At 36.7% G+C, this 69,027-nt stretch overlaps 2 protein-coding genes, 2 long non-coding RNA genes and 2 other non-coding genes across 8 annotated transcripts; 2 read left to right on the top strand and 4 right to left on the bottom strand.

The window, feature by feature from the left end:
• The first annotated feature begins 14,918 nt into the window (after positions 1–14,918).
• LOC120078508 (defective in cullin neddylation protein) lies at positions 14,919–19,932 on the top strand. 3 transcript variants are annotated; one of them, XR_016529714.1, is made up of 11 exons: positions 14,919–15,228; positions 15,699–15,760; positions 16,884–17,020; positions 17,152–17,210; positions 17,349–17,372; positions 17,889–17,971; positions 18,073–18,137; positions 18,256–18,305; positions 18,440–18,862; positions 19,020–19,079; positions 19,483–19,932. XR_016529714.1 is itself a non-coding variant. In XM_039032778.2 (11 exons), exons 1-11 carry the CDS (start codon positions 15,226–15,228, stop codon positions 19,615–19,617), a joined length of 780 nt encoding a protein of 259 aa, XP_038888706.1. In that variant the 5' UTR covers positions 14,919–15,225; the 3' UTR covers positions 19,618–19,932. The 3 variants fall into 3 exon arrangements, 2 of the variants coding, with proteins under 2 accessions (XP_038888706.1, XP_038888708.1); XM_039032778.2 differs by having other exon boundaries at positions 18,440–18,541; XM_039032780.2 differs by having other exon boundaries at positions 18,440–18,541; positions 19,394–19,932.
• Positions 19,933–22,054: 2,122 nt separating this feature from the next.
• On the top strand, positions 22,055–30,464 carry LOC150036382 (uncharacterized). Its single transcript, XR_016529826.1, has 5 exons — positions 22,055–22,195; positions 22,306–22,368; positions 28,389–29,210; positions 29,291–29,378; positions 29,469–30,464. It is a non-coding gene; the product is annotated as an uncharacterized LOC150036382 (long non-coding RNA).
• Positions 30,465–33,373: 2,909 nt separating this feature from the next.
• LOC120077629 (uncharacterized) lies at positions 33,374–33,932 on the bottom strand. The gene is made up of 2 exons (XR_005481797.2): positions 33,794–33,932; positions 33,374–33,708 (listed from the first exon to the last, which is right to left on the bottom strand). It is a non-coding gene; the product is annotated as an uncharacterized LOC120077629 (long non-coding RNA).
• A 9,008-nt stretch (positions 33,933–42,940) lies between these two features.
• On the bottom strand, positions 42,941–43,417 carry LOC120077479 (defensin-like protein). The gene is made up of 2 exons (XM_039031361.2): positions 43,281–43,417; positions 42,941–43,195 (listed from the first exon to the last, which is right to left on the bottom strand). Exons 1-2 carry the CDS (start codon positions 43,342–43,344, stop codon positions 43,032–43,034), a joined length of 228 nt encoding a protein of 75 aa, XP_038887289.1. The 5' UTR covers positions 43,345–43,417; the 3' UTR covers positions 42,941–43,031.
• A 5,232-nt stretch (positions 43,418–48,649) lies between these two features.
• Positions 48,650–48,722, bottom strand: TRNAK-UUU (transfer RNA lysine (anticodon UUU)). The gene has a single exon. It is a non-coding gene; the product is annotated as a tRNA-Lys (tRNA).
• Positions 48,723–63,916: 15,194 nt separating this feature from the next.
• LOC120078884 (small nucleolar RNA R71) lies at positions 63,917–64,020 on the bottom strand. Its single transcript, XR_005482161.1, has one exon. It is a non-coding gene; the product is annotated as a small nucleolar RNA R71 (small nucleolar RNA).
• Between the last annotated feature and the right edge of the window lie 5,007 nt (positions 64,021–69,027).

Genomic DNA, 69,027 nt, shown 5'->3' with positions numbered 1-69,027 from the left:
CTTATACTATAACGTTTATAATAAAAGGATGGTGCATGAATATGCTCACTGCATGCACAAATATAACTCTTATATTTCTTGATGCATGCACATGCTTTCAAGTAATTTCTTCATTCAATATTATAACATTTATAATACATGATGCATGAGTAATTGCACAACCTAAGGTGGGTTTTAAATCTATATGTCAAACACTTTGCCATATAAACCACATACATCTCATGTATAATAAACAAATGTTGATGAACAGGATAAAATTGTCTCAAAATCCTCTAAACAAAAGCTAACTATTACAAAAACAAGGAGTCTCCGGTTCAAACAGGCGAACCGGTCTTGAACCATCCAGGTGAAGCAACACATTTCCATTGATCGTGTACCAAACTTCCCCGCGTTCGTCTACACAAAAGAACAAATGCTTTGCTCAATCATTTACCAACGGTCCCAGAGCTAAATTATCGTTTAGCAACGATCATGTACCTTTTACTATGCGATGAAGCATGAGGTATGTGATCGTGCAGTGCGCTCCGCATAACGCAAGCCTTATACGATCGTCTAAACGATTGCTGAGCGAGCGCCTTTTACTAAACAATGAGCATCATATGGTCCCACTACGATCGGCTACCTTCAGCGTCTATGCGATCGAGCAACCAACGCCCCGGGATAGAGTAAACGATTTACCCTAGCTAAACGATGGTTTAGTAAATACTACACGATTGTATAGAAAAATCTACACGATCATTTAGATAAATCCCAATGATCGTTTACCTGAGGCTACACGACATGACCAACTCTTGATCTTCTTCTTTGCTAAGAACCGCATCTCGATGCTTCAAAACTTCATCATGAACAACTCGACTAACTCAAACACTTTGAATTACAGACTCGATAGCATGTTAATTATGCCTAAAAACATAGGGGCCCTTATAAATCAACACTTTGTAATTTAAAGAAAGCTTTAAACAGAGACAATTAACTTGTAAACATTCATCAATGCCATCCACAAAGATAAAACTCCTTATGAGCTTTTTAATAATAAAACTCCTTATGAGCTTTTTAATAATAAAACTCCAAATATTAACTATTTCAAAGTCTTTGGTTGCAAATGTTTTATTTTGAAAGACAAAGGAAAACTTGGAAAGTTTGAGTAAAAAACGGACATTGGCATATTCTTAGAATATTCTACATGTAGTAAAGCATAGAGAATTTTTAATAAAAGAACTCATGTACTTAAAGAGTCAATGAATGTTGTTTTTGGTGAAACACATGTTGCCATTAATAAAGTTTCTGCTAGTGATGAATTAGAAATACTTGAAGATCTTAGTATTAAAGATAGAACTTCGGGGTGAAGGTGGCTTCTCTTTTATGATTGCTCAGATGGGATGGCTTTAATTCCTTGACTGATGCACCAAATATTTGTCCACGAAAAGCTGAATGTACTTGTTATCGTTAGCGGCTATCAACTTAATTTGGATTCGACCGTCATCAACTTTCTATCCCATCACGATTAATTATGCCTTTCACCTAGATGCGCCCACCAAGTTGCGGCAATCCTTCTTGAGCAAATGTTTGTGAACACAATCACCCAAAGCCTTGCGGTAATGTTGCGCTCGACCAATGATTTCCTATGATCGTAGTTTTCGCCTTGCGTCAACGCATATTCTGCATAAAAATACAAAAATCAACTGTTCCTATGCGATGAACTCATGCGACCGCAATTTAACAGGATGATCACTAGGATGCGAGACTAATTCCCACACATTATTTCTTTCAAATTGATTTAATTCTTCTTGCATAACAATTAACTAGAACTCATCAGATTTAGCATCTTTAAAAGACTTTGGTTCAATTTGAGATACGAAAGCAACATTATTTAAAGCATTTAAAGAAGAACGAGTTCTTACCCCTTGAGATACATCACTTATTATTAACTCTTGAGGATGGTTAGTGGAGAATATCCAATCTTAAGGGAGGGATTTTTCTGGCTCTTTCTAAGATTCATTTGATACTGCTTCCCTATCTTTAATACTAAGATCTTCAAGTATTTCTAATTCATCACTAGCAGAAACTTTATCAGTGGCAACATGTATTTCATCAAAAACAATATTTATTGACTCTTCAAGTACATGAGTTCTTTTATTAAAAACTCTATATGCTTTACTACACGTAGAATATCCTAAGAATATGCCAATGTCTGTTTTTTACTCAAACTTTCCAAGTTTTCCTTTGTCTTTCAAAATAAAACATTTGCAACCAAAGACTTTGAAATAGCTCATATTTGGAGTTTTATTATTAAAAAGCTCATAAGGAGTTTTATCTAAAACAGGTTTTATTAAAACATGATTCATTACATAAGATGCAGTATTAATAGCTTCAACCTAAAAAGATTTTAGTAAATCATATTCATTAAGCATGAAGGTAGCTAATTTTTGTAAAGATCGATTTTTTCTTTCTACAACACCATTTTGTTGAGGTGTTTTTGAAGAGGAAAAATCATGAGAAGTTCCATTTTCTTCACAAAAAATTTCAAAAGAAGCATTTTCAAATTCTCCTCCATGATCACTTCTAATTTTCGAAATCATAAAACCTTTTTCATTTTGAATTCTTTTTGAAAAGCTAATAAAAGATTTTAAAGCTTCATCCTTATGAGATAAAAATAAAACCCAAGTAAATCTCGAAAAATCATCAACTATAACAAACGCATAATATTTTCCACTTAGACTTGCAACTCTAGTAGGTCCAAAATGGTCCATATGTAATAGTTGCAGAGGTCTAGAAGTAGAAACTTTGGTTTGAAAGAAGACTTAGTTTGTTTACCCATTTGACAAGCATCACAAACTTTATCTTTTTCAAAGTTTAATTTTGGAAGACCTCTAACAAGAGATTTCTTAGAAATATTTGAAATTAAATGCATGCTAGCATGACCTAACCTTCTATGCCATAACCATGAATCTTCATGCAATATAGATAAACATTTATTTTCTACTATAGGACAATCTAATAGATCAATAGTATAAGCATTTTTATCTCTATTTCCTACAAACAGAACTTTTCCATCACATGCATTTTTTATTGTACAATTTTTATCACTAAAAATTACTCTATATCCTTTATCACATAATTGACTAATACTTAATAAATCATGCTTTAAACCATCAATCACCAAAACATTTTCAATAAGAAAATTCGAATCGTTACTAATATTACCTTTGCCAACAATCTTACCCCTTTTTATTGTCACCGAAGGTAACGTATCCTCCATCTTTCTATTCTAGGTATGTGAATTTTGTGTGGTCCCCAGTCATATGTTTTGAACATCCACTATCCAAGTACCACTTATTCTTTATGGATCTCAAACATACCCGAGAGAATTAATTCTCAAGATGTAACCTTAGGTACCCAAATTTGTTTGGGTCTTTGGGGGTTAGCTAACAAAAATTTAGGAATCCATCTCTTTTCATTCATAATGTTGATTTTTCTTAAATTGCATGCATAAGCTTTATGACTATGTTTTCCACATGCATGACAAATAATAGAACCTTCTTTGACAAAGTAGTTTGTGAATTTCTTTTGTTTTTGGTGAGGTTTATAACCTAAGCCACTTTTATCAAATATACATTGTTGCTTACCCATCTTGATATCTAAATTCTTTTTCCCATTTGTAAACCTTAAAAGTGTAGCTGAAATATCTTAATTTTTTTTCTAATAATTTATACTCTTCTTTTAAAGCATGCAAATTTGATTTAGATAAATCTAGATCTTTTCCTAATGTCTCATTTTTCTCGTTTAGATTATCTAGCTCAATTAATAAATTATTATTTTCAAGAGCTAATTTAACATTTTTCTTCCTAAGAGACATATATTTGCAACCTAGTTTTTCAAATTCAATTTTAACTTCATCATATGCATCAATGAGCTCATCAAAAGTAAGGTTTTCAGGATTTACCTCATCATCGTCATAGTCATCTCCAAAAGCCATAACGCACAAATTTGCTACTTCTTCCTCTCTTTCAGATTCACTTTCATCGCTTTCGTCCCAAGTAGCTTTCATGGCCTTCCTGCTCTTCTTTGAAATGGATTTTCTTTGAGGATAGTCCCACTTCACGTGTCTGGACTTTTTGCATTCATAACAGATGATTGTATCTTTGTTGCTCTTTTCTCCTTTGCCTTCTTAATTGTTGACTTTCTTTGAGAAGTTCCTTTTCCTAAAATGCTTTTTGAACTTCTTGGTCAAGTAAGCGAACTCATCATTTAGTACAGCTTCAGTTTCAGAGTCCTCTTGAACTTGAGTGGACTTTAATGCTAGACTTTTCTTCTTTTTGACATCTTCTTCCACATTGGCCTTCATGATTATCTCATGTGTCATGAGAGATCCAACAAGCTTCTCCAGTGGAAGTTTTGAGAGGTCTTTTGCTTCTTGGATCGCCGTCACCTTAGCTTCCCAACTCTTAGGCAATGATTTAAAAAAATTTCTCACATTTTCAGAGGTGGTATAAGATTTTCCTAATTCCTTCAAAGCATTAACAATATTCGTGAACCTAGTAAACATTTCAGATATAGTTTCATTTGCATCTATTTTAAACAATTCATAATTATGAACTAACATGCTACTCTTTGACTCTTTAACTTGATTAGTTCCTTCATGAGTTACTTCAAGCATATCCCAAATTTCTTTAGCAAAATTACATGCAGAGACTCGATTAAACTCATCAGGACATAAAGCACAAAACAGACAGTTCATGGCTTTCGCATTAATAGACAACTTCTTTTTATCTTCATCATTAAACTCTTTTTCTTCCTTAGGAATATCTTTATTATCAACTATCTTAGTAGGAATTAAAGGACCATTAAAAACAATTTCCCATATATTATAGTCAATAGAAATCAAATAAATTCTCATCCTAGTTCTCCACTATGCATAATTATTTCCATCAAACAAAGGTGTGGCCTAGTGGTAGATTGACCTTCACCATACCCGTTAGTTGCCATACGCTCAAACAATTAAGTTCTTCGAAAGAGGAAGAGAATATAATTTTTTTTTTTTAAAAAATTTTGTAAAGAGAAATACTTTTCCAAAATTTAGATTTTAATAAAAAAGATTTCAAAGATTAAGAAGTAGAGAAAAAAAAAGTTTTAATAACCAATTTTCAAAAAAAAAAAAAAATGAAAACAGCTTTTAAAACTCAATTTTTCAAACTTTTTGCAAAAATTAGAAAAATTCCAGATTTAATAAGATTAAAAAAAACATAATGTAAAATAAAAAAAAAATACAAAACCTTTTTGAAATAAGAAAACCGAGCTACCTGCTCTGATACCAATTGTAGGATCTAAAGGCAACACTAGAGGGGGGTGAATAGGGTTGACTACCAATTTTTTTTTTAAATAATTTTATCTTCAAACAATGCTCAATAAAGTTAACCTACTAATTTGATTAAGAAAATTTATGCAAGACAAAACTTAAATCATGCAAGCTATGATAACTTCAAATTTAAAGACAATTTAATCAAGGATAAATTTAAATGACACACTAAAAAGTAAATCATGCAATTTGGAAAGATTAAAAAAATAACTAAGACAAGAAGCAAAAAATTTGAAAACAAGGAATAAAAGAGAGAGAGAGGAAGAGAAAACACCGAGAATTATAGTGGTTCGACAAATTGCCTACTCCACTCTCCACGACTCCTTCTTGGGTATTTCACTAAGTGATCCTCTTACAGGTGAGGACCAAACCGACACACGACCCTCTTTTTCCTAGGCTAAAGAGAAATCCAAGATCCTTTTTACTAGTTCAATATCAAAACAATTTATTTTTCTCACAACCCAAGGTGTACCCACACCTTAATACAATTCCCAAAAATTAAAAGAAAACCTCACAATATTGCCTCTTGAAGGCTAAATACATAAGTTGAGCACTAAAAAAAACTCACAAAAATAACTTTAGGCCAATTTAGGAGCAAGAAGGACAAGAATTTGAGAGTAGGGAGAATTGAGAGCTTAAGACTTGAGAGCTTTTTTGTGTGTCAATGAAGAGTAAAATCAAGTCGAATTTATAGGCGAGGGAAATAAATTTTGGCCATTGGATATGATTACAAATGAAGGGTGGAGATTGAATAAAAATAGAAAAAGGGGATTTGAAAAGGAATTTTGAAAGATTGGAATTATTGAGATTTGGAGAATAAAAAGGATTTGAAGGATGAAAATTTATGAAGGAAATCAAATTTGAAAGGGCTGAAATTTAATGAGAATTTGGAGAAAATTTGATTAGGAAATTAAAGGAAAATAAGAAAATAAAAATGAAAATAAAAATAGTCGGATGATATGAGCACCACGCGCACAAGGGAAGAGATTGAGCGTCACGCACTGCATTCTATGAAGAAATCGTAGGCACGTGTGGCGCACGCGCGCGTGAAGCTGGGTGACCGCCATTTGTCATTATCTCATTCGTCCACGGTCGCCACGTCACTGCCACATCATGTGCCATGTCATCGCCACGTCAGCAAAAAATGACTGGTTGGAGCGTCACATCATTTGCCACGTCATCAATATTGCCCGTTTGTGTGCCACGTCAGCCACCACGTCGGATGCCACATCAGCAAGGTGCCACGTGTCACTGCCATGTTGGATTTCCTCTCCAATCTTCTTTTGCTTATAACTTTCTCGTTTGAACTCCGATTTGAACAATTCAAATTGTGTTGGAATCGTCTTTCCGAGCTCTACAAGATAGTGACTCTGAAACACTGAAAATGTTAGTACAAAAAAAAAATTGAGTTTGTTATTATCAAAATACTTTGTTTGATTGAAGCCCTAAAGCTAACGGTTCAACTATCCAAGGTAAAAGTTACTCTTGGGAAAACCTAAAAGTCACTTAGTTAAAATCCTTAGCTATGTTTTCTCTAAGTAAGCTAAACCCTAGGTTATAAAATACTCAGTGGAAGGAAGAGGCATATCAGATATGTCTATGATTCCACTCATGTTTCTCCCTGTATGTTCACACCGTGAGATTCATGCTTGGCCCCGAGATGCCAGGATGCATCCCCTTTAAGATGGTGTTTGCATGAGTCAATATCAAGGTGGACGAAGAGAGTATTTATAGTAAGTGGGTGAAGGGTGTGTGTCAACACGTCCTAAGGTCTCTGTCATTGGTTCACACCGTGAGATCATTCTATACGCCCTAGTGTCGCCCTGGAAGCGGCCCCCTTCGGATGGGTTTTGTGCAGTTGATCAATATCAAGGTGACTTTAGGTTTTCCCAAGAGTAACTTTAGGTTTAGGTTTTGGGACTATAGGTTTTGCCCTAATTGTATTTTTTCCCTTCAGATTGGCCTTTTGGGACGGACCTCTAGGGCTTAAAATGGCATATCACAGTTACGGGAGATTGTTAAGTAAGTTAATGATCTTTTGGCCAAATCAATGATGGCTTGTCGTTATAGGAACAAGAGTTGTTCTGGTATTAATGACTGGTTGAGATCTTCTCAATTCAAAGGAGGGATAACTTACCTTCTTCGGCGACTTTTGTCCTAAACCTTTGAAGCGTCATTGCGAAACTAGATGTCACACAGGGTTCATGTTAGTTTTGCTAAAACCTTATTGGATGTTGTTTTGTTTTACAACGGGTATTTGCTTAAAACCTAACGTAGGTCAATGTGTTTTTCTTTTTAGCAACTCGTTAGTATTTCCGTTTAAAGTTTTTAAAAATGACCAATTACTTAAAGTGGAAAGAATCAGGTGAAACGAATTTCATGGCAAACGACCTTCATCCCACTATTCTCCAAAAGAGGAGACAAGACAGTAAATACGATTTATTGGTCTTGGAGACATGTCTGGTAGAGAATGATAATTCTGCCTAGATCCTTGATTCAGGTGCTACCAACCATGTCAGTTTCTCTTACCAAGGATTCAATTCCTAGCAAACGTTACCACAGGGAGAGATGACTCTTCGAGTCGGTACTGGTGAGGTTGTTTCAGCTATTGCTGTAGGCAGGCTGAAGTTATTTATTGACAAGAAACGTTATCTATTACTGGATAATGTTTTTGTAGTTCCTCATATTAAGAGGCACTTAATATCAGTTTCTTGTCTCATTGAACAAGTCTATGTCGTCTCCTTTTCTGAGAATAAAGTGTTTATTTTCAAGAATGGAATGGAGATTGGTTATGGTTCAATGGAAAATAACTTATATGTACTAAGGTCGTTAGTCATAAAAGCCTTGTTTAACACTGAAATGTTCAGTATGACAACAACAACTAAAAGACCAAAGGTTTCTCTAAAGGAAAACGCCCATCTTTGGCATCTAAGGTTAGGTCACATCAACCTCAATAGGATTGAGAAGTTGGTGAAAAGTGGACTTCTAAAGAGTTTAGAAGAAAACTCCTTGCCGATATGTGAATCATGTCTCGAAGGCAAGATGACCAAACGACCTTTTACTGGAAAAGGTTACAGAGCCAGGGAAGCCTTGGAGCTTGTACATTCAGACCTCTATGGTCCGATGAATGTTAGAGATCGAGGTGGGTATGAATACTTCATCTCTTTCATAGATGATTATTCAAGGTCTGGGTATCTCTTCCTAATGCAACGTAAGTCTGAAGCCCTTGACAAACTCAAGGAGTATAAAGCTGAAGTTGAAAACTTGTTAGGTAAAAAGATAAAAACACTATGATCTAATCATGGTAGAGAGTATATGGACCTCCAATTCCAGAACTATATGATAGAACATGGGACTGCGTCCCAACTCTCGGCCCCTGGTACAACCCAGCTGAATGGTGTATTAGAAAAGAGAAACAGGACCTTGTTAGACATGGTTCGGTCTATGATGAGTTATGCTCATCTTCCAGACTTGTTTTGGGGTTATGCAGTGCAGACTGCATGTTGTATCCTAAACAACATTCCTTCGAAAAGTGTTTCTGAAACATGTTTTGAGTTATGGAGAGGCCGTAAAGGTAGTTTACGCCACGTCAGGATTTGGGGCTGTCCGGCACATGTGCTAATGACTAACCCAAAGAAGTTGGAACCGCGTTCGAAGGTTTGCCTCTTTGTGGGCTATTCCAAGGAAACGAGAGGAGGATACTTCTATAATCTAAGTGAGAACAACGTGTTTGTTTCCACTAATACTATCTTCTTAGAAGAAGATCACATGAGGGATCATAAGCCACGAAGTAAGCTCGTTTTACGTGAGATCTCAAGTGAGACTGAGACTGCTGAGGGTTCAACAAGAGTTGTTGAACAGACCGATAGATCAACAAGAGTTGTTGAGGTCGGGACGTCTAGTCAACCAGCTCAAGAATTGAGACTGCCTCGTCGTAGTGGGAGGGTTATAAACCCACTGGATCGCTACATGGGTTTGACTGAAGCCCAACACGTCATTACGAATGATGAGGTCGAGGATCCATTGTCTTTTAAGAAAGCCATGGAGGATGTTGACAAAGATCAATGGGTTAAGGCCATAAACCAGGAAATGGAGTCTATATACTTCAATAATGTCTGGGAGCTTGTTGATCCACCTGATGGGGTGAGACCTATTGGGTGTAAGTGGATCTATAATCGAAAGAGAGGTGTAGATAGAAAGGTACCTTTAAGGCTAGACTCGTGACAAAGGGTTATACCTAGGTTAAAGGAGTTGATTATGAGGAAACTTTCTCACCTATTGTCATGCTAAAGTCTATCAGGATTCTCCTGTTCATAGCCACATTTTATGATTATGAAATATGGCAAATGGACGTCAAAACTGCCTTTCTGTATGGTAATCTTGAGGAGACCATCTATATGATTCAACCATCATAGTTCTAGATCAAGAGCAAAGAGTTTACAAGTTTAATAGGTCTATTTATGGGCTGAAACAAGCATCTCGATCTTGGAACATCAGATTTGACACTGTTGTCAAGTCGTTTGGCTTTGACCAGAACGTTGATGAGCCTTGTGTTTACAAGAAGATCATCAACAACTCAGTAGCTTTCCTGGTATTGTATGTGGATGATATCCTACTCATTGAGAATGATATAGAATATCTGACTAACATTAAGAGTTGGCTAGCTGCCCAGTTCCAAATGAAATATTTGGGTGACGCACAGTATGTTCTCGAGATCCAAATCATTCAGGATCGTAAGAACAAACGATTGGCCCTATCTCAGGCATTGTACATTGATCAAATGTTGATCAGGTATAGGATGCAGGATTCTAAGAGGGGTTTGTTACCTTTTAGGCATGGAATAGTTCTGTCTAAGGATCAATGTCCTAAGACACCTCAAGAGGTTGAGGAGATGAGATGGATTCCCTATGCTTCTGTTGTAGGAAGCTGATGTATGCAATGTTGTGTACTAGACCCGACATTTGCTATGCAGTAGGGATTGTTAGTCTGTATCAGTCCAATCTAGGATTTGATCACTGAACGGTGATTAAGACGATTCTCAAGTATCTTCGAAGAACGAGGGACTACATGCTTGTGTATGGAGATAAGGACCTGATCCTTACAGGATACACAGACTCTGACTTTCAAACTGATTGAGATTCTCGCAAATCGACATTGGGGTCAGTGTTTACTCTGAATGAAGGGGCTGTAGTTTGGCGAAGCATCAAGCAAGGATGCATCGCAGACTCCCCTATGGATGTCGAATACGTAGCGGCTTGTGAAGCAACTAAAGAGGTTGTTTGGCTGAGGAAGTTCCTTATAGATTTGGAAGTTGTTCAAAATATAGATTTGTCTATCACTCTTTATTGTGATAACAACGGGGCTGTGGCAAATTCGAAGGAGCCTCGGAGTCATCGTCGAGGTAAGCACATAGAACAGAATATCACCTGATCAGGGAGATTGTGCGTCGCAGTGATGTGATAGTCAAACATATCGTATCGGAGCACAACGTTGCTAATCCCTTTACAAAGGCACTCACGGCTAAAGTGTTCGAGGGTCACTTGGAGAGTCTGGATCTGCGGGACATGCGACATCTTGTCTAGGGCAAATGAGAGATGATACTAGGGTATGCCCTAGTTTATTGTATATTGTACATTTTTATATTATATTGTACATTAGTCTCACAAGTAATTAGAACAAGTGGGAGATTGTTAGGATTGGTGTCCTAATTCTCCCAGAGTCTCGTTGTTTTGTAAAGATACACATTGTTCAATGAATAAAATAAATGTTATTTAATTTTGGCATTTACTCATATCCAATAAACAAAGCTCCTTGGTTATCTTATGTGAACTTAAGCATGTACATATGATATACAAGTAGATCATGCCTTAAGTGATAACCTAAATCGGTCCGTAGTATAAGGATTAAGGTGGGATACCTGATCCTGGTGACATTACGGATACGACCCACTTTATAGAGGTTTGCAAGTGTTGTAAACTACTACAGATGGTAGATCCTGACCATTTATGTGGAGACGTGGAGTGGGGGTGTCCTATACAAAGAGTTTGTATAAGACCTAGACCACGAGATGATTAGACTCTGTATATAACGTTGTTGATACTAGAGACTTGCATCTCACCTAAATGACCATAGGTGACACGACCTCAATCTTGAGTGTTTTGGGAACTCCTGCCTTTGAGAGCGGTCCTTTGATTAGTATGGGTGAGAGTGGCCAAATTGCCAACTCAACATTCCTACCTTTTTGGGGACTTGTTTGATCCGGGAGCTGGGAACTCAATCCACAAGATGAAATTCACTTCTTTCTCGAAGCAGGGATAAGTAGAGAGATTACTCCCTTAAGGGCTGATTCCAAAGCTTGAACATAGTGGCCACAACTTCTCTTTGGAAGAGAAGACTCAATCATAGTAGGACTATGACTTATGTTCATTAGAAGGATCAGTGGTACTTAAGGAGATAGATGTAATTACAGGGGCATAATAGTTATTGGCCCAACTACACTTACGAGCGATCTGTGAAGGGTTGTCGTACTGCTAATTGGTTATGATGGGCACATAATACATCTGTAGTAGGGAGAGTTCAGCTGTTGGTCTTTAGTGGAGTGGCAGTTAACGGATGGTGGATCCCGTGACTAAAGAGTTTAGTAGTTATTTACATACCGTTGGAGCTTCGGAGCTACAGGTCTATGAGGTCCCCTTGGTAGCTTGGATTCTTTTGAGGACCAGTTCTTGGTGTTGATTTGAAATATTCAAATTGACAATAGGTATTTTGATTATATATGATATAATCGGTATGATGTATAAGATACATCTAGTGGAGGATTGATCTAAATGAGATTTACATTAAGTACCATGGAATAGAAAAAGAACTATGGTTTATATGTTTCATAAAATGAAATATTAAAACTATAGGTTATAAATATAGTATGATAAGTTGGTTATCATTTATGTTTATAATAATATTAATTATTAGATAATTCTTATTTTTTCTTTTAAATAACCAAAGTAGTGGGTGGTTATTGAATCATGGTAACCGTGAGTTTAAAAGAAAAGTGGTTTTCTATTTTGAAAAAGAGTTTTTTTACAAAAGTTTGAAAAGTTTTTTTGAGTTTTCTCTCTGTGCAAAGAAACTCACGAAAGTCGTCAAGTAAATACGAATTTACTAAACAACGGCTGGCGAGCTAAACGATCGTGCAGGTGCGAGCTAAACGATCGCATAGTTTTGCTAGACGATCGCTGGCCCAAGGTAAAAGATCGTGTAGTGTTTGTAGGCGACAGATCGAGCTAAACGATCGCATAGCTTTTGCTAGACGATCGCAGGCGACAGACCGAGCTAAACGATCGCATAGCTTTTACTAGACGATCACATAGCTTTATCTAAACGATGGGGCATCGACCTATACGATAGGTCTCCGCCTTCTCCCACTTGCCCAATCGTGTATGCTATCGTTGTTTCCTCCGTTCGTCTGCCTCATACCAAGTCCGAACAGAGCCCACCCTCTGGATTCTCATATCGAGAATACCAAGGTCGCCTTGTTGGTGGTGTCAGACTCAACTCGGCACCGTCGAGGTTTTCTGGAGGCCGTTCGTGGTGCTGTGGAGATCGTTCGTGTTGCAGAGGAGATCGTGACTGAGAAGATCGTTGAGGACGAACACGAAGTGTTCGTGCGGTGTTCGGTGCTATGGTGCGGTCATGTAGATCAGGCATTCGAGGTCGTTGTTGTTCGAGTGTTCGTGCGCAACGGAGCATGGAAACACATTTTCATATGTGTGTAGAGTTTGATCTCTATTCATTTGAGTGTATTCATGCTGTAATTTCTCTGTATGATTTGCATAACCGCTTGTTTTTGTATTCGACTATAAATATATGTTCATTCATGATTGTAATTTGGAATAGTCTTGTTCCGCTGCTCATGGAAATCAGATTCCGATTCCCTTCACTTTTGGGATCGACCTCTTACTCTACTATTACTATGTGTTAATTCTAGTTGTGGTTAGAGTATTATAAATTTTATTTATTTTGGGTAGGATAGAATTAACGACACCTATTTCACACCACTCCTCTACTTTTGATTCTCACCTTCAGAATAGTGAGAAAACTTTTGTGGTGGTGTCCAAGTGTTGCAACTTTCCTGTTGTATTCGTGGTTGACGTGTTCGAAAGGAGGAGAAGTGTTCATGATCAATGTGAGAGGAAAAACGCAAAGAAAAGTTCTCAAAGGTAAGTGTTTCTCCTTCCATTTCCTCTTTATAATTTTACTAGAAAGCATGCTAAGGTTGTATAATGTTTATCACTCTGTTTTGTACTTCTCTGCTTTTATGTTTTCCAAAATTAAATTCATTATTTCATTGACACAAGTGATCACTCGCTTCTGCATTGGAAACTCAATTCCTTCACGTTTTACCTTTGTAATTACCTATTTTCTCAAGTACCACTGTTCCCAACTTCCTATTTAGTCAACTCCCAAAATGGTAGGCTTATTGACTTTAACTCTAAGATATGTTGGTTTCAAATAAAGTTTGAAATTAGGGAGAACCTTTGCAAATTTGCAAAATAATAATTTTTCACTATTTTATTTAAATTAAAGTTTGAAATTTAAAGGAGGACCAAATCATCCAAATCAAAATAATTAAAATTCTAACTTAGTTACAATATTTATTATTATTATAGTTATTATTTAAATTAAAATTTGAATTTAAGAGAATAAATCATGAATTATCATGGATCTAAACAAATATATTTATAATCAAACAATCTAAATAAATAAAAAAAATTTTTAGATTGAAATATTTTGGTTAAAATTAAAGTTTGAAATTAAGAAGTTAACTAAATCTTCAAATCAAAATAACAAATACATTCTTTTGACTAAGTTCTTGACTAAGCATGCACTAATTTTTTTTTTTTTTTTAAAGAAAATAATATTTTTTAGATTAAACTTTAAAATTAAGAAAATAATCAAATTATCGCAATCAAAATAGATTTTTTTTTTTACTAATCGGTGATTAGTACAAATTTTTCAAAAAAGAATAGCACAAAATATTTTAGTTTATATATTATTTTTTTTTATATATAATTAATATATTGTTTTGTTATAATAGTTAATATAAACAAATTATTATTTCTTCTCACATGACATATCTTCTAATATTTTATAATTTTTTTCATGGCTTATTTAAAAACAAAACTTCTTATCCATAAGATAAACTTATATTATTAAGTTTTGTTAATAAGTTATCTTTTAAAACTCTAAACAACACATGAAACGTACGTAGTATCAAACTAATATTTATAAATTTCTAAACAGTTGTCAGGATATTTATTACATCACTTAATCATTCAATAATTACCTATTTAAAAAGCTAATAATTTCTTTAAACGGTTATTTAAATCTAGTTAAGAGATGGAATATGCCTCCCTACTAAGAAGATTTTTCGTAAAAATATATAGATTCGCAATAGGTTCCTTTAGCAATTGAATACAATTGACATAGTATTTGGATTATATACAATGAAATTAGAGGTTCGTTTCTCCCCTCCACTTATGTTATTTATTTATTTTTTTATTCCAATCCAATATTTAGTAAACACGATTAATGTAATCCTTATTCGGCATCTACCATTTTGCCTAGGTGTACATTAATTTACAACCCAACTATGCAGTTGGAAATAAATGCATTTTAATTTTTGGATTTTAATTTAAAAAGTAATACAAAAACAGAATCGAACTCACTGCACTATCTTCTCACAGAGAGAGAAATAGAGCTTCCAGGAACAACCCTAGAATTCTCTCTCGACGTTCTCCGGACTCGGAGAAACCATCCTCGGCCTTCAGTCTACCCTCCGATTACCGTTTCTCTGCGCTAAGCTTGTAAAAATGGTCAGTGTTTTCTTCTTCTCAGTTATTGTTGATTCAATTACTATGCCCCTTCCCTCATCCCTTGGTTTTTCTCATCGCGCAAGGTTTTTGTCGTTGAATTCTTTTCCCGCTTTTGTTTCTGAGGCAGGATTTATGTTAACTGCATTGTTTTCGCTATCCTATTTGTGAAACGAAACACTCTGCACTTTATCTTTGTGTAAAACCAGGGAATTCTGATGAATTATTATTTCCTTGGTTGCATGAAATTTCAGATTAAGATTTTATCTTGTGATTGCTTGTTTTACTGGTTGCGATTGCGGGTTGATGTACGGAGTAACTATCTTCTATACTGTTTTTAAGTAACTGCTGTATGATTAACTTTTTTGTTGACATGCTCAGTCATCTGTGTGGATTTTTGTGCATACCGTAATGCACCCGAGACATGTAAACACCACTCTATAATATAATTTTATTGTATTTTTTGTCGGCAGCATAAATTAAGCAGAGGACACCGAGATAAACTCCATCAATTTATGGCTATAACTGGTACAAGGTACGTTGTTGGACTATTTTTTTAAACTTTATTTTAAGCTAATTACTAAAATTTATGGCATCGAGATACTGGTCGTGTGCATTTGCTTCACTTTGTCAGTTTGTCTAAGGAAGACTAACCTTATGTGTGAAAAGAGAATAATCTAATAAATCAGTCATATCAAATAACATCGACTGACATGCACTTAAGTAAGATGTAGAGGCTGCAGAGGTAGACGCGGAATCTTGTATAAAGTATTTGTTTTCATCCTCTCCAGAAGAATTAAAATTCACGTTGAATGAGAATTTGATCTTTTTAGTTTCTTGGGATTTGAATTATATCTCAATTTCATGTTTTGACCACCAAACACTGTAGGGCTTAGTTGATACTCATTAAGACATTATAGAGTATACACGACGTTGTATACCTATACTATGTGTTGTTATTTTTCTGTTTGTTTTTTGAACTGCCTCCTTGTATATCTCATATAAAATAATTTTTTTTTTGTTATTCCAAACCGTCTCCCATTTGCCTACAAAAGATGATCTCAAATTGATTTGAAATAAAAAGTTGCAACTATTAAAGGCAAGAGCCTATTCGAGCATTTTAAGAAAAGAATTAAGAATACCAGAGTGAAGAAGAAATAGGTTAGAGGGAGAGTGTACAGAAAGATCTATGACATGTAAAGCCTCATGAGCGAATATCCAATCGCTTAACAATCGACAACCTTGGGAAATGTTTAGTTTTTTCTTGATGAAATTTTTCTTCATACGTCTAGAGAAAAGGACGAGGATGGTTGACTTGTATGCTTTGGATTAGAGTTCATTATTTCAGTTTTCTTTTGAGTTTTCATGGCTCATCATTTTAGTGGTGCCCCTTTACTTCTTATTCAAAAGATTTAGGGTTTTTTCCTTTTTTGCTGTGGTGGTTGTTTGTTGTTTGTTGTTGTTGTTGTGTGTGTGTATGTGTGTTTTTTTTGTTTCTTTTATTTTATTTATTTTGCATCAATGATGAAAAGTAGGGAGTAGAACTGATAAATTGATCTCGTGTTGTAGCCTTCTTCATATTAAGGCTAAGAAGCATGAATAATGAATTCTGGTTGTCTCATATTTTCATGGATTTAGATATTTTATTGATCATGCAGTGAAAAGGTTGCTCATCAGGCCTTGAAGGCTAGTGATTGGCATCTTGAAGGAGCTTTTGATGTATTTTACAGTCAACCCCAAATTAAAGCATTCACCGACTCTAGACATTTGGAAGAGCTTTATAACAGATATAAAGGCAAGCTTTATATTCATTATATCAGTACTTTTCTTTCTGTAAACTTGTAAAGATTAGTGAAACCATGGTGACAAAGTTTGTGATTTTCTATGAGCATGAAAGTAACAAAGTTTCTTATCTAAAATGGGCAGATCCATATGTTGATATGATATTGGCTGATGGTATCTCACTCCTTTGCGATGATCTTCAGGTAGTTGATTTACGTGTCCAACTATTTTTGATGTGCTTGATGGTTGATGGCTATAAATTTTACTACTTAGTTTTAACCACGCAGTTCTATTTTTCTACGTCTACCTATTGAATTGACGTGAATTACATTTTGTTGCAGGTGGATCCTCAAGATATTGTTATGGTATGCCTTTCAAAAATAATTTTTCTACGCAGGGCATTCATATATAAAATAAATGAATACTTTATGCTATCTTTCTCATTCTAGAGTTATCTAGATTCCATGCATGCATTCCTTTTATTGGGGGCTAAACTATAGAGAGTCATCCTGAAAAGATTACTCGTCATGCTTCATCTTGGAGAAGATATTTGAGATGGGATAGCAATATTCATATTCTCCATCTTATAATTTAGTAGCTAGGTAGAGACATTGACATAAATAACCTCAAGTTCAGGGTCCCTTTAAGTGCTTCCTTCACCCTTGTTAAAAGAAGCTGATTATTTCAATTTCACGTTATCATTAACTCTGACTGTATATTTGGTAGAACAATCATAGGATTATTTATTTGAGAGGTTTGGAAGTAGTTGATATTTTCACCTAATTCAAGAATCTCAGTTTAAATACTGATTTTGTGTCTTCTGATTAAGAGGTTTTTGCTTTTGTGTGTTTTTTTTAATATATTGTCGCAATTACCTGCAGTTGGTTGTTTCTTGGCATATGAAGGCAAACACAATGTGTGAGTTTTCCAAACAGGAGTTTATAGGTGGATTACAAGCACTAGGGTAACTAATTGTTTGCAGTCATATATTCTTTCAGACAAGAATAACATGCATGGGATCAAAATAATTCTTGTCATAATTTTAATGTTCAATTATGATGGCAGGATAGATTCTCTGGAGAGGTTTCGAGAAAGGATACCATATATGCGCTCTGAGTTGAAAGATGATCGTATGTATTCTTATGTTGTCTATATCATGTTGTAACTTATGTTATCCTGCTTATATTGGCAACAAGAATGCTGTGTGACATTGTCTCGATTTGTTATGTTGATTTTATGTCTCTCCAGAAAAGTTCCGTGAGATTTACAACTTCGCATTTGGTTGGGCAAAAGAAAAGGTACTTGTTCTTGGCTTGAATATTCCCTGGAGGATCTATTTACAGCTGTTTTCCATCTCAATGGCATGTGTGTTGGATAGCAGCATAATGTCAGCCTAAGGCATGGACTTCTAAAGTGGGTATATGTGTTTTAGGGGCAAAAATCTTTAGCATTGGACACTGCAATTGGAATGTGGCAATTACTATTTGCTGAAAAGCAGTGGCTCCTGGTCGACCACTGGTGTCAGTTCTTGCAGGTAATGTTCCTAATCTGCTGTCTGAAAATGACCAAACTTCTGTAATGTGTGGGGCAAAGCTTCCTTTGTTGGGGTATGATGTCTGTAACAAAGATTTTTTTTATTAGACACTAGCATTTGACTCGAGGAGCTTATTTATCTTGTGGATGCAAAGGACAAAACACTCTAGATATTTTATCCCGTAGCGATCCATCTTGAACAGTTTTGTAGAATGTGTTACAGGAAGGATCTTTCCTGCACAAAAGTTAGCCAGTAGTTTTCTTGTTTGGTTTCTGCTGAGGAATGTGGGGAAATTACACATTGTTGCTGTAGAGATGGAAGGTCTATACTTCTCCACTCAACCAAGAAAAAGGCTTTAGAACTTGAATTGTCTGTTGCAAGTTCCAAGTTCGAGTTGCTTGTTCTGTTTTCTAATGAATGATGATACATTCTTAATAATTTATTTGATCTATTTATATTTTGATCTTTCTTGATTCAGGCACGGCATAATAAAGCTATTTCTAGGGACACATGGTCTCAACTTCTGGAGTTTGCAAGGGTAAGAATGATAATTTAAACAGAAGGTTTAAATGCCTTAAAATATTGTTATTAAAAAAAATTCAAATCTCTATTATTATTATTTTTTTCCTGGGGATGGGCTTTATAGCCCAAACGTAAACGTGTTTTCAGTCCAATAAAAAGAAATTGTGATCCGATTAAGAATGATGAATCTAAAAGAGGCATCATCTTGAGGCGGTATGTTGAGAATCCAACCTTAAAAAAACCAAGGGATCTCACCCCTTATAAAATATAGATGGGTTACTCCTCTTATTGCTAATTGGTTTTGAGATGAAATCTCATATTATCAAATAGGTGTGAAGCACCAGTGGGCACTGACAATTTGTCACTGTGATGCTTGTTGTTGATGCTGCTAATTCCCTCTTCCTTGTCTCGATTGGTAGACTGTGGAGCCTACACTATCAAATTACGATGCCGAAGGTGCTTGGCCATACCTCATCGATGAATTTGTTGAATACCTGAACGAGAATGGCATAATCCAGAGTAATCAGGCGAATGATTTGAGTCAGATAAGGTGATATGCTACTGCAACTGGTTTTGGATCATTCAATATTTATCTTGGTGTGATTTGAATACCCTCTGGTTGAATGAATTCATTGGGGGGAAGTAAGATATAAGGGGGAAGAAGGGTGAGCGACTGACATCCGAGTGAAGACATTTTATTTGTTGTTGGATTTGGTATATCATCTATATTATTGAGTGGGAAAGTGGAATTTTATAGTAATAATACTGTGAAGTGAACAAACTCTCTTCCCTTGTGTTTTATTTCTACGCATCCACGGTATACCTATACCTTGCTGCATGGAAAATTTACTGGAAGAATTTTTATTCAATATGCGTCCATATACTGGGATGGATCTCAACTCAAGACACTATTATTCCATGCTTGTCCAACGTTACAAACAACCAAAGTATTGGTCGCCACTTTGTTTCAGGTCATGAGATGCCAATATTTACACAGTGCCTCGGATCATGGGTTGCCATTTTAATGTTTTTGGTAGAGATCTTAATCCTAATTTAAAATTATTTTCAATGTGTTTGAATATATTTCTGTATCACAATGTTATTTGTAGTTACTAGTTAAATATTAGGCTAGACAATTTTTTTTGGTACAATTGTTAGGGTGAAGATCGAACCTTCAATTTTTAAAGAAGAAAGTTATGTTAATTACGGTTTGAATTCTGTTGAACTTTATATTATATGATGTTTGACCCATTTTAATTTTTCGAAAAACAAATTGAATCATTGAATTTCTAACACAATTTGCTATATTAATTTTTCTTTAAAAACAAGTCTGTAAGATGCATATATATTATACATGTATATGTGCATTAGTATATTTGTGGAATAAGAAATTAAACCTTCCACTTTAAGGAGAAATGTAAGTCAATTATTGCTAGATTAAGGACATGTATTGGAGTGCTTTTAGAAGTAGTGATATTAACTAAAGGGATATATTAGCAAATGATTTTTAAAAGTTAACTTTTAGGGCTATTTTAAAATAAAATAAAATGAGTTTTAACTTTATAAATATAGTAAAATTTCACTGATAAATTACAATAGATTGTGATAGGTATCTATAGTAGTCTATCGATATCTATCAATGTCAGTATTTTCAGTAATTTTACTATTTAAAATAATTATCCTATTTTTTATACAATCATTTTTATGTTTGGTTTTACATTTTGTAATTATCTTGTATTTAAAACTAAATGTGATGTTAGATGACTTAAGGGTGTGTTTAGGATTTGACTTTTAGAATAGGTGTTTTGAGCTAAATTATTTAATTATAACTAGTTTTGTAAAATTATGATAAATCTTGTTAATATTTGGTTTCATATTTATATAAATGATTTAGATTTGATTAAAAATATTTTTAAATAACTAATGTTAGTTTTCAAAGGTAGTTTTAGAATCATCAAATTACTAAGAAAATATTACATTTTAAGATTGAAAAAAAATTGAGAGGCAGAGAATGTTATATAGAGATAAGAGATGTGGAGTTAAAAAAAAAAATTTAAAGAGAAAATGTAGGCACAGGAGAAATTTAGATAGAGAAATTTAATAGAGACAAAAAAGTTCAAATATAAATAATAAAGTTAAAAGATAGAAATTTTTTTTGGGGAGAATTATAAAAATTTATGAGAATAATTTTAAAGAGAGAAAAAACTCAAGAGTGGGGGACAAAATTGTAAGAGCAAAAAGTCAAAGAACCAGGTAAAAAAACTATAGTGTTAAAACTTCTTAGAGAGAAATAAAGATAAAATTGGACAAAAAATTTTTTGAAAAGAAAATCACTCACAATCGTCAATCATCTACCAAAAATCACTCACAAATCGTCAATCATCTACCAAAAATAACTTGGAATCATCCCAAGTGATTGATATAGAATTATTACAATAGTATCATTTCAAATTTCTTTTTCGATATTTATTATTTCTTACTTATCATCTCTTTATTACAAATAGTCTATATTCAAAACATACACTATTATAATAAATAGTTTGCATTCCAAACATAGACAATTATTATTCACATTATAATATCCAATTCAACATCGTCCTATTTGGAAGTCTACAATAATCACTTTTTCATCATCGTCAAACATCATAATTATGGAAGAAAAACGATTTCGATCATTTCAAAATCACTCTTAGAAAACGATTTCCATCTTTTCAAAATCACTCTCAAAGATTCTCAAATATGGAGAAAAACTCGACAGTTCCAAATTCATCACTCAAAATTACTAGATAATATGAAAAGTGTCATTTCGAGCAGTAATACGAGAAGAGAATTCGAAGATATAAGTTGAGATTAATTGATGAATGTGTGTTGTACGTGCGTACTGCGTACAGCTTAGCTTAGCAGGCAGTAGCTTTATTTAACAAAACAACTTCCACAGACTACATAAGAGCAGAGTCAATACAGATAGAGCACAAGAGTAGGAATCAGCAAGGCACTGTACACATGCACGCACCATGGTTGCAAAATCCGTCGCAAACGGTAAAACAATCTTCGTCCGAACTACACCGTTCCTTGAACGACGGGCTCGGCCTGTAGCAAGTCCTTCCTTCCGCCTCCGCCACCATCCAACCTGTAAGCAACAACACAACACAACACATCACATCACATCACAGCTTCCATTACTCTCTATTTTCATTCCTGTAACAAATTAGGTATTAAGCCACAAAATCAAAAAACCACAGGAGGATCGCATCGGATCGGATTCAGTACCAGAAGCAAGGGATAGGAAGATGAACAACACAATTGTGAGCTTTCTCCATCCTTCTCCCGCCATTGCCATGTCTTTCTATTTAATCTTTCCCGCACTTCAACTTAGGGCTCAATACCCCCTTTTATATGCTCTTTTCCTTTCCTCTTCATGTTTTCTTCAACAAATCTGGTTATTTCTCTACCTGTTTTTTTTTTTTTTTTTTTGGGAATGAACAGCCACGCTTTTCCTAATTATGATGGAATAAATCATATGCATTTCTGTTTCATTCTGGATGTGAATAAAGCCTGTAATGTCATCTACTCTTCATTTTAAACTACCATTTCGGCCAAAACCAACCTCCAAATCTGTGAGGTCAGCATTAATTTAAAATGAAAATTTTCTTTCTATTGTAAATGATATTAATATGATTTTCTTATTTATTGAAATTATTGGAGTTTGAGCGGTTCGATCTTTTGACCATGGTCAAGAGTATATGCATAATCCAGTTCAGCATGCTCAAGTTGGCTTGTCCTTAAATTATTTGAATTCTTAACTAAATTTTAAAATAAAAATATAACAAAAATATTCAAGTTATTTAGGCCAGTTTTGATAACAGACCTTTAATATTAATATTGTTGTTTTCAAAACTTATTAGAGAAATATTATTGTTTTGAAAATTATTAGAGAAATATTGTTGTTTTAGGAGTTCGAGGTTAGAAGTCGAGGGTTGAGGATTCAATTAATGTAGAGGCCGAACGTTGAGAACTCGACAAACAAAGAAAAACTTGGAAATGATATGTATATAAGTTGTCGAGGGTTGAAGTTTCGACTTATACCCTCGACAAGGAAAAAGAAATTTCGCTAATTTTGTGTTGAGGATCTCACTCTAAAAGGGAATTTCGCTAATTTTGTATATTAGGTTGTCGAAGGTTGAAGTTTTGACATACATAAGTCGAAACTTCAACCATCGACAAGGAAGTTAAGTGGGTGGAGCTAATTTTGTGATAAAGATCTCGCTCTAGAAGGGAATCTCGCTAGAAATGTGGGCTGAATCTCGTGAGCATCTCTAGGAAGAAAATTTGTTAAAGAAATGCTTGAGGATCTCACTCTAGAAGAAAATCTCGCTAATTTTGTGATGGGGATCTCGCTCTAGAAGGGATTCTCGCTAGAAATATGGGCTGAATCTCGTGAGCATCGCTAGGAAGACAATTTGTTAAAGAAATGCTTGAGGATCTCGCTCTAGAAGGAAATCTCGCTAATTTTGTGATGGGGATCTCGCTCTAGAAGGGATTCTCGCTAGAAATGTGGGCTGAATCTAGTGAGCATCGCTAGGAAGACAGTTTGTTAAAGAAATGCTTGAGGATTTTGCTCTAGAAGGAAATCTCGCTAATTTTGTGATGGGGATCTCGCTCTAGAAGTGATTCTCACTAGAAACGTGGGCTGAATCTCGTGAGCATCGCTAGAAAGATAGTTTGTTAAGAAATGCTTGAGAATCTCGCTCATGAGGAGGATTTTGCTCATGAGGATCTCGCTCATAATTGTCTTCACTTTATTTACTTTCCATAGATATATATATATATATATATATATCTTATATACATGACCAATGAGAAAAAAAGCTAATAATCATTAATGAAAAAATAACAACAATAACAGAATTTTGTTACAACTAATAATTATAATTGAGGAATTTTAATGAAAGTGCATATATTAAAATTGACTATAATTGAATAAGCCTGAAAAAATATAGTCAACCTTGATTTTATTATCAAGTAAATTAAAAAAAGGTGTGAAGTCCTATCACCATGCTGCGCCTGCTCCGATTCCCCTGCGCGATTCCCTGCATGCATTGACCAATTGATCCGATTCCCTGCATTCATTGATGCATTCATGCCCCTCTGCCATAACCTTAATGCCTCTTCAACCACCCAAACCTGTGGGTCGAGTGTTGAACACTCGACCTACATCCTTTTAAACCACCATCCTCTTCATTTTTGCTCACTCACTCTCTCGATAATTTTTAACTCACTGCCCTTGATTTTGCTCACTCCTCTCTTGATTTGTTCACTGCCCCTTCATAGCTCACTGCTCCCTCACTGCCTTCGAAAATAAGCTTTCGAAATCATCTTCCTCTCCTCCCATTTCCATTTCCATTTCTCTTCTTCTATTTCGTTTAATACAAATTATTCTCGCACAATGGTTCATTACTCTACTAAATTTTTATTTTTTAAGAATAATTATAAATTTTATTTTTCTTAAATTTTTTTTTTGTAGTTGTTGTCAAATAACAAATAACAGGAAAAAATGGTGAACATTGTCATTTTGAAGGAAAAAAGAGAACTACCGTCGAATCTGTGAGTTGAACTTATGATATTTGAAAAGTTTAGTTTATTCTTATGATATTTGATTTATTTAGTATTAACTTTGATGTTTATAGTGTCAAAATGTTTAGTTTATTGTTATGTTTAAGAAGTTGATATTTATAGTTTAATACAAAATTATTGTGATAGTTAACAAGTTTAGTATAGTTTCAAAAGTTTAATATACTTTGAAAATTTTAGTTTATTCATATGAAAATTATTGTTGTTATGTTTATTGTGATAAGTTGATATTTTCTAGTATTAACTTTGAAAATATAATTTAAAATAGTTTGAAAAAGTTTAATTTAATTTAATTTTTTATTTTGTATTAAATTTGAAAAAATAGTTTTAAAAAGTTTACCTCATTTTTTTTTGAAAAGTTTAATTTGTTGTTATTTTTAAAAATAGTTATAAAAAGTTTAATTTATTGTTATGTTTAAAAATAGTTATAAAAAGTTTAATTTATTGTTATGTTTAAAAATAGTTATAAAAAGTTTACTTTATTGTTATGTTTAAAAATAGTTATAAAAAGTTTAATTTATTGTTATGTTTAAAAAGTTGATGTTTATAAAACTTAAAAAGTTTATGTTTATAAACTAAAAAATTTAATATTTTTTAATATACTTCTTATAAACAGTATAATACGAAAAATTGATGTTTGTCATTTTTTTTTTTAGAAAATGGCAGGTAAATGCTTGAGATTTTTGTTGTTTACAAATGGTAATATGATTGATGGTATTGATGGGGTTCATTATGACCAACCACCAAGTGGGAGTTTTACCATAAATGTGAACAGTGAAATTATATTTGAACAATTCATTGAAATGATTGGGATGTTACTTGATGTAGATATGGGAGCAAATCAGATAGAAATAATATATAGACATCCTAATCTAGAACCATCAGGATCAATAAGGTTTATGTCATTCCCTATTTCGAATGCATACGAACTTGATGTTCTCAATGAAAATGTCAGTGCCAAATCTAGTGCATTTGTATGTAAATGTAAATAGGATATGGGTGGATCCTGATACATCATTTAACCAGTTTGAAGATCCAACTCAATATATCGATCCTGATCCGGAGTCAGTTGCATCGCCATGGGATAATGAAGATATGGCGGCTAACAACCTGTACAGAGACTTTAGAACAGAAACAGATGACGAATTTGAAGAGCTGGATTTCGATGGTTGTGAACATGAGATGCTTTCAGATACATTCAATGATTTGGATAGCATTCGGGAACATGACTCAATTGTAGCTCCTTTGGACGTTGATAATACTCAATTGTATAAAGGGATGATTTGTCAAGACAAGGAAATGCTACAACACGCGGTCAAATGTTTTGCAATAAAGTGTCATGCACCATATGTGGTTGTTGAATCTACACCTTGGACAATTCGATGTAAGAAGAGGGAGGAAGGTTGTAAGTGGAGACTTCGTGCAATAAAGAAAAAATCGCATGACTTGTTCGAGATCACTAAGTATGATGAGCAGCATGCATGTTTTTATTCATAACTAAGTCAAAGTCACGTACAATTGAATTCATCAATGATTGCACTGGAGTTTTGTGACGCTGTAAGAGAAAAGGATTCATCAATGATTGCACTGGAGTTCTGTGACGCTGTAAGAGAAAAGGATTCATCAATGATTGCACTGAAGTTCTGTGACACCGTAAGAGAAAAACCATCTATCAGTGTGGCACAATTGCAGTCCGACATCAAATCAAAGTTTGGATATCATGTTCCTTACCATAGGGTATGGGAGGGAAAAAGAAAAGCGTTGGCTAAAGTGTTCAGTGATTGGGATGAGTTTTACAAATTGTTGCCTAGGTGGTTATATATAATTAAGCAGACCAATCCCGGAACACATGTGGAGTGGAGAGTTAAAGAAACGCTTACTAAAGGCCATGTTATCCTAACTTCTGTATTTTGGGCATTTGGTCATTGTATAGAAACTTTTAATAAATATCGGTCGATAATTATGGTACACACTTGTACAGAAAATATAGAGGAAAACTGTTGATTGCTCCATCAGTTGACTCGAATGGCCATCTTCTTCCACTTGCGTTTTTCGTTGCTGATGAAGAGTCTGCAGACTTATGGGGATGGTTCCTGAAACACCTGAGAGAAATTGTAACACACGAAGAGGTATGTTTAATTTCAGATTGACATGTTGGTATAATCGCAGCAGTGAACAACCCAGCAAATGGTTGGACGGGACCGAAATGCCACCATCGTTTCTTCTTACGACATATCGTCAGCAACTTCAATAAAAGTGTAAATTTAATTCATTGAAAAATTATGTTTATCGTGCTAGGTGTCAGTTTCAAATTCGAAAGTTCAACAAAGCAATTGAAGATATCAAAGGAATAAATCAGAGCTGTCTAAATTTTTTTTTGACAACATTAGTTTAGAGCAATGGACTCAAGCACATGATGAGGATTCAGATATGGGTGGATGACGACAAATCTATTGCATAAATGGAGTCCTCAAAGGAGCTCGAATGTTGCCTATAAATGCTCTTGCGCAGATAACATTCTTCAAATGCGTGAACTATTTCGAGAAAAGAAGAGAAGAAATAAGGGATGCATTGAAGCGTCAAGATAAATACACTCGGTAATATTATTTTTTTATATATTTTTTATTAATAATTTATTTCAAACATACTTTATAATACTAAGTGGAGTAAAAATCCAGGTACACATACGAGAAAATAAATAAATGGGCTGCACGATCTAGTAAACATGAAGTACAATCATACGATCGTTATGAAGATGTATTTCATGTGAAGACTGGACGTCATAGTCTCAATGCCAAAGGAGGAAACGTTCAAATATTGAGACTAAACAGGTTCGAGCGGTTCTGTTCATGTAACAAGTGGCAAGTATTCGGCATTCCATGCTTGCATTTTATGGCCGTTTACTCACATTTTAACATGAACTACGAAGATTTTATTGAGCACTACTACAAATTGTCAACGTATGTTGAATGTTACTCTCCTCAATTTCAACTTGTATCGCATGAAGATTACTGGATCACGCACCCTAATATGCCCATCTTACATCCTGATCCATCGTTGTTGAGAAAACCTGGTAGACCGAAAAGTTCACGTTATCACAACGAGATGGATTAGACAGAACCAGCCATTCGACAACGATGTGGATTTTGTAATCAGTTAAGACATAATCGAAGGAAGTGTCCTTCGTTACTAAGACGGGCTCCAGATAGTTAGGGATTGAAAAATAAATAATTTTTTTAATTATATATTCATTTTATTGTATATTCAATTTTTTTATTATAATTTATTGTATATTCATTTTTTTTATAATAATTTATTGTATATTCAATTTTTTTATTGTAATCAATAAAGTTTTACATTATTCAATTAAAATAATAATGACATATATGTGTGTGTATATATATATATATATATATATATACACACACATTAATTAAAAGAATAATGTACAAGTTAATTAAAAGAATAATGTACAACTTTATAATAAAAAAAATTGAATATACAATAAAAGATAAGTGGGTGAAGGAAATCTCGCTCATGAGTGAGATCCTGCTCATGAGCGAGATCCTCATTTTTTTTTTATTGTATATTCAATTTCCTTTATTAAAATATTCTTTTAATTAAGTTGTACATTATTCTTCTAATAGAAAAATAAATATTTTTTAATTAAGAAATAAATAATTTTTTTTTTCAGATCATGGTTTTGAACCCAGGACCTGTTGATCCCGATGTTTTGTACGACCAGTCCATTCATCGATCATCTGTTGTATGGCGAGATCGTACTACTGGAGAAATATCTTGCAGGCATCGAGAGGTAGTTCTCCAGCGCACTATCCCGCTCCACCCTCGAATACTACCGCTACTGCGCACATTTGGATTCTATGGGGTTGCCAGATTAGGATTTATTCAGTTGGACTGACATCTGATCACAGCCTTGGTCGAGAGATGGAGACCCGAGACGCATACATTTCATATGTCTGTTGGAGAGTGCACTATCACTCTATAAGACAGAAGTGTTGTTGGAGTTACTTATTGACGGTGAGCAGGTCACCGGAGTGATGTACGATGATTGGTCAGAAGTTTGTCAACTGTACCTCGGTGCGACCCCACCTGTCGACAAAATTAAAGGATCGAGGTTAAGTTTAATATGGTTAGGAACACAATTTCGTGAGCTCACAGATGATGCAGACGAGGAAACTGTCATAAGATATGCGCGAGCATATATACTACAAATGATGGGTGGAAGTCTGTTTTAAGATAAATCAAGTCATTTTGTTCACTTGATGTTCTTGCCACTGTTTGCTAACCTCCATGATGCGGGGCAGTATTCGTGGGGTGGAGCATGCTTGGCATGGTTATATAGACAATTATGCAAAGTAGTAAGACCTGAGGTTTGAGAGATAGCTGGGCCTCTCATACTTTTGCAACTATGGGCTTGGGAGCGATTTCCAACAATGGTTCCACAACTACAACATGTTAATGACGTTCAGTTAGTTGGACGAGCCTACGGTTCCCGGTATGTTGTTTTAATTCATTTAATTTTTATATCACTGATCTAGTTAATTTAAATTCTAAATTATCAATATAAAAATTTAGGTGGAGAGACAAATTTTGTGTGACTAGGACAGCCACACATGTAGTAAACCAGTATAGATACATGTTTGATCTGCTTCAACCTGAACAGGTACATTACACTGAACCTTATTGATTATTTTATACACATTTTTATTGTATTTGTCTTTAATATTCTCTAATATAATATTTTGTGTTTCAGGTTATTTGGGAGTCGTACAAAATTATTATGCATACTTTGCCTAATTTTTGTACGAATGGTCAAAACATATGGCGGACGATGAGTCCTCTCATATGTTTTAACATTGGTGAATGACATCTTCCTGACAGGGTGATGAGATAATTCGGTTTTCAGCAGGATGTCCCATCGCCTTGTAATATTGAACCCGTACTGCATGATATTGACCTAAGGACTGGAGATTGGTTCGAAAAAGTTGCACATTTGGTAATGCGATGACAATATCATGCAAGGTTTATTGTAGGGGGTTTCTCTTGAACAGTTTGACACAGATGTCACTCCATAATATATTCATTGGTATAATAATATCACAAGGCGCTACGTCACTCGTGCGAGAGCATCTATGGGTCATCTAGTAAATGAATGAATATTATCTAATTATTTTTAATTTAAATTTATTTTAAATATTGTCTAATTGTTTTATAATTCACAGAGATCGAACATCAGTAGACTCCGTGAGGTTGCGAATGATCCGAACCAGGTTCTTGCTATATGTAATGACAACCAAAGCTATATGGAGGAAACTCATTATATGTACGATATACCTATTGTTCCTCTACCAGCTCCTAGGCGTAAAGGACCTGTTCGGGAAGAGGATGAGTTTGATGAGGTTGCACATAATGTGGAAGAGTTTTCCCCTATGATGCAGACGTAGAGTCAAACTGATTATGTTAGTCCGATGATGATGCCAGCATTTGGTTCAGGACATTATGACTCAGAGGCTGGTCCTTCGTCTTCATACGTGCATGGACATGGTCGGGGTCATGGAGAGCATAACGAATATTTATATTATGAAGCGCCTGCAGAGGTACCAGAGCAACATCAAGAAGAACCCGAACAACCTCAAGTTCAAAGTCGACGATGACAACCAGTTCGAAATCGACGACGTCCGCCTTGTGGTACACATTGATTTTTGTAATTATTTTTATATAAATGAGATATTTAATTTACATTTTTTTTATTTTTATGAGATATATTTTTTTAATTTATTCTTTTTAGAGTTTAAATAAAATAATAAAATATTTTTAGAAATTGTTTTTATAAAATGAAAAATTAAAAAAAAAAAGAAGAAAGAAAGAAGAAAGTGGAATGTGTAATAATTAAAAAAGAAAAAAAAGGAAAATTTGTACGGATGACCCAAAAATTGAAGTTTCTCGCTATCTCGCTCTCTCTCTCAAAATCTCGCTCTCTCAAACTCTCGCTCTCTCTCTTACTCTTCCTCTTTCTTACTCTCTCCCAATACAAAATTATTTTTAACATATCAAATAATTATGAATGTTATGACGAATTTGATTGGGAAGTTCAGTGGCAAAAAGGAGATTCATTAGCTCGTTATTTAGTCAGACTTGCTGAGATGACAGAATCCGTAAAAATTATTCAACAAGCTTTGGAAGGAATTCTAGGGGACCTTATGAAAATTTAGAAATACGATCTTTTGATCGAGGAAGGTCTCCGGAGTGATAATTAAACAGACTCATAATAATAATGTATCAAAAAGCGAAAGGGCAAGGTTGAGTGTTCAAAATTCGACCTACAAATGAAAAGCGAAAGGACAAGGTCGAGGGTTCAAAATTCGATCAAATTTTTTTTAAAAAAAACAACAATATTTTTACAAATAGTTTGAAAACAACAATATTTTCCTAAATAGTTTCTAAAAGGACAACGTCCTTTTAATTTTCCCGTTTGATAACTACTTGTGTTTTGAAAACCAAACTTATTAGCACCTACTTCTACCTTTGTGTTTCTTTGTTTTACTATCTACTTTTTAACCATGTCTTCAAAATTCATGCCAAGATCTTAAAACTAGAAAATGCAGCTTTTAGAAACTTATTTTTATTTTAGGAATTTGGTTAAAGACATGGCGAGAAAACAAACAATTTAAAACTAAAAGCCAAAAATTAAACGGTTATTTAATGAGGCCTTAGTTTTCAATTTTGGTTTGGATTTTGAAAACATTTGTAAAAGCTAATACAAAACAAAGGAACCCATAGGTGGGAGTAGTGTTTTTAAAATAAAAAAACGAAGTGATTATGAAATGGGAACTAAATCTTTAGTTTTTGTGACATGCATGTGACACTTCATTGCATAAACTTTATGGAAAAAATCAATTTACACCTCTAAATGTCATAGATTGAATCAATTAAAACTCTTAATTCATAATGGTATCAATTAAAACTAATCAATTTAGACTCGCTCTTAAAAACCATTAATGGATAATTGTCTCACACGTATGGACTTTTTTAGAGGAATTAAATAGGTTTTAATTGATATAATTATTAGTTTAAAGGTTAAAAGATAAACATGCTAACTTTGAGGGTAAACATCGGTAGTTCCCCTAAAATTTAGATGTGGCCGCACCAATTGGACAATTGAGATCAAAGGTGACTGGTAAATGAAGCCTCAGCTTCTTATTGTTGCAAGGAGGAGAATAAAACCATCTATAAATGCAAAGGGAAATCGTCAAGATGGCGAAAACTGAAAAGATTGATTTGAAGCAAAATGTTACCATTATTGTAAGTGAGAACCTGAAAATATTTGAACATACCAAGAAATGTTTTGCCAGAATACCAGAATCAAGAAGAGAAGGGGCATAGGAAGAGTATAAAAGAAGATTAATTACACGTGAAGCTCGTTAACCATATTTGATCGCTTAACGAATTGATTAACAACCAACGTTAACACTTGATTTCTTTTCATGTAATTTTTTTCTTACTGTTTTCGAAGAAAATGATGAAGATGGCTGACTTGTATGTTTTGGATTTGAACTCGTTATTTCACTTGTTTTGGGTTTGGTGACTAACCATTTCATTTATTTATTTATTTTTGACAAAGGTGAATAACCATTTTAGTGCTGCATCTTTATTGCTCAATGAAAAGGTTTTGAGAGCTTTCTCCCATATTTTTTTCCCTTTCCTTGTGGGAATGGCCTCTGTCCCTTTTGTAAATGTGTAGAAAGTAGAATTATTTCCTTCGGAGAAATATGATCACAATATGTACGGGTTCTAATGACAACTTTTCTATTTTGTCCTTTTTGGTTGTTTAATTTAGAAAAGTAACACTATTAAAAGTGTTCTCAATAGACTGTTTTAAGTGGCTTTTGCTGCTTGGGAATGAGAACTAGTGTTGCAGTTTTATTTTACATTAAGGTAAAAGTAGGAATAAGCTGGGATTGTCTTTTCTTTTCATCGATCTTGATGTTTTATGTCTTTGTACTAGCCTTTAATTTAACAACTGGTCATGTCATTAGGAAACTGCCACAGTAAGCCTTCACATACAAATTTAATCATTACTTGATGCTATTTAAGCCTTCACATGCAAATTTAAGCATTACTTGATGCTATCTTATTCTAGAGTAATCTAGACATGCAATGCATCCATTTTAGAAAGGCCAAATCGTTGTTCTTCTTAAACGTTCTCTCTCCTCAAGATAGATCTTGAGGACGACTGATCATTAGACAATGTAATGTTAGTGGAATGACTTTATGACATTGCCTATTTGAATGGTTTGGATCTATTTGATAATTTTGACCTCTGAATTTTAAGAATCTCTAATTTAGTTAATGATCTGTGCACTTCTGATCAATAACCTTTTTCTAATAACAATTGGTTGTTTCTTGCCATGTGAAGGCAAACACAATGTGAGTTTTCCAAACAGAAGTTTACGGGTGGATAACAATACTGGGATAACATGTTGCTTGCAGTTCTGTTCTTTCAAACAAGAATTATGTACATGGGGTCAAGATTAGATTATTCATGTCATAATGTCAATTTTCAAGATAATTCACTATAGTAACTTCTGTTGCTTGCAGTTCGTGATTCTTGGGTTTATAAAATTAAGGGAACTTTTGAATGACAATGAGAATTTTAAGTTGAGAGAAAATGATCAAATAGGAGATGGAAGAGGAAGCTATGTGTACAAGCATGTGCATGCTACTCTTAATGTAGTTGAACAGCAGCAATCAGCAGCTTATTTATTCGAAGATAACATTGCAACTTTGGTCAATGCCAGACCAGATTACAATTACATAACATAGTGACAGTCAGCAAGGCACGGTATAAATGCATAAACCATTTGAGCAAAATCCGTCGTACCACATATCCAAATCGCAAGCTTTAACACATGCATCCTTTGAAGTACACAGTCCCTTGAACGACGGGCTCTGCTTGTAACAAGTCTTTCCTTCCGTCTCCACCACCATCCATCCTGTAAGTAATAACACAACATAGTTCTGTTAATCTCTATTTTCATTTCCCGGATAACTATGAAATAATCTCATCAGATTGTGTACCAGAAGCAAGGGCTACGAAGATGAACACCACGACTGTGAGTTTTCTCCATCCTTCTCCCATAATGTCTTTCTCGTCTTAATCTTTCTGTTTCCTGTACTGAAACTCCGACGCCCATACATAGGAGTCAATACCTCCTTTTATCTCTTTTCCTTTCCTTTTAATGTCTTCTTCAACAAATTAGGTTATTTCTCTAGGTTTTGGGAAGGAACAGCACCACTTTACTTATGATAGAATAATCATATGTATTTCTGTTTGTTAAAAATTAAAGAATAGAGAAGAGAAGAACACAAGGTTACGTGGATACCCTAATACAGGGAGAAAAACTACGATATAAAGACTTTTCTTATTCTGTTTTAAATCTGATACATTGAACACACGGTATAAATAGACAGTAGGAAACCCTAGGGTCTTACACAATTACATAAATGCCCCTAGGTTAATAACCCTATTTTCAACACTCCCTCTCAAGTTGGAGCATAAATATCGACAAGACCCAACTTGCTTACACAATAATTAAAATTTTGTCTCAGTATCCCTTTTGTAAGAACATCAGCAACTTGTTGGTTTGAAGGAATATAAGGAATGCATATGTTTCCACTGTCCAACCTCTCCTTAATGTAGTGTCTGTCTATCTCTACGTGTTTAGTTCTGTCATGTAGAACTGGGTTGTTTGCAATACTGATGGCAACTTTATTATCATAAAATAATTTCATTGGAAGCTCATTATCTTGCTGGAGATCTGATAATACTTTCTTCAACCAGATTTCTTCACAAATTCCTGGACTCATGGCCCGATACTCAGCCTCAGCACTACTTCTTGCAACAACTCCTTGTTTTTTACTTCTCCAGGTGACTAGATTTCCCCAGACAAACGTACAATACTCAGACATAGATTTTCTATCAACAACAGACCCTGCCCAGTTAGAATCAGTGTAAGCTTCAACAGATCGTTTATTGGTTTTGCTGAACATTAGGCCTTTACCAAGAGTTCCTTTCAGATACCAAAGAATACGTTCAACTGCTATCATATGATCTTCACAAGGAGCTTGCATAAACTGACTCACAGCACTTACTGCATAAGAGATATCTGGTCTTATGTGAGACAAGTATATCGACTTCCCAACTAACCGCTTATACCTTTCTTTATTGACAGGAATTCTATCATTCTTATCACCGAGTTTCACATTGTATTCTACTGGTGTGTCAACAGGTTTACACCCAGTCATACCTATTTCTTTTAGCAAGTCCAAAGTATATTTTCCTTGAGAAACTGATATACCCTCTTTTGAGCGAGCCACTTTCATTCCCAGAAAGTATCTTAGCTTCCCGAGGTCTTTAATTTCAAACTCTCTAGCCATCTCTGTTTTTAGTCTCGTGACCTCTACATCATCATCCCCAGATAAAACAATGTCATCAACGTGGACAATAAGAATAACTATCTTCCCTAATGTTGATCTTTTTATAAACAGAGTGTGATAGGAATGCCCTTGAACATACCCCTGTGCTTTCACAAACGTTGTGAACCTGTCAAACCAGGCCCTTGGAGACTATTTCAATCCTTATAGTGACTTTCGCAATCTACACACCTTATTTTTTAATTGACTCTCGAACCCGGGAGGGGGACTCATATAGACTTCCTCCTCAAGTTCCCCATTAAAAAACGCATTTTTAACATCAAGTTGGTGTAGAGGCTAATCTTTATTCAAAACAACTGACAAAAATACTCGGATCTTGTTAAGTTTTGCCACTGGTGAAAAAGTCTCAGAATAATCTACTTCATAGGTTTGAGTAAAGCCTCTTGCAACGAGTCTAGCCTTGTACCGGTCAATTGTCCCATCTGACTTGTACTTTATAGTAAACACCCATTTACATCCAACTGTCTTGTGTCCTTCAGGCAAAGTCACCGGTTCCCAAGTTCTATTCTTTTCCAGAGCTCTTATTTCTTTTATAACAGCAGACCGCCATTCTGGTTTTTTCATTGCAACACTTATGTTATCTGGAATCACCTCAGTGTCCAAGCTAGTAGTAAATGCCTTGAACTCGGATGCTAGATTACTATACGTCATGTAACTATGCATAGGGTATTTAGTACATGAACGAGTACCTTTCCTCAGGGCTATAGGAAGATCAAGTGATGCATCACGTTCTTTCACCTCTCCAGGCTCCTCACCACGATTGACCATCTGTGTATCAGAAACTTCAGTAGTATCTTCCACATCATCACTAGTAAGGATCATTTCATCCTCTGCAGCTTCAATCATTTCATCCTCTGCAGTTTCCCCTTCTATCACTCTTTTAGTATTACTACTTCCTTCCCCCTTGTCTTGACTGCCTTCACCAGTCTCCATACATATATCAACATCATTAGGAATATACGTACTTGGACCTGATGGCGGGTTTGACTTCTGCACTGGAGCTGGCGGTTCTGGTTCAACAGGCGACACTACTTCCTTCCTGAGATTCTTCCTATAGTAAGTTTTCCAAGGAACTTGATTGGTAGGAAGGACCAGACTATCATGATCAGGACTAGAGTTAGACAAGGTTTGAATGGATGCTAACTCTAGAGGAATAGCATAAGATGACCAGTTAGTCTCTTCATTTATGTTCTCCCTATGCAGATGACTAACAGGGAAAAACGATTGATCCTCGAGAAAGGTGACATCCATGGAGACATAGTACTTTCTAGATGACGGGTGATAGCATTTATATCCACGTTGATGGAGTGGATATCCAAAAAAGACACACTTCTGAGCATAAGGAGTAAATTTTGTACGGTTTGGACCATGGGAGTGAACAAAAGCAACACAACAAAAAACCCGAAGAGAAACATCAGAAATCAATCAAGTAGTAGGAAATGAATCTTTAAACAATTCTGAAGGGGTATGAAGATTAAGAATATGGGATGACATCCGATTAATGAGATGAGCAGCAGTGAGAACTGCATCTCCCCAAAGGTACGACGGAAGATTGGCGAATAACATAAGAGACCGGGCTACTTCAACCAGATGCCAATTTTTATGCTCAGCTACTCCATTTTGTTGTGGAGTGTAAGCACATGAGCTCTGGTGAACAATACCTTTAGAAACAAGAAACTCTCTAAAAGAGGTATTAAAAAATTCTCGCCCATTATCACTTCTTAAAATCCCAATCTTTGTTTGAAATTGAGTTTCAACAGTTGTGTAAAATTGTTGGAAAACAGAGGACACTTTAGATTTATCAGTAAGAAGGAAAATCCAGGTGAGACGGGTGTGATCATCTATAAACGTGACAAACCACCGTTTACCAGTGGAAAGTAACCGGTGAAGGACCCCAGACATCACTATGAACAAGAGAAAACAGACTCGAGGGTTTGTAAGGCTGAGAACGAAAAGAAACCCGATGTTGTTTGGCACGAATATACACATCACAATTAAAAGAAGAAGTACTAGCATTATGAAATAAATGAGGAAATAAATACTTCATATATTGAAAATTCGGATGTCCTAAGAGAAAATGCCATAACATAACATCATGTTCAGAAACAAAGAAATTTAAAGACATAAACCCAGATTGGTGATCATTCCTAAAGGAAGCTTCGTCAAAAAGGAAGTATAGTCCCCTATCGTGCCGGGCAGTGCCAATCGTCATCCCCGATTTCAGATCCTGAAACAAAACGGAATCTGGTGAAAAAATCGCCTTACACTTCAAATCTCTTGTTATTTTACTGATAGATAACAAATTTTATGATATTTTAGGCACATGTAAGGTATCACATAGGATTAAACCATCAAATGGAGAGATATTGCCCTTCCTTACAATCGGGGCAAATGACCCGTCTGCAATTCGAATACGCTCATTACCAGCACTTGGATTATATGACATAAATAACTCTGAGGAACTTGTAAGGTGATCAGTAGCCTCTGAATCCACAATCCATGGTTTTTTACCATTTATACTAATCAGGCCAAAAGAAGGGAAATTACCTGACTGTGCAATTGTACTCACCCCAACCGTACTCGAGCTATGTTTACTATCACTAGAACATTGCTTCTGAGTTGGTTCATCCACTGAGTCACTTACCAGGGCACGACTAGGATTACATTTGTCATGAGACTGTCGTCGCCTACTATTTGGGGGCTTCCCGTGTAATTTCCAACATTGGTCCTTTGTATGCTATAGTTCTTACAGTGTTCATAAACAGGTGGAGATTTTTTATCACCATTAATACCAGACGGCTTGGCGACGAAGGCGGCTGCATCAGTAGTAAAAATGGTATTATTCATGGCACATGACTGATCCTCTTCCAACCGTACTTCAGAACAGACTTCTCTAAGAGAAGGAGTTGGGCACTGGCCCAATATCCGACAATGGACACCATCAAACTTTGGGTTTAATCCAGCCAAAAACACATAAACACGATCTGCTTCCTCAATCTTCAAATATTGGGCTCCATCCTGTGGACAATTCCAGACAATCTCTCTACACAAGTCCATTTCCTGCCACAACATTAATAGTTTGTTAAAATAAGAAGTAACATCCATGGACTCTTGTTTGCACTCATGTATCTGTTTGTGGAGTGTATATAGTCGAGAGACATTCTGTCTTTTAGAATATAGATCTTGCACTGCCTCCCAGATATCCTTGGCTGTTGCAGCATAGAGTAGTGGTCTTCCTATCTAGGGTTCCATACTATTCACCAAAACAGATCGTAACAACGAATCTTCCCCTTTCCAAATTCGTTCTTGTGGATTATCTAGTGTCGGCTTTGGAATTTCCCCTGTCAAATATCCAAACTTGTGACGCCCTTCCAAGGTCATCCGAATTGATTGGGACCAGGAAAAATAATTTTGGCCATTTAATTTTTTCCCTACGATAAATCCTGCAGAATTACCTATCGAACCAGATAAGTAGGAAACATTAGGTACGATAGGCAATGAGTTTACCAGATTTTCTGAATAAACGGGTTGAGGATTTGCACCGAACATCGTATCCAAATCAGAAATCTGTTGTTGTAGGTAAGCCAACCGTTGTCTTACATCGTCCGGATAACGAGTTGAACTACAAGTGGTTGGAATAGGTGCTGGTCGCTTAAGCTGGTCAAAACCTCTGCTGTTGACCATAGAAGGACCATCGGGTCGGGCTCGGTCTGGTCAGGTCGGGCTGTGAAGGAATCACGCGGGTTGTACTCGGGTCGGGCTAGTCGGGATTGTGAGACAACGACACAGAAACTTGGGTTTGCTCCAGACCGGCACCAAACCTGTTTAGATCGGACCGATAACCATGCTTCTCGCGTCCGATGCTCCCGATTCTTCCCCGATCGTGATAGCTTCGGTCGAAGGTCGTCTGTTCTTCGCGGCCTCGGCTTGTTTCTGCGTGGAGAGACCCGATCGGTGCAATCTGACGTGATGGTTCCCATTGATGCCGACTTTCCGATGATTGCAACTGGACAGCAAAAATTAACTCCGGTAGGGCATCCTGAAAACATTCTTTTACAGCTGCTCGGATCGCCGTTTTCATGTCAAAATTTGAAGATCCATCAGCAGAAGAAGATTGGGGTTGATTCTCTTCCATAACGGCTAGGGTTTTGTCACCATGCTCTGATACCATGTTAAAAATTAAAGAATAGAGAAGAGAAGAACACAAGGTTACGTGGAAACCCTAGTACAGGGAGAAAAAGACTTTTCTTATTCTGTTTTAAATCTGATACATTGAACACACAGGGACACACTGTATAAATAGACAGTAGAAAACCCTAGGGGTCTTACACAATTACATAAATGCCCCTAGGTTAATAACCCAATTTTCAACACTGTTACATACTTTGCAGAATGGGTTATTGGATTTGAATTAAGCCCACCATTTTGGCCAAAAAACTACTTGATCTGTTAGGAGAATATCAATTTGTTAGGATTCTTGCAAACAGAAAATCCCAACAAGCATACAAACATCCAAGAAAGCACGAGGCAAACACCCTTGTGTTATATATTTACTCCAAAAAAAAGCCAACTAACAATAATGTCAAGCTAAGAACAACTAGAAGAAAATAAGAACCAAAACTCCTCAACACATTCTCCACAAATACAAGTCCTTATGCTTCAATAGGATTCTCCACAAGTCTAAGTAGAATTTACCAATTTCTTTGTATTTTGTTGTATTTGTTGCAAATTCCAATTTGAGTATCAAATTATACATCTACTTAAACACTTATAATTCAAACTTTTTTTTAACAGTAAAAAAAAAGAAATAAAAAAAAAAAGTTTTGCGGAAGGATTCTTTGATTAGTAATACTTATCAATCTAAATTAGCTCTCCAGAGTCCGAAGGCATAAACCATGGACAAGCAGGAGGATGGAATTACCAGAAGCAAGGGCTAGGAAGATGAACACCACAGCTGTGAGCTTTCTCAATCCTTCTCCCGCCATTCCTTTATCTTTTCACTTTCACTACACTTGAACTTGGATGTCGGTTCCCCATTATATATTCTGTGATACGCCTAATTTTTTTAAATGTTTTCTTGAAAATCTTAAAAGTTTTTAAGGAATGAACAGCTATGCTTTGGCTATCGTAACAGAATAATCACATGGGTACTGAAATTGCAGAGTGACAGTTTCGAATGTAACAATTTCAATTTCGAATGTACTGAAATAGAAAGTAGAACTATTTCAGTCCTTTTTGTGCGGGTTCTAATGATAACTTTTCTTTTTTGTCCTTTTTGGGTATATAATTTAGAAGAGTAACACTATTAAAAGTGTTTTCAGTAGACTTTTTTAAGTGGCTTTTGCTGCTGTTGTGGTTTTATTTTATATTAAGGCAATCTCGATGTTTAGTGTCTTTGTACTACTAGCCTTTGATTTAACAACTGGGCATGTCATATGGAAAACTTCCACGGTAGGCATTCATATGCAAGCTGAATTATCAACTAATTCATGCTATCTATTTTAGGGTGTGTTTGGAATACATGGTACTTTCACTGTCAAATCACTAATCACCCATCTTTCTCCAGCTTATCCAATCAATCAGCCTTTAAGAAAGGCGTTACGGAAATCTAACAGCCTCCAATCATATGCAAACTACATTATCAACTAATTCATGCTATCTATCTTAGGGTGTGTTTGGAATACATGGTACTTTCATTGTCAAATCACTTGTCACCCATCTTTCTCCGGCTTATCCAATCGATAACCTTTAAGAAAGGCGTTACGGAAATTTAACAGCCTCCAATGAGTCAACATTATCATATGGATAATGTTATTTGGATCTCTTAACTGTTCAAATGTTTTGCAAAAGAAGCTGTCCACCCATTAATCTCCAAATAGATGTGCAATGTGTAAGGAAATAGGGAAGACCTTCAGCACCTTCTTTATGACTGCTGCGATGTTCAAAATTGCTGGTAATTGCTGGATTTCGTTACTCAAATTGTTCAATATCAGTTGGGTTTTTGAGAAAACCTTCAGAGACAACGTCTTGCAGATTTTGGTGGGACCAAAACTCAAGAAAAAACAGCACATCCTATAAAATAATGCAGTAAAGGCAGTGCTAGTAGATTTATGGTTTGAAGGAAGCCAAATAATTTTTCATGACAAGGAAACTCCTTGGTTTTCCAGATTTGAGGCTGCCCGTTTGAATGCATCCATGTGGAGCTCACTCTCCAAAGCTTTTGCGGACTATTCCAGCCAAGAAATTAGCTTGAACTGGTGCGCTTCCTCTTCCCGGAGTTCTAAAGTTGCTATCTCAGTTGGTTGCTCTAGGAATCAAAGCTGGTTGCTCCTTTCTCAAAGGACAGTAGCTTCTTCTTTTAGTATTGTATTTTGGAACACCCTATGTAATTGTTTTACGTTTCTTGTATTAGTTTTGTGACTTGTTTAAGATCTTATTTGTTTGGGCCGTATTGTACTGAGATAAACTGATCAAGTGCATATCTTTTTGTTCTTGGAGATGATGATGGTGCCAAGGGGGTGTCAACCTAGTTGAGATGTCCACCGATCCTAAGTTTGAGTCCTTTTTTCCGTATCTCTGGTACATTGAGCATTAGTCTCTTTTCATTATCTTAAAGAATAAAGAGGCTTGTTTCTTTTTAAAAAAAATACAGTTTCAAGTGTTTAATTAAAAAAGTAAGCCATTTTTTTAAAAAAATTGAATTGACAACTATTCAAAATAACTTTTGAAATGTATTTTTAATTGATTTTATCAAAAGTATTTAAATAAAAATGAGTTTTTTAAAAAACATTTTTTTAAGCCAATCCCAACGACCTTTTACTCATTCTAGAGTAATCTAAGACATACAATGCGTCCATTTTAGTGGGCCAAATCATAGTTCTTAAAAGTTCAGATATCCGAGATTGGCTAGCAATACTCTTCTATCATCCTCTTAAAATTTAGTAGTCAGGTAAAGACCTCTTTAAGTGCTTCCTTTGCCTTTGTTAGACGGAAGCTGATTGTTTCTAATGGCTTCAGTACAAAGTCTTTATATACTTTCCTGTCATCCCATAGGCAGCAGGCACTCATCTACGGCTGACTTGTACAAAAAAGAAAAGAAAAAAAAAACTTTGGAGTTGCCGCTGTCGGAGTAAAATTCCACATTTGGGAAATCTCAACATCCTGTCTTGACACAATGGATATATAGGATACAGATGCTGTGGTTCAATCACCATGTTTCCTTTGATATTTCATTTAATCAATGAAATTGTTCCTTATCCAATATATATATATTAGACACAATATAGTTAGGGGAATGGCTTTATGACATTACCTATATGAATGGTGTGGGTCTAGTTGATATTGTTCACCTCTAAATTTTAAGAATCTCTATTTCAGTTACTAATCTGTGCACCTCTGATCAATAGCCTTTTTCTAATGATAATTGGTTGATTGTCGGCATGCGAAGGCAAACACATTGTGAGTTTTCGAAACAGAAGTTTATAGGTGGATTACAGCACTAGGGAGGGTAAACAAGAATTATATTCATGGGGTCAAGATTATACATGCCATAATGTCAATGTTCAAGATAATTCACTAGGGTAACTTGTGTTGCTTGCATTTGGTGATTCTTGGGTTTATAAAATCAAGGGAACTTAATTATGAATTGAGAGAAAATGATTAAATGAGATGAAGCTATGGGTCAGTAAACATGTGCGTGCTTACTGCTTCCAGTTCTTAATGGAGTTGAGTAGCAGCAATCAACAGCTGATTTATTCAAAGATAGCATGTCAACTTTGGTCAATCCCAGATCCGATCACATTTACATAACATGGGGACAGATTCAGCAATGGACGGCACAAATACATAAACCATTGGAGCAATATCCGTTGTACCACATGTCGTTATCACAAGCTCCAACACATTCATTGTTTGAAGTACACTGTCCCCTGAACGACGGGCTCTGCTTGAAGCAAGTCTTTCCTTCCGTCTCCACCACCATCCATCCTGTAAGTAACAACACAACATAATTCTGTTAATCTCTATTTTCATTTCGTGAATAACCATGAAATAATGGCAGCAGATAGAGTACCAGAAGCAAGGGCTAGGAAGATGAACAACACAACTGTGAGTTTTCTCCATCCTTCTCCCGCCATGTCTTTCTCTTCTTAATCTTTCAGTTTAATTTCCTGCACTTTAACTCCAACGCCCACATCTAAGACTCAAACTCAATACCGCCTTTTATATGCTGTATGTGACATACCTCTTTTCCTTTCCTTTCCTTTCCTTTTAATGTTTCTTCAACCAATTAGAGTATTAATTTCTCTAGCTTTTTCCTATTATGATAGAATAATCATATGCATTTCTGTTACATACTCCAAGTGCAGAATGAAGCCTACCATTTTGGCCAAACAAAACTACTAAATCTGTTAGGGGAGTATCAATTTAAAATGAAATATTTCTTTCTATACTAAAGGCTATATTATTTGGATTTTCCTTATTTATTGATATTATTTTCCATACTTAATCTATTTTATCTTTACATTTTATGTATTTCTATTTACGTTCTCAATTTTTCTTTTCAACATGTGGAGTTGGAGGTAAACTAGTTGACCTATGCTCATATTGACATGTACTTAAATTATTTAGGTCTCGTTCAATAATCATTTGACTTTTAAAAATAGTGATTGTTTTATCCCATTTTTTTTTTCTACCATGTTTTTCAATTGTTTCCCCATTCCATTGGAGTTTCTATTAAATCATCAAGAGAAATATTTTATTCTTTGAAACAACATTTCCATCTTCATAATATGTTATTGTTGTTTAAAAGTGGGAGGATGTTATTGAAGTGTAGTAAGTAATCGCTTAGTAATTTTTAGTTTAAGTTTGTTTTCACAGGTTAATTGTATAGTATGGTTAGTTTACTTAGAAAGTTAGTCATCTATTAGAGGATGAGATCTATTGTATTGTATTGAGATATCTTTAAATAAAAACTCAACAAAATGAAAGTATCTTGAAGCGAAAAAGAGAGGAAGGAAAAAAAAAGAGAGAAAAAAAAGCAACAATAATGTAAATGAACATAACAAAAGTGCCAATAGAAGTGGGGTACAAGGAGGTAAATTTGGTTTAATATTTCATTTCTTGCCCTTGCAAACTCCAGCAGTTGTAACCATATATCCTTTGAAATAGGTTTATAATGCTGAGCCTGAGTCAGGAAATATAACATACATCAAAGAAAATATTCGGAGAACGCATTGTTAGAAGCTGGAACAAGCAACACTGACTTACAAGTTGTACGATCTTATGTCTCGAATATTAGTCTCTTTTCATTATATCAATGAAAAGGTTGACCATTTAAATTCTAAATAAAAAAACAACTAGCCAACTTTTGGAGAAACGCTCGTATGGCTTGCATATATTCTAAAAATGTTCTAAATAGATCTGGTGGAAAAGTTTAGTTATGAATGGATTCTTTTTCCTAAAGTTTATAGAATAAAGTCACTTACCTATCAAATAAATAAATAGCAAAGGTTCTATTTGATAACCATTTGATATATAGTTTTAGAAAATTAAGCTTATAAAACACGATTTCTACATATGATTTTGTTGTTTTCTTATCTACCTTCTATAAAAAGCCATCATGAGTTAGCTAGTGGTAAATAAGAGAACATCCCTTTTTTTAGATATAGAACATCTCCTTGATAAAGGGCTAAGAGGACATGGATTAAGTTTCATTGACACCCAAATGTTGTAGGACTAGACAGGTTGTCCCATGAGATAAGTCAATATCTACCTTCAATAAATGTTTTCAAAATCCAAGTCAAAATTGGAAACTAAAAGAATTAAGTCTCACTTGAAAATTATTTGATTTTAAAATTTGAATAGTAACCCATATATCATTCGTTGTTATGATGAAATGGGTGACAAAAGATCCTATCTATAGATAATCATTTAGTTTTTGAAAATTAAGTTTATCAACCCTATTTTCACTTATAATTTTTATTTTTTGTTATCCACTTTCTTACTTGATGTTATAAAAAAAACAAGCCAAGTTTTGGAAACTAAAAAGATAAAGTTGATTTTAAAATTTTTGTTTTTGTTTTTAAATTTGACTAAGTTTCAATTGTTTATGAAAAGGAAAAAAGCATAGAAACTATAACTAGAAAATTAGAAGGAAACAAACATAAATTTTAAAACCAGAAAACAAAAAAACGAAATTGTTATTAAATGGGGCATTCATTTTAAAAAGCTGCTTTTTGGTTACAAGGAGGTAGTTAAGAATTTAAATCTTTCCTTGAAAAAGATGAAAACTATGGTAAAGAAATTGGAAGAAGCAACGAGACCTAAATAATATAAGTACATGTCAATCTAAGCATAACTTAATTGGTTTAGGCATAGGATACACAATGTTGAGGATCTCATATTGGAAAGATGAAAATCTTTATAGGATACATGGATTACTCATCTCATCGTTAATTGGGTTTGAGACAAAACTTCATGTTTATCTAATATGGTATCAAAGTCCATGAAGCCTAAATGAATATTTGATCCAAATTTTGGATCTGACATAAGAATGGTGGACTTGAGCCCAAAGATGTACCATCTTAAGAAGGCATGTTGAGGATCATCCAATGAAAAGACGAAAAGACCTTACAATCTTTATTATACAGATGGATTATTTTTCTTATTATCAATTGATTTTAAGATGGAACACTGTGATTATTTAGGTCCCATTTGGTAACCATTTTGTTTTTGGGTTTTAGTTTTTGAAAAATAAGTTTATTTCCTCCTCATTTGTTACAATGATTTGCATCTTAATTAAGTACAATGGTTGATTTCTTAGCCAAATTTCAAAAATGAAAACAACGTTTTAAAAGCTATTTTTTTTAGTTTTCAAAATTTGGCTTAGTTTTTTAACTTGTTGGTAAAAAGTAGATAACAAAAGAAGAAATTTGGAGGTAGAAGTAGTGTCTATAGGCGTACTTTTAAAAAAACAAAATAGTTACCAAATAGGGTGTGAAACCCGGATCTCAATTTCCCCTACTTAAGCAGGTAATTAAGGAAATGAACTAAGTATGAGTTAAATCGTATGTTGAAGAGAAGGAAAATTCTAAGCGTTTGAATAGATTTTCTTTGAGTAGCTTTGAGTTGAGTCTTAACTAGTAAAAATTTGGCTAAGTATGAAGTAAAAAAGAAACCAAGCATTTGGTGTTAGGAAGAATTAATGCATAAGGCTCTAATGAGGTTAAGTTTGTAGAGGTTATAAGAGATTAAGCCTTGAAGTCAAGGACAACCATGCGTTGAGCTTGTGAGGTAAGGACACATGTGTTGGGATGATAAGAAGACTAGACAATGCGCGCGGACGATCGCGTAGCTGCTTGCAGTGCTAGACGATAGCGCTAAATGATGGGCTTGGGCACTAGACGATGGGCATTATGCTAGACGATGGGCATTGTGCTAGGCGATGGATGAAAGCGCTATGCGATGGGCTATGCGCTGAACAATGAGCGACGACGAGATCGTTAGATGATAAGCGACAACGAGAGATCACTAGACGATGGAGCTATGCGATGGGTGCAGGCACTAGACAATGAGCGACAGCGAGAGAGTTGGATGATGAGCGACAACGAGAGATTACTAGGCGATAAGCTGTACGATGAGCGCAAGAGCTACACAATGAGCTAGATGATAGGCCAAGCCATGATGGGCGCATAATGAAGTTTTTATGCATTGTTGAGGCTTGCAGTACACAAGGCTAGCGAGGTTAGTTTGCATCGGTCTTGTGCAAGAGATTAACGGTGTTGGCAAGCAACAAGGGGATGCTAGCGTTTAGTCATGAGGGATGCATTAGCAAGAGGCTAGGCGATGGCAAGACAAACCATGAGGCGTTGAGTTGAGACCTAGCTTGGTAGCGTTGATGATGTGCTATGTGCTAAGGTTGAGTTATGCACCAAAACATCCGAGGGCATGTGGGCGCATAGGACAAGGCTAGTAGCATGCGTTGGAAGAGTGTGATGGTCATAGTCCTAGTTAAACGCATGTGCCAAGGGTGAGCCAAGGGAGTGAAGAAGGTATGCGACCAAGCAAGGATTTGGACCAAGCAAGGACTTGCGATGCCTTGAGGTTAGTGTGGCATAAGTGATGCATTAATGAGAGAGCTATGGGCTGATGGATTCACCCGGACAAGTGGCTAAACTAAGAAGAGGTTGAGCTTGAGTTAGTAGGAGGTGGATAAATAGAGTTTTATGCAAGGAAGACTTATGTATGAGGAAGACAACTCAAACTTCATGCAAGTAGGTGAGTGGCATGGAAGTAGGTGAATGACAAGGAAGTAGGTGGTGTCAAAGCATGGCACAGTCACTCCAAAAGTTTCTAAATAGGAGGTGTCATGCATTGGAGGCCTCAAGAGATGATGAGGATCAGTTCCTAAAGCCTATAAATACCATCACAAGTTTTCTCTTCAGTTCATGACACAAATCATCTTCAAAGTATATTAGGAAGAGTGTTTGAGAGCAGATTTGGAGGAAGCTATGCGTTGATCATGAAGATTATGTTGAGAATGTCCTAGAACTCGCAGTTCGTGTTAAACATTCTATTTTATCAATAAAAACGACTTGTTAATTTTGCATCTTATTATGAAAATCCAATAAACGCATCCTTGGCTATAGTCTGAATGCTGTAACTTTATGTAGTGACATAAACAGGATCAAGTTGACAGTATATAACCTAAATGGTCTAATGAGTATATGGATGAAATTGGGTATCTCATCCTGGTAACACTATTGGATGTGGCTCACTCTGTAGTTGTTACATGAAGTTGTAAGGTGCTACAAACGATGTGATCCACAAATCATTCATGTTGAGACATGAGAGTGGGGGCATCCTATGCAATGAGTTTGCATATAGACTAGACCACGAAAATAGTCACTTTTCTTTATAACGATTGTTTATTGTTAATACTGACTATTTCATTTATTATATAACCTAGGTTAACTCGATCTTAATCTTGAGCTAGCTATGAACTCTTGTTTGTTCGGGATTATCCTTTGATCTGTAAATAGTGAGAGTAGTCCAACAGCACTGCCTAATAAACTTACCATTTTGGAGATAAAACCGGATGATAGCTGGGGACATAGCTTTGCAAGATGGAATTCACTCCTACCCTATTTAAGGTTAGTAGATAGATTTCTCTCTTAAGTACTAACTCCAGGTCTTGAACAATCGAGGTCCGCCTTCTCATGATAGAGAAAGGATTTGATTCATAGAGATTATAAATCATATCATATCAGGCTAGGGCCAATAGTAACCTTGTCTTTGCAATCTTCTGTAGAGGTTTATCGGTGTTGTTGTCCCACAGACCTTATCATGAACTTCTTCAAGTCTCTTTGCTGCTTCTTCAACGCCAGTGATCTTTGAATGCTACTGTGCATCCTTTAAAAAGAGTCTCGCGTAAGGTAGGTTTGGGTGTAGCAGGACTTGAACCTGCGACCATTAGGTTAAAATCCCAATGCTCTACCAACTGAGCTATACACCCAAAAAAAGTCAAATAGGTGGTGGATGAGGATTGATGCAGAAAAGAAAAAGAGGGCGGCGCCCCGCTCTACAGGTGTATCAACACAGGACCTCTGCTTTCACTATTCCACAGGTTGTTTCGTCACTTACTACGCCCTTCCTCGTCTCTGGGAGTCATTCATTAGAGGATCAGTAAGAACTTAAGGAACAGGATGTAGTCACAGGGGCAAAACGATATTTTTGATTTAGCTGTGATTACGAACAACCTGTGAAGGATACTTACTGATTATGGTTATTAAGTGGACATAATATATCTACAGTGAGGGGAGTTCAACTATGGGCTATAATGGAGCATCCTATTAGTTAAAAAATGGGGGTTAGATCGGACTAATGAGTTTAGTCGATTAATCTCGAATCGTTGGAGTCCATGATCTGTAGGTTCGCGAGGTCCCCCTACTAGTTTGTAAATGGATAAGCTTTAGGGTAACTTGAGAAATTAATTTGAAATGTTCAAATTAAACGGAACAAGAGAATAAATATTTAAATATGATTTAAATATATAAAGATGATTATTGTGCAAAAAATAATTTAATATTTGATATTAAATTAATTAATTTTTTTAATTAATTTATAGAATTAATTTAAGAAAATAAATTTTTGAATTAAAATGGTTTTAAATCATTTTATGTTTTAAAAAGAAAATGGAAAATCATTTGCATGGTTGCACAAAATGGAAAATGATTTTTCTTCATTACCATCATCTTTATGCTCACACAAAAGGCATTATCTTCTCTACTTTGATTCTCCAAGCATGAGCTGCAAGCCATGCACTACATCTCTTTGCATGTTCATCTATTATATATAAAGAAGATTGGAGTTGTTGGAGAAGAAGAGATATAGAATTTGAGAGAATTTTTCTGAAGAAGAAGAAACTATTTTCTTCAGTCGGGCTGCTGTGAGCTTTTCTTGTTTCTTCACATCTTCAAGCTGTTCTTGAGTCCTACAACTCTACCTAAAGCTCCAAGAGCATAGTAGGGAAGGCATTGGGGTGGTTCACGTTGATATCAAGTGAAGACAGCAGCTGAACAAACGTTTTCTTGAAGAGTTCATCAAAGGTATGTTCTAAAAACCCACTTTTTAAGAAGAGCATGCTTTAGATTTTGCAAAAGTTAGTGAATTAGAATGCTTATGGTTCCTTGATACTTCTGCTACATGTTGTTTGACTCTTTTAGGGCATGCGTTAATAGCAAGACCATGCGTTGATCAAGTGGTTCCAAGAAGAGGAGATGTTGTCGGATAGAGAGGTCATGAAGTAGCATCACATTGGGACGAGGAGTTCTCTCAGACTACTCGTGCGTTTTGAGTGATTCCAAAGTCGCCTAAAAGCTATGAGAGTCTAGTTTTCAAGGCAAGTCTTCCGGAGAAAAAGCTCAAAGTAATTAGGCTGAAGAGTGAGGAAAAGACAGAAGGATCGAGCTATCGGGTAAGCTTGGGCCAGTCTTGATGATTTGAGGATTCCGACCAAACCACGAGGAGTTCTGAGTAGAGATTTCAAGATAAGCTTCTTGAGACATTTAAAAAACATGTTTTTAGAAGGAAGTGTCTCAAAATAAGGTCTGGAACTATGAGTAATCTAAGCTTGAAGTTGAATATTGAATTTAGGGTTCAAAAGGGAGCTCGAGGACACCAAGGAACTTCTAGAGAGAAAGGTTCCTACCCTACTAAGTTGAGTGGTATTTCCTTTAAGTCTTAAGCATATCTTTTAGAGTATATATATATATGCTTATGTTGTGAATTAGTAATTAGACTTTCATCAGTAAAAGTGATGAAATACTCATAGCCTCCCCTAGCTTGCACATTCATCGGGCCACAAAGGTCTGGATACACTGACTCTAGAGGCTCTTTGGCTCAATAACCTTTTCCAGTAAAAGGTCTTTTAGTCATCTTGCTTCAAGGCATGACTCTCATACAGATGAAGAATTTTCCTCTAACTTACTTAGAAGTCCATTCTTCACCAACCTCTCAATCCTATTGAGAGTGGTGTGCCCTAATCGAAGGTGCCAAAGTTGGGCATTTTCCTTAGGAGAAACCTTAAGTCGTTTATTTTGAATCACGATAGTTTTAAACATCTCTATGTTATGGAGGGAATTTTTTGCTAACGACCTTAGCACATACATATTATTTTCCAGTTTTGCTGAACAAATCTCAACACCATCTTTCAGAATAAACACTTTATTCACCAAAAAGTTGAGAATATATTTACATACAATTAGAACTTCATAGAAATTATGCTCCTCTTTAACTCAGAACAATATCATCATTCAAAATGATAAATTTATTCTGTAAAGTCAATTGGAGTCCTCCCATTGCCACAGCTGAGACGACGTGTCCAGTTCCTACTTGCATCGTCATCTCACCAGCCTCAAGCTGCCGTTAGGATCTAATCTCCTGAAAAGAAGAACAAACATTATTAGTGGCCCCAAAGTCAATAATCCAGGCAGAATCATCATTCTCCACTAAACAAGTTTCCAAAACTAGTAAATCATATTTACCTTGTTTTGCTTTGGCCTTAGCCTTCCTTTTCTCCTTCAACCAGCGAGGACAATTCCGCTTCTAGTGCCCGTCCTAGTTGCAATAGAAACATTTTCCTTTTTCAACTAGCGCTGATCGCCTTCCCCGTTGTGCGACAGGTTGCGGGTTAGCAGGTGCCTTCCCCTTCCCGTTACCACCCTTCTTCTTCTTCTACTTGGAAGTGTTAGAAGTAAAAGGTGAAGACTTAGTTCTTGAGGTCGAACCTCGATGGAACTTCTTTAAAGATGAAGCAACATTTGCCTCACCAACCTTCTTCTTCTTACTTTTCAGTAAGGATTGGAATGTCTGCAACTCGTTGAGGAGAGTTATAAGAGTATAGTCATTTTTATTCAGCACAACATTGCTGACAAAGTGTAGGAAGCTATCTGGAAATGAGTGCAGAATGATGCTAACCTGGCTGCCCTCATCGATGCGTGACCCATTCATCTCCGCCACATTGAAGTGGACCATCATGTTCAGAACATGTTCTCAAAAAGATGTACCCTCCTCCATTTTGGAGTTGAAAATGCTTTTTTAGAGCTTCATGCTTGAGCTATCCAGACGATTGTTTGATCATTCCCCGTAAGGACTCCATGATCTCATGCAGGCCAAAACATCGTTCAGGCTGACCAAGTTATAAGCTCGGGCTTTCTCGTTTGCCCATGTCCATCTCTCATATGCCTCCTAAACATTTCGAGTGGCATGTTGAGTCGAAATAGGAGGACACTCCTCCATAAGGACGAACCTTAAGTCATCAATGATCAAAATAATATTTATCGTGTTTTTCCATCTATCGTAATTCTTGCCACCCAATTTGTCGGCACTTAAAAGAGCTAACATGGCTGTAGCCATTTTATCGTTGTTAAAAAACATGAACAAAATTAATAAGTTTATGCATTACCACTTTTAACACCAATTTTAGTTTGAACAAAATAGTTCCTATGTACCCTAAGTGAAATGACATCTATTTTGCAATGATGCCCCAGCGAGGCAGGATAAAAGTCACTGGTAGGGTGATCAAGTGCTCCTTCACAGGGATGAGACATTCTCAACTATTAGACAGAAACAACTCTTGTAATTGTCTCTAACAGTCACCATTTTTTGGTCCAGAACTGTTAACCTTTAACAATTTCGTGTAAGTGTAACCCTCTCATTTTAGGCCATAGAGTCCCACCCTAGTTCCCCCACCATAGAAAAAAAGTAGATTAGGACAAAAGACTAAAGCAACCTTATCCTATATAGGAGATCAAATAAAGAGTCGTGCAAAACTGCCATCCTTTAGGGGGGACACTCCCAAGGTGCCTCGAGGCGATGCACAAAAACGTTATCCAACCTAATGAGAGAGACCGTGGGATATGTTGTCACATGTCCCACTCTCACTTACTATGAACATTCTCTCCATTCACCTTGGTATTGACCTACCCAAACACCATCCTTTAGGGGGACACTCCTAGGGTGCCTCGAGGCAAATGATAGATCTCACGGTATGAACATTAGGGAGAAACGTGAAGAGGTTTAAGTGAAGTATCATATGCCCCAAGTACCTCCCACTTAATGTTCTACTTAGGAATTCATTAACTTAGACAACCCGACTACTGATTTTATCTAAGTGTGAGTTTAATTTTCTAAAAAACAACTCTTGTCTTTGATAATTAAACAAATTCAAATCAAGTCCCATTAAACTCTTTAACGGGTTATCATTTGTATGCATGCATCAAATCTATCTAATTCACCTTTCTAGGTAGGTTCCCAAGTAGGGGTGTTCCATTTCCATCAGCTTAAGTACCCCAGCCTAGACAAAACCCGCCTTAGACAAAAGGTCCCTTATAGATAGATTTGGTACATATTTAATATTTTATTAGTCAATTTAATCTTATTAAACTGATTAAAAGATTAAAGCCTTAGGGTTGCTAATCCCGCATAGAGGTAAACGATCGCGTAGTGCTATCGCATAGCAACTCAACGCATCGTTTAGCTCCCGATCAAAGATAAACGTTCGTAGTAAGCGATCGCTTAGGGCTATCGTATAGCTCTTCATCGAATCGCTTAGTTCTATCGTATAGAACCAAACGATCGCTTAACACCATCATCTAGCGCTTCATGTCATCGTTTAGTATCTGTCATAGCTAAATGATCACTTAGCTCCATCGTATAGAACATCATCACGTCGTTCAACATCGTAGGTAAGCGATTTGTTTAGTTCCATCGCATAAAAACTTCAACGCATCATTTAGCACTTCGTCTACACGATCGCTTAGCTCTTCATCTAAACAATCGCTCAGCGCTATCGCATAGTACTTCATCACATTGCTTAGCGTGCATCGTTGCTAAACGATCGCATAGTACTATTGTATAGTAAATTCAACGTATCGTTTAGTTCCCACACCAAAACTAAACGATCGCTTAATGCTATCGTATAGCAAATTGAACGCATTGTTTAGCTCTCGCAGGTACATGATCGTCTAGCGTTCAACATCACAACGACCAGTGCCCATTGCTATACGATCGTCTAGCTTTCCTTCACATCGTGTAGCGTCTGAAGCTAGATGATCGTTTAGCAACTGGAACCTTAACGACGATAAGAACATAGGCTGATTTTCTGGAATTGCAACTCGGCCTCTTTGCTTGTTTCTTCGATTTACAGCTTAATTTTAACTCTAATGACTCCAAATAAATTACATAATCTTAGGAACACATTAAAGCTCATCAAAGAAGAGTCAATTACAAATTTAAATGAGAAATTAAAGAGAATTAAACAACCAAAACTCAGAAAACCATATCAGTGCACCGATTTCATATGTTCCACATAAAACACCCACCAAACCAAAATTAAACCGAATTGAATGCTTATTTGATGCTCTGATACTAATTGTAGGATTGTATCAATAACAGCGGAAGCATAAGGATCATCTAAGCATTCAAATTCACTAATTTTGGTAAAATATAAAGCATGCTTTTGCAGAAAAAGTGAGTTTCAAGATATACCTCTTGTAGAACTTCTTCAAAGCTCCATCTCCAGTGCTATCTTCTCCATATCTTATTGTGGACCACCTCAAGATCTTCTCCACTATTCTCTTGGTGCTCTAGATTGAGTTGTGGGACTCAAAACAAGCTTGAATCAAGGGATGAAGGAGAAAGCTCACTGTTGCAACCTTGTTAAAGAACCTTTCTTCAAACCAGTTCTTCTCTCAAAACTCTATAGATCGCATGCCCAATTTTCACTCCAATCTCTTCATTATATTGCAGATCAACATGCAAAGAGAAGAGTTTCATGAGTTTCAACTCATGCTTGGAGAAGACAAGGCAATGTTAATCCTTCATGTGTGAGCTACTTAGGTGATGGATAATGGAAAAATCCATTTTTCCATTTTGTGTTTTTATTTTCCAATTTTTCCAATTTTATCTAAAAATAAAAATTTGATTTTATAAATCTATTTTGATTTTAAAAATGAAAATTTAATTAATTTCATACATTAATTATTAAATAAAACTTAATTAATTTAAGATCAAATATTAAATTAATTTAACACATATTCATCTTTATATATTTAAATCATATTTAAATATATAAATTCTCCTATTCTGTTTAATTCTAAAATCAAACATAATTATATCTCATATAATTATTAATTTCCTTAATTCTAATTTGAACGTTTCAAATTAACTTATCATGCTATTCTAAAGCTAGTCCATTACGAGCTAGTAGGGGGACCTCGCGGACCTACAGATCATGGGCTCCAACGATCCGAGATTAATTGGTTAAACTCATTAGACCAAATTAATCTCCATTCGTTAACTAATGGGTCATTCCACTAAAGCCCATAGTTGCAATCCTCTCACTGTAGATATATTATATCCACATGATTTAACCATAATCAGCAAGTCGACCTTTCACAGGTTGTTCGTAATAATGGCTAGGTCAAATATCTGTTTTACCCCTGAGATTACGTCTTATTTCTCAAGTCCCTACTGATCCTCTAATGAACAATTGGTTTATGATCTAATCACCAAACCAAACTCTTTCAGCCCAGTGAGAGGGTGGGGCCCCTTGTTCAAGACCTGGATTCAGTACTTGAGAGAACAACCTTTCTCCTATCCCTAAATCGGGTAGGTGTGAACTTCTTCTTGCACCCTATGTCCCCAGCTATCTATCCGGTCTTACCCCTGAAATGGGAGTCTTATTGAGCCGGCGCTTTTGAGCCAACCCTCAACTATGCAAATCTAAGTGAAATCCCGAATAAACAGGAGTTCATAGTTAGCTCATGATTAAGATCGAGTTGCCTAGGTTATCTAGGTGAAATAATCAGTCTTAAATAGTAAATAGCTTTATAAAGTAAGAGTGACTTATTTCTTGGTCCTGATCTTATGCAAACTCATTACATAGGACGCCTCCACTCCTCATGTCATAACATGTACGAATTAGGATCACATTGTATGTAGCACTTTACAACTCTTTGTAACAACTATAGAATAGGTCGCATCCAATGGTGTTACCAAAATAAGGTACCCAACCTCATTCATGTACCATAGATCATTTTGACTATTTACTCGAACCCGATCCACTCTTATGTCTCCACATAAAGTTCAAGTACTCATACAATAGTCATGGGTCTTAGTTTATTAGATTTAGACTTTCATATAATTTATGAGATCAATAACAAGTATATTGATAATAGAAAATATTCATTTTACAAACTGCGAGTTTTAGGACATAAAACCCAAAATATACAAACTCTTTGTATAGGAAGCCCCTGCTCATATGTCCCCAACACGAATGATCAGGATCAGACCATCTGTGACAAGTCACAACACTTATGACCATTCCACAAAGCGGGCTGCATCCGTAGCGTTACCAGGATAAGGTTTTCCTCCTATATCCATATACTACAGACCATTTTGGTTATCACTCAAGACATGATCCACTTGTATGTCACCACATACATGCCTGAGTCACATACAGATAACCAGGGATTTTTTATTTATTGGTTTGTGGTAAAGCAAATAAAACAAGCAACTGAGCAAAATACAAGATGTGAAGTAAATATCATATACAACACAAGCGTTCGTATAAACTGTTTACAAACTACAGAACACGAGACTTTAGGACATCAACCCCAACAATCTTCCACTTGTCCTAAAGAGAAGTAGGGTGTACAAAAAAAAAATTAGTACAAAACAATAAACTAGAGCATAAAAGGCCAACACAAAAAAATCTCCCACTTGCCCTAGCCCAGCCATGGGTGATCCTATAGACCCATGCTCCGTAGGTGACCCTCAAACACTGTAGCCGTGAGAGCATTTGTAAATGGGTCAGCAACATTGTGCACCAAAGCGATCTTCGTGACGATCTCGTCCCCTTGATGCACTATCTCGCGGATCAGATGATACTTCCATTCTATGTGTTTGTCGCGCCTGTGACTCCTCGGCTCCTTAGAGTTCGCCACTGCCCCACTATTATCACAATAGAGGATAATAGGCCTAGACATATCTGGAACAACTTCTAGTTCTATCAGGAACTTTCTGAGCCAGACGACCTCCTTAGCAGCTTTGCAAGCCGCTACATACTCCATCTCCATAGTGGAGTCGGCGATGCACCCCTGCTTAGTACTCCGCCACATTATAGCTCCTCCGTTAAGAGTAAAGACTGACCCTAATGTGGACTTGTGAGAGTCCTTATGAGTCTGAAAGTCAGAATCCATGTATCCGGTAAGGATCAAATCCCTAGAACCATACACGAGCATGTAATCCCTCGTTCTCTAAAGATACTTGAGGATGTTCTTCACTGCAGTCCAGTGACCCTGGCCTGGGTTAGACATATACCTACTGACTATGCCCACAGTGTAACAGATGTCTGGACGAGTACAGAGCCTCGCATACATCAAACTGGAAACGGTAGATGCATATGGGACCCGTCTTATCTCCTCAACCTCTTGAGGCGTCTTAGGACACATGTTCTTAGAAAAAGTGACTCCATGCCTGAACGACAGTAGGCCCTTCTTGGAGTCCTGCATCGAGTAATTGAACAACATCTTGTCAATGTACGATGCCTGAGACAGTGTGATGACATGCAGAAATGCATGCCATCTTAGTCCTTTTACTTAGAATTATGAAGGTTTTTAGGCAGAAATTGCGTCGATCGTGCTAGGAATTCATGAGAAAAAGAGTTTGTGTCGATCAGCATGTCGAATCTCAGCTAACCCATACTTTGCGTTAATTATGCGTTCAATGTTCTATTTTTGTAGCCAATGCAGGAAATGAACGCAAACGTAGAAATCAGACTATCGCATAGACGACCACATGCGGAGAAACACTACATCGCAAGGCAAACACATCGATCAACGCATGGATGTTGCGGTAATCAGCCGTATGCGTCCATCACATGGGAGTTGCGCTCGTCAAGCGATTGCGATCATCATGTAGAGTTGCAGTGTTAGGCGAATGCGGCCATTGAATGATTACGGTTATGCGACAACGCATTCTGATGGGATCAATGCAAGGTAGGTGGAATGAACGCATCAACCCATCTACCTCAAGAAAATCCAAAGCTGATGTTGACATTTCACCTACCACGCCGTTGGTGGCAGAGGTTCAAAAAGGACGAACGTGCCACACATCAAACTCAGAGCAGTCCAATTAATGTTACCGGCGGTCAAGCTCTATAAATAGGAGCCGATGAGCTCAAATTCATTTTATCCAAGGTTTTCGCCTGATGTTCGCCTGGGGTGGATCCTTGTGATCCAGACAAAATGCGTGAGAAGATGCTGAGAGTTCTTCACCTCCTTCATCCATTCCGAGTGACGACTGGAGCTAGATCTCAAGAGAGTCAGCTTCTTCGCCCATCCATGGCACCACCGACAGCCTTAACGCGCATCCGCTGGTAGCAAAGTTTTGCTTCCAGCCGGTCATTTCTTTTTTCTTTCTTTTCCTATATTGTATTGTATGACATTTTGAATTAAGAAATTAATACAATGTGTTTTCAATGCATTTTTCTGTTCCTTCGACTCTATCTCCATCTTCTTTGCTTAGCATCTTTACTTTCATTGCAACACTTAATGTGATTGCTTGGGTATTGCATACTTAGTCATGTGGATTAGGGATATGAAGCATGTAGCAACCTACCGAGAGGTATGCGTTGCGTGAGTGTGTGAGTAACCTTATTTGCTTAGTGTGAAGCTGCGGCAACGCCTGTCTATAGGCTAATGTAATGCTTGTCTATAAGTAAAGTCAGCAACAACCAACTGTCCGGGAGGGTAAGTTGTTGGTCGCATTAAGCAATGTTTGCATTGTTCACTAGGGATAGTAACAACCTTGTGTCAATAAAGTTCATACGGTTACCTTGTCCTATGAGCGCATCATTCATCATTTAGGCATACTTGAGAGAGTAGTCTAAAACCCAAATCTAAGACTCGAGAGAGCGGATTGGAATGCATAGGCAAGAATGGGGATCTTAGAGATAAGTTATGTTTGCTTAACACAACGTATGCACTTTACAGAATAGATTTGCATGCGTCCAGGAAGTAGGATAAGTGGTTATGCGGCAGCACGCTCATGCGACGAGAGCTAGTGAGCGGGTTATGAAGGTCCAAATAGGCATAGACTTCTCGACAATATCGCAGATACACCGCATACGTCCTAAAGTTAGGTTCACGTGTGTGTAGCATGATTGCATGGATTGCGTTGACTAGGTTGCCCTTATGATCACTCTTAAATTTTGCGATGAAAACATCTCCACATTTTATCTACTTTCCCATACATTTATTTCATGTCAAGTTTTGTTCCCAACTGGCAAGCACTTTGTTCGTACGATCCTGAAAGATCTGTATACCTAGAACAAACTGAGCCTCTCCCAAATCTTTCATTTGGAATTGGGTCGCTAGCCAGTTCTTAACTGCAGTAAGTAGACCTACATCATTCCCAATGAGTAGAATATCGTCTAAGTATAACACTAAGAAGACTACTGAAGTGTTGATGATCTTTTTGTAGACACAAGGTTCATCAACGTTTTGGTCAAAACCATATGACTTGATCGCAGTATCAAACCGTATGTTCTAAGATCAAGACGCCTATTTCAATCCATAAATAGACCGATTCAGTTTGTAAACCTTTTTCTCTTGACCTTGGGCTATGAATCCCTCGGGTTACACCATATAAATGGTCTCCTCAAGATTGCCATTCAGAAAGGCCGTCTTGACGTCCATTTTCAAGATCTCATAATTATAATAAGCTGCAATGGACAGTAGGATACGGATCGACTTTAACATGGCAATGGGCGAGAAAGTCTCCTCATAGCCGACTCCCTCTACCTGGGTATAACCCTTTACCACAAGTCGAGCCTTGAAGGTCTGTACCTTCCAATTAGCACCCTGTTTGCACTTGTAGATCCATTTACAACCTATAGGTCTTACCCCATCAGGCTGATCTACAAGATCCCATACTGAGTTGAAGTACATCGACTCCATCTCGAGATCCATGGCCTTGGCCCATTCATCCTGGTCAATATCCTCCATTGCCTTCTTATAAGACAACGGATCCTCAACATCATTATCTGCTACCATAGCAAGGATTTTCGTGAAACCCAGATAGCAAACGGGTGGGTTCACAACCCTCCCACTACATCGAGGTTCCCTCAACTCTTAGGTGGAACTGACCTACTGGATGAACTCCCATCAACAACTCTTATTGATGTAGCAGGCTCTTCAACAACTCTTGTTGAAGTTTCAGTAGTTTCATTGGAAAGTTCACGCAAAACGACTTTGCTTCGTGAACTGTGCTCCCTTATATGATCCTCCTCCAAAAAAGTAGCGTTTGTTGAAACAAACACCCTATTTTCTATCGGATCATAAAAATAAACCCCTGTGTACCTTTGGGGTAGCCTACAAAGAGGCATAACCTCGATCATGATTCCAACTTCTTGGGACAGTCTCAAACACATGTGCAGGGAAACCCCAAATGCGGAAGTGACGTAAACTAGCTTTACGCCCGTTCCATAACTCCAAAGGTGTTCTCGCAAAACTCTTGGAGGGAACACAGTTGAGTATATATACCGCAGTATCCATTGCAAAACCCCAAAACGAGTCCGGTAAGGAAGCATAACTCATCATCGAGTGAACCATGTCTAACAAGGTCCTATTTCTCCTCTCCACTACACCATTCTGCTGAGGTGTACCCGGCGCTAAGAGTTGGGAAACGATTCCATTTTCTATCAAATAGTCCTGGAATGCTGAGTCCAAAAACTCTCCACATCGATCCGATCGAAGTGTTTTAATCCGTCTATCCAATGCGTTTTCAACTTCAGCCTTGAACTCTTTGAACTTTTCAAAGGATTCAGACTTCCGTTGTATAAGATAAACATACCTGTACTTGGAGTAATCATCAATAAAACTGATAAGATACTCATAACCACCTCGGACTCGCACATTCATAGGACCACAAAGGTCAGAATGTACTAACTCAAGAGGCTCCTTAGCTCTATAACCTTCTCCAGTAAAAGGTCGTTTAGTCATTTTACCCTCAAGGCAAGATTCACACACTAGTAAAGAATTTTCTTCTAACTCACTTAGAAGTCCATTCTTCACCAATCTCTCAATCCTATTGAGATTGATGTTCCCTAAACAAAGATGCCAAAGTTGGGCATTTTCTTTTGGAAAAATTCGTCGACGTTTTGATTGAGTTATGCCAATTCTAAACAATTCAGTATTATGGCGGGAATTAATGGCTAACGGCCTTAGCACATATAAATTCGATTCCAGTTTTGCTGTGCAAATAAAAACACCATCTTTATGAATAAACGCTTTATCCACATTAAAAGAGATAGTATATTTACATTGCAATAAATATTTTACAGAAATGAGGTTCCTTTTTAGTTTGGAAACAATATATACATCGTTTAAAATAAGAAACCTATTATGTAAAGCTAACTGGAGTCCTCCCACTGCCATAGCTGAGACGACGTGTCCGGTGCCTACTCGCATCATCATCTCACCAGCCTCCAGCTGTCGCCAAGATCTAATCCCCTAAAAGGAAGAACAAACATGGTTAGTGGCGCCCGAATCAATTATCTAGGCAGAATCATCATTCTCCACTAAACAAGTTTCAAGAATAAGTAAATCACATTTACCTTTATCGGCCTTGGTTTTAGCCTTGGCTGCTTTCTTCTCTTTCAGATACCGAGGACAGTTCCTCTTCCAGTGTCCATCTTGGTTGCAGTGGAAATACTTTCCCTTAGCAACCTGTGGATGCTTCCTTGGGGCGACAGGCAGTGGGTTAGTAGGTGCCTTTCCTTTTCCCTTACCATCCTTCTTCTTCCTACCCTTTGCAAAGTTAGAAGTAGAAGGTGCAAACTTCGTTCCTGAGGTCGAACCTCTATGAAACGTCCTAGAGGATGAATGATAACTTGTAGAAATACAAGTTATTTTTGCTCTTAAGTTGGAACAACTAAGGTTTTTAATGATAAACTCTCCTCATTTTTAGAAGAAACGCATGGAATTACTCAAAAATTAGCAAACTCATGCAAAATAAGTTTTATTACTAAATACTACGGCACTAACACGTTATATTGCATGATTTCAACAAGAAGCTAATGCATGAGTAAGAAGTGTCGCAGGCAAAAGTTCTAACACATGGGTCATGCGTCGGAGGGAATTCAACGCGGAGAAGATTCATTGATCCAGGCTAATTGTGTCACATCACCACTTGCAAGTATGGGCACCTATAGCAGGCGGCGTCTGAAAAGCTTCTGAGTGTCAGGCGGCTGACCAGGGCATGGACTTTAATGTTTCCCATCACTAAGTGGAGATTACCAACGCCTATAAATAGATGAAGTCCCTCCAGAGATAAATATACATACACAGAAATTTATCAAGATTCTCACTCTCTATAATAGTGTAGTCATAGTTGTAGTTCTTTAGAAGCTGTACTGTGGTGCCAAGACGATCAAAAGGGTTGAGAACCACCACCACCGCCGGTCAGGGAGCGGAGGAAGTCAAGCTTGAGAAAGACACCTCGTCCAACTTCTATACAAGTGATTGTACACAACAGAATTGAGCCAAAGAGATACAAGAGATTGTACTTTGTGGCTTGACTCAATTCCTTTCATCTCATTTATCGCTTTCATTTTATTTGATTGAATATTGCTTTTGTAAAGACAATTTGCTTCTTTATAAATTCATATATTTGATCCATCACACTTTCCATTGTTTATTTCTTGTTTATGTTGAATGCATTTATACTTTATGCAAAATGTCATTTCAAACTTTTAAGATGACTTGATCAATTAGTGAAATCATCCTTAGCTTAGATTATTCGAAAGAATAGATAAGCCAGCATCAAGTAGGATGCCTAGTACATCTAGAGATAGACTTACTGGTGTGTGTTGCATTCTGTGTTAGACACATGCATCCTAGAGATAGGTTTTGTATGTTATTCACATTGAGAAATATTGAATAAAGTCTAACGCATAAACGAAGATAAGCAAATCATCCCATCTCATCCACATCACACTCTTGTTTGTATACACTCATCTTAGACCGACGCATACCACTTACATTAAAATCCATTTTCGCATGATCCATCACTCACTACTCAACTCTTTTGTATCTTCTTGCACAAGCACAACACTTTAATGTAAATAACATATTTCTCTCATACATTTAGGAAACCTCTACAATAACAACAATGCAAGGTCTGCGTTAGTTTAACTGAATCCCTGAGTTCAACCCTGGACTACCAGGAACCTAAACTGGATTTATACTTGTGTCTGGTTTAGGAAAACTTGAACGTCAATAGAAGGAGTGTCGTGCGTTCTATTGCACATCCTTAATGCACCAACGCGTTACAACTACATAAACACATCAAAGCATCATTTATACTTAGAACTTATTTCTTCCAATTTATTTTATACAATACACTCTCAGCTCGAATCACGATAGCAACGAACAAGTTTTTGGCGCCGTTGCTAGGGATTCAGAAACAGAACTAACCAGAAATTTCGTTGTATCTTTTGTAGGAACACTTTGGTCGAGGGAGTATTACAAGCCAAGCCTAAGCTTGTGAACGTTTATGAGCAGGGAGAGCACTCTTGAATTCATATACGACATCGAGATTAAAAGGAACTTCCGACGTAGAAATCGATCTAATCGTCGTCGAAGGTTGAGGCAACAACTTCTTAGACAATAGAACAGGCATCAAGCAATGGCGGACAATCAGGCAAATCAGAACTTAGATCAACAACTATCTCATACTGCACAAAATTCGATCCTAATGGCGAACAACAGCACGCGTCCCATGAGGGAGTACGCGTCCCCTGTACTGTATGATTTCTCTCCAGGAATCATATACCCAATGCCAGATGGGACGATGTTCGAGATGAAATCTGTAATGCTTCAAATGCTCCAGACTGCTGGACAATTTGGGGGTGGTCATGGTGAAGATCCTTACGCCCACATGAAGCGTTTCCTGGAAACGTGTAATTCATTTTTGATTCCTAGAATCACCCCAAAAGTGATTAAGCTGTCTTTGTTCCCCTATTCTTTGCGTGATGATGCAAAACAATGGGTAAGCTCACTGGAGCCTTGTGAAATCACCACCTGGGAGAAGTTGGTGGAGAAATTTATGCAAAAATACTTCACACCTACCACCAATGCGAGGAGGCGTCGAGAGATTATGAAATTTGAACAAGAAGAAGCTGAGACCTTAAGTGCCGCATGGGAGCGTTTTAAGGGATTGGTAAAAAATTTCCCAAATCATGGACTACCACTAACTATCCAAATGGAGACTTTTTATGGTGGATTGAATAGAGCATCACAGATGGCAGCAGACACAGTGGCAGCTGGTGGAATTATGGATAAATCTTACACTGAGGCTAAAGAGATATTAGACCGAATTGCTAAACACAGCATGGAATGGGTGGACGATACGTATGATAGAAGAGCTGACATGAAGAAGAGATCTCAGAATGTTAATTCTATCGATTCCAATTCAATAGCCACATATTTTGCACAAATGGCTACGATGAACAGCCTTTTGCAGAACATAATGCTAGGAAACGCATCAAATCAACAGAAGGTGAATCAGGTAGAAGCGTTCAGGTAGCCCATGGTCAGCTGTGTGGGCTATGGAGATCCTCATTCTTATGCTGAGTGCCCACAAAACCACCAGTCAGTATGTTTCATTAAAAATAACCCATTTTCCAATACATATAATCTTGGATGGAGGAACCATCTAAATTTTTCTTGGACAGGAGAAAATCATCAGGAGCACCACTCAGGGGCAAACCAACAGCAAAGGCAGGGACCGCCGCCTGCATTTCAACTAACGCATCAGCAACAATAACAACCCTTTAATAGAGGAGGACAAGCGTCGAGCTTAAGATCTCTGCTTGAGAACCTATTAAAGGAGTACATGGCCCAGAATGACGCGTTGCTGAAAAGCCAGGTGTCGTCTATCAGAAACCTGGAAATACAGGTAGGGCAGATAGCGAGCGAGTTGAAAAATAGGCAGCCTGGAGTTCTACCTAGCAACAGTGAAACACCTGGGAACAACAATGGAAAGAAGCAATGTCACGCGGTGACTTTGCGAAGTGGAAAAGCTTTTGAAGAAAGAAGAATGAATCCAAGAAACAACAATCCTTCAAAAGAATGCAATACACGTTCAATGGCAATAGAAGATCAAGAAGAAATAATGTCTGAGACCATAAGCCATTCAGAACCAAGTACGTCTAACGCAGGAAAACCTACGGTACCGCTGAATGCACCATTCCCTAGACGTCTGATGAAGAAGAATGATGAATAACAATACAAGCGCTTTCTTGAGCTCCTGAGGCAATTGCATATCAACATTCCACTTATAGAGGCCTTGGAGAAAATGCCAACATATGTCAAATTTTTGAAGGACATTTTGACAAGGAAAAGAAAAGTCAGTGAAACGGAAGTAATCATGCTAATGCATGAGTGCAACGCGTTAGTAAGCAATAGTCTACCTAAGAAATAGAAGGACCCTGGGAGCTTCACAGTTCCTTGCTCGATAAGAGGTTGGATGTGGGTCATGCGTTGTGCGATTTGGGAGCTAGCATTAATCTCATGCCAGTCTCAATCTTTAAGAAATTGGGAATTGGCGAAGCACAACCCACTTCTGTTACTCTTCAACTTGCTAATAGAACAATCAAGTACCCAGAAGGAAAGATTGAAGACGTTCTGGTAAAGGTTGAAAACTTCATATTCCCAGCAGACTTTATTATCTTGGACTATAAAGTGGACAGGGATGTACCAATTATCCTTGGAAGCCCCTTTCTAGCTACTGGGAAAGTTTTAATAGACGTGCATAAAGGAGAATTAACTATGCGCGTAGATAATCAAGAGGTGAAGTTTAATGTGTTAAACGCATTAAAGTTCCCAGATAGTGAAGATTGTCAGCTGAACAGTTTAGAGTTGCCTGAAGAGGAGACCCATGTGTGCGAGGTCCTCGCGTTGGAAGAGAACCTGAAAGAACCAGAGCCGCTAAGTCTGAGTGAGCGGCGGACGAAACCAACACGTCCATCACTTGAGGAACCACCAGAACTTGAGTTGAAACCGTTACCAAGTCACTTGAAATATGCCTTCCTTGGAACTAACAAAACTTTACCTGTGATCATTTTCGCGAATCTTACTGAGCCTAACGGGCACTCTCTCTTGCAGATGCTGAAAAAGCACATGCGTGCAATAGGTTGGACGCTAGCAAATATCCGTGGCATCAGCCCTTCTTATTGCATGCATAAGATCAGGCTGGAAGAAGGGAAGTCGGGATCGATTGAGCCTCAAAGAAGGCTGAACCCCATAATGAAAGAAGTGGTCAAGAAAGAAATCCTAAATTGGTTGGACGCGGGAGTGATCTATCGTATATCCGACAGTAGTTGGGTAAGTTCAGTCCAATGCATTCCCAAGAAAGGAGGAACGACTGTGATAGTCAATAGCAATAATGAACTCATTCCTTCGAGGACTGTCACAGGCTAGCGCATCTGTATGGATTACAGGAATCTCAACGCGGCAACCAAGAAAGACCACTTCCTCCTTCCTTTCATTGACCAAATGCTTGACAGACTTGCTGGCAAAGAATTTTATTGCTTTCTTAATGGATACTTTGGTTATAACTAGATTTTGATTGACCTAGAAGATCAGGAGAAGACAACATTTACCTGTCCCTTTGGAACATTTGCATTCAGACGCATGCCCTTTGGGTTGTGCAACGCACCTGGAACATTCCAAAGGTGTATGATGGCTATCTTCTCCGACTTCTTAGAAAATACCGTTGAAGTCTTCATGGACGATTTCTCAGTTTTTGGAGACTCATTCTAATCATGCCTAGATAATTTGAAGGTTGTCCTCGCTCAATATGAGGAACAAGCCTTATGCCGAATTGGGAAAAATGTCACTTCACGATGACTGAAGGAATTGTCTTAGACCACAAAGTATCTAAAGCTGGGTTGAAAGTAGATGAAGCCAAGATAGATGTCATAGCTAAACTTCCACCTCTATCAAATATTAAAGCTCTGCGAAGTTTTCTAGGGCATGCTGGCTTTTATTGAAGGTTCGTTAAAGAATTCTCTCAAATTGCGTGACCTCTGAGCGCATTACTAGAGGTGAACCGGCCCTACAATTTTAATGAAAACTGTTGTGATGCATTTGAAACATTGAAATATGCGTTGACAACAACTCCGGTACTAATAACATCGGATTGGACGCAACGTTTTATTCTCATGTGCGACGCGAGTGATGTGGCAGTAGGAACAATGTTAGGGCAGAAGAAGAGAAATTTGATACATTTCATCTCTTACGCGTCCAAAACATTGAATGACTCTCAGGAACACTACACAACCATTGAAAAAGAAATGTTGGTTGTAGTGTTTGGCATTGAGAAGTTTAGATCGTACTTAGTTTGGTGCATCAACCACCATATATACCGATCACTCAACCACAAAATTCCTGATGAGTAAAAAGGACACGAAGCCAAGATTAATAAGATGGGTGCTGCTACTACAGGAATTTGATATAGATATTGAGGACAGAAAGGGAACCAAAAATCAGGTGGCTGACCACCTGTCCAGGCTAGAAAATCAGGAAATGCAAGATCAAGAAAGTGAAATCAAGGACGCATTTCCTGATGAAAGTCTGTTCAGAGTTAAAGGCATGGAACTTTGGTATGTAAACATAGTCAATTATTTAACTACCAAGCAATTCCCTGGGAACTTCAATTCTCAGCAAAAGAAACAGTTAATAAATGACAGCAAATTTTATTTTTGGGATGAACCGTTTCTCTATAAACAAGACCCTGACTCCATAATGCGTCGATGCATTCTGGAGGAAGAGACACAATGCATCTTGGCCAAGTGTCATGACTCTCCTTACGAAGGGCATTTCGGTGGGCAAATAACCGCTGCGAAGATCCTTCAAAGCGGATACTTCTGGCCTACCCTCTTCAAAGACACGAGGGAGTTTGTTCGTAAATGTGACCCCTGCCAATGCACCGGGAATATTTCTTCAAGGGACGCAATGCCTTTGAACAATATTCTCAAAGTTGAGCTATTTGATGTTTGGGGTATTGATTTTATGGGAGCTTTTCCCCTGTCTTGCGGCCAACAGTATATTCTACTTGCAGTAGACTATGTATATAAGTGGGTAGAAGCAGTAGCTTGTGCTAGGAATGATGCGTCCACTGATTTCAAGTTTCTTACCAGGAACATTTTCACGCGATTTGGAACGCCAAGAGCCCTGATAAGTGACGAAGGTACGCACTTCATTAATCGCATCATTTCTAAATTACTTTCCAAATATAATGTTAGGCACAAAATCGCTACCGTCTACCACCCACAAACGAACGGTCAAGCCGAAGTATCCAATCGAGAAATCAAAACTATCCTTGAGAAAGTTGTCAACGTAACGCGAAAGGATTGGGCACAGAGGCTGGATAAAGTGCTCTGGGCCTACAAGACTGCCTACAAGACCCCTATAGGTATGTCTCCATACTCTCTCGTATTTAGAAAATCTTGTCACTTACCTTTAGAGTTTGAGCATAAGGCTTTTTGGGAAGTTAAGAAGCTAAATTTGAACTTGGACGTCGCAGGCGCTCAACGCAAACTTCAGCTCAATGAGCTTGAGGAGTGGCGATTGAACGCGTACGAGAACAACAAGCTCTACAAAGAGAAGACAAAACATTGGCACGACCAATACATTAGTAAGAAAGAATTTTTTGTTGGCCAAAAAGTTCTATTGTTCAATTCACGTCTACGTTTGTTCCCAGGGAAGTTAAAATCCAGGTGGTCAGGACCTTTCATCATTAAGACAGTCTTTCCATATGAAGCTGTGGAATTAACATGGGAGGATGGCACCAACGCATTCAAAGTAAATGGCCAAAGAGTGAAGCCATACTTTGAAGATGGCATGGAACGTCAAAAGTCATCTCTCGCACTACGCGAAGCCAGCTGAGGCCCGCGTCGAAGCATCCCTGCGCTCGCATTGACATACATTCCAGGGACACTTCCTCTATCCTTGTCTTTTTGCATTCTATATTATACAATACGTTTGAGTTTGTTGGTTTGTTTGTTCATCTATGTTTTAAGATTGATTGTTCTTTGTTTCTGCCTTCATAAGTTAGAAATTTTACTTGTTTTTTTTTTTAAAAGTTGTGTATAATCGAGATGGTAATAACGGACGTGTCTAACGCATGGTCTAGTTGAAGGGACGCGTCTCGAAAATAAAAATCACTCGAGTGCTTAGAAACCCAAGAAC

Source organism: Benincasa hispida, chromosome 5 (assembly GCF_027475165.1).
Source record: "Benincasa hispida cultivar pf3 chromosome 5, pf3_genome.v1.1, whole genome shotgun sequence".
NCBI classification, from domain to species: domain Eukaryota; kingdom Viridiplantae; phylum Streptophyta; class Magnoliopsida; order Cucurbitales; family Cucurbitaceae; genus Benincasa; species Benincasa hispida.
Note: the sequence above shows the minus strand (reverse complement) of the source record. Positions and strands in the feature narration are given on the sequence as shown.

What these genes read in the sequence shown, in the direction of transcription:
- LOC120078508 (XM_039032778.2), top strand. An exon ending in GCTTTATAACAGATATAAAG is followed by an intron (nt 17,021 to 17,151) that starts GCAAGCTTTATA and finishes TAAAATGGGCAG; the next exon opens with ATCCATATGTTGATATGATA. An exon ending in TCCTTTGCGATGATCTTCAG is followed by an intron (nt 17,211 to 17,348) that starts GTAGTTGATTTA and finishes ATTTTGTTGCAG; the next exon opens with GTGGATCCTCAAGATATTGT.
- LOC120077479 (XM_039031361.2), bottom strand. Translation starts at nt 43,344, where the DNA reads ATGGCGGGAGAAGGATGGAGAAAACTCACAGTTGTGTTGTTCATCTTC. An exon ending in CTTCCTAGCCCTTGCTTCTG is followed by an intron (nt 43,196 to 43,280) that starts GTACTCTATCTG and finishes TGTTACTTACAG; the next exon opens with GATGGATGGTGGTGGAGACG.